At 40.2% G+C, this 72,089-nt stretch overlaps 1 protein-coding gene across 1 annotated transcript; it reads left to right on the top strand.

Moving 5' to 3' along the window:
- Positions 1-53,426: 53,426 nt before the first annotated feature.
- On the top strand, positions 53,427-63,669 carry LOC310639202 (regulator of G-protein signaling 1-like). The gene is made up of 4 exons (XM_083360705.1): positions 53,427-53,561; positions 59,435-59,496; positions 60,292-60,455; positions 61,269-63,669. The coding sequence occupies exons 1-4, from the start codon at positions 53,467-53,469 to the stop codon at positions 61,452-61,454; spliced, it is 507 nt and encodes a 168-aa protein (XP_083216831.1). The 5' UTR covers positions 53,427-53,466; the 3' UTR covers positions 61,455-63,669.
- The last annotated feature ends 8,420 nt before the right edge of the window (positions 63,670-72,089 follow it).

The raw sequence follows: 72,089 nt of genomic DNA, 5'->3' as shown, positions 1-72,089 counted from the left end.
ATACATTTGTGTGGCCAGACAGAAGCTGCTGACAATGAAGATAAGCACTAACTAGCCATTTTTGAGCAACATGGATGGAACTGGGTGAGACTTTATCCTCTTTTTATGACCTTAATGCTACTTTCCTGGAAAAAAGAATGCCCAAAGCAAAGAATCCTCCTCAATGAGAGAGGGAAGGGAAGTTTTTTCCCACTCCCTCAGGAAAAGAAAAGAGGCAAATTAATTGCTTTCGGGGAAAATAGAGAAAACTACAAGATCAATTTGGAATTAATACAGATATATAGCTTTGAAATTTGGTGATTAACAGTACCTTTGAGACTTTTTTTAGAAAAGATATTTGAAAGTCTGTAAAATATGCTTGGATTTGGAAAGCTGGCAGATGGTTGTCAATGACATCTAGTGACGAATCATGGCACTACAATTTATTATGCTTAAAGGAAACTTGGCTTGAAGCCCGGACTTAGATAAGACTCTTTGTTGTTCCTGGAAATTTTCACTTTTACAGACTGCAGCTGGGAAAAGGGGGAAAAAACCTCTCAGGCTGCTTATCTCCGTTGGGGACTCTATTGGACTATAAAGACTACATACAAAAGCAAAATGGGTGTTCCATACTTAGCCACAAATGGTAAAAAAACATCTTTAACACTCGTCTCTGAAGCCCCCAGTTTGATATACCAGCAAGAAAATGTTAATGAATTTCAGAAATAAATTCATTCTATGTTGAAATCAATCCAAGAAACAATTGTTTTATTTCATGATGAGACTAAAAATAATGCAAATGAGATAAAAGAACAATTTTAACCTAAACTTACAAATCTAGACAATGACTACAAAGAAGGAACTACTAACCCAGAAAATGGAAGGAAAATTACAAGAAACAGATCCAAAGATGGAAGACCTAAAGGAAGGAATTAACAGATACAGACAAATGAAAAATTAGAAGATGTAGTGATAACACCAGAAATGGAAAAGACATTTAAAATATGAACATTTTAAAAGGGTTTGAATAAGGGAAGCTTTTGGTTCCCCAAATATAATTTATTATGAGAAAATAATAAGCAATAGAGATATTTTGGACATTGATAGGAAATTAAAATTTTAAAAAGCAGGAAAAACAGGATATTGATTGAACAAATGGATTTTAAGTGCAAATACAATTGAGATATGTTCTGGCTACAAAAAGTTATTATAAACTGACACTATCAATATTATGTATAATACCAGAAAAAATGTGATGAAGATGTCTATATTTAATTGTATATGTATTAACAGTAACAAGAATTGTATTTGCCCAGTTTGGAAAAATTCATACCACCGGAAGAAGAGAGGACCAAGGAAGCACTGGATGGTGTAGTATCGGAACTAGGCTGAGAAAATTAATATATACCACTGAATTACCAATGGACACAGACAACATGTTGTTTATTAAGTACTCATGATTGTAAAATTAGAAAATTAATAAAATATTTATATTAAAAAAGAAGAAGCAATCTGTATCAACTCCACAAGCTGATATAAACATTTTCTGCCCATTAAGATCATGGTACTGGTGGACCCAGTAATTTTTCTTGGGTCCAACTCTCTGGGTCAAAAGCATACGCTGTTGTATCTCTTACAATAAGAAAAAAAATCATTTTTTATTGACAGTGAAGAAAAGAAATTACATAAAGTCTTTCTTGCTTCACTTCAGCCTTATCTTGTAGGGTTCTAATAGACAGCTGTGAATTTACATCATCACGGAGCTTTGTCAGACCAGAATTCATGCCATAAACATCTTCCATTCAGAACTTTTGTATATGGAAAGCTTCTCAATATGACAAAACCCTTATGTTTTATTTGATTATTTGTCCAATTATTTCTATTCCTACTTTCTTCCTCCTTTGCATTGAGATTCAGGCTTGGGACAATTATTGGTCTGCTTAATGGCTCCCTTTTATTAAAGAAAACATAAATTTCCCTTATCCTTGAATAAAAATTAAATGTCAGGGGCCATAGAAACAACAGGAAAAAGAAAAAGGCAAAAAACAAATAGAACAGGTTTTCCAATAATTTGAATTCCAAATCCATTTTTATCTTGGCTGTCTAAGAAGATTGCCTTGTTTAAGAAGGCCAGAAAACTGAAGGAAACACAAACAGTATATGTTGGAAGACATGCACAAAATTTTGTACAATATATTTAAAAATAAGTTCCCTTGAGCTTCTTTTGACTGCAGCCAAATAGAATGATTGGAATACTCAGGCTACAGCACTTGAAACTCAAGGATTAATATCCAGTTGTAAATAAATGAAGAATTTCATGAACTAGATAACAGAGGAATGTTAAGTGGCAAGGCCTTGAAACCTATTCAAAGCCTCTTGACTTGAACAGCTAATATGAATTCTTTGTTTTTTCTGTCTAAATCTAACATAAGAACGTTACCCCTTAACTTTGTTATAATTGTTGATTCTTTAAAACTAGGTAGTACACTAAAAAAATAAAACAAGCAAACCACAGAAACACATTTCATATTTGAGGGCAAAGCTATTGAGAGTGAAAATGAATTTAGTTCTGGAATATTATTCTAATCAAGAACCTTCAATATCTTTTTTTATAAGAAGGAACTCATTTTACTTGGATTATTTTACAGCTGAGGGTAAAACTCTTCTATTTCAGGTGACTGGAAAAATTGTAAAATTTTAAATATGTAAACAGTGTAAAACAATGCAACAGGGAAAGAAAAACCAATTAAAATATCTGTCAGTTTTCAAAACAACATCTTTTTCCAAGTCCGATATTATATCCATTGTGTTAGTAGACAATCCATGGTAAAAACCAGTTTTACAAGATGTTATAGAGCATGGAAAATATTAAATTAATGGGGTGCTTCTCCCTATGCAAAGTAATCAATAAAATGCTGAGGCCTGATCTTAACAAGCTGAGTCATTCTACTTGAGATGGACAGAAACTTTGAGACATTGTAATATGGAAAATTGTAGAAGAAAATCTACAAAGCCCTGAAGTTGCTTTATAGTACTGGAGGGGGGGGGATTTTTAGAGGTCAACATTCTATGTTTCTGCCTTCCAGAAAGAGTTATCTACTAGTGTTGACAATGAGACAACCAAGTAATGCAGCTACGTTCTAGCAGGTGTAGCTATCATATGATCCAAAACTGTCCAAGATTGTGAAGAAGGACATGAAAGATAATTGTCCTTGAAAAGTACCCGAGAACTCCAGAGCAGTTGCTTCAAACCACATATATCCAAAAGTATGTGGAATATTTTCTCCCATCCACACCCAAAACATAATTTTAAAGGTGGAGAAACAGTAGAGAGAAAGTGGAGACAGAATCACATCGCCTGGAAGAGAAGCAGCCACATATTATTGGGTTTTAATGCTTGACCCATTTCTTGAGGTAAATATGTAGATTTTAAGAATGAGAGAGAGACAAAAAATAATTGTTGGGGTACAGAAGACTTCTTGAGACAACATAAAATTCCATGCATCTGACTTTCACATAAATCAGGTTTCTGTTCCCCCAAGATTATTCTTGATAGATTTTTCTAGATCATTATTTCTCAGATTTAGCAGCCCAGAAGGAAAACTCATTTAATTGTGGGGCACAGCACAGGAAGGAAGAGATAATTTAGAGAAGCTAATGTTTTAAGAAGGGTACCAGTAAAAGTCGGGTGAGCAGAATCATCTATAGAACTATGTAACTGAAAGAAGCATCCTAGTTAAAGCAGTCTGAATACAAATTAATACCTCCTAAAGTAGATTTTTCCCTATTTATTTATTTTTTTTCTTGGAAAAGCTTGCTTTAAAAAAGAAAGAAAGCTATAAACACTGGAAGTCATGTGTCACTTCTATCTCCATGGCATGCTAACTGCAGCCTTAAATATACTGCATCTAAGGCCAAAAACACTATTAAAAATTTCTCAGTGGCAGAACTGTTCAAACAAAAAAAAATCACCTCCTTGTGTTCTGAATGGAGGGTTTTGGAGAATAGGACTGAGGAATTTGTAATCCTTCAGATCCACTGGATTCTTCTACAGCCCCCAGCCAGCATGGCCAATGATCAGGGATGATGAGAGTTATAGTTTTCTCTCCCTATTATAGGATGTAAGACTGAATTGGAGTTGCATACAGATTCAGGCTTATGTCCAACATAAATGGAACAGTACAACAGGAAGAAGATATTTAATCCTTTTGTGTGTCCCCCAAATCGTTTATATTGCATCGGAAATTGCAATGTCTATTACGCACCTGTAGACTTGTAACTGAAAGTGAGAATATACAGACTCAGAAAGTTTGGAGAATTATTTAGCAACAAACTGCCGTTGCTATCAACAAATACATAAGCAGCTCTTAACTCTTGGCGTATCCACCAATTCTTTGTCAAGAGTTGTATATGAACTTTAAGGATAAGGAGTGAGGAATCATGTAATAAGTATTTTGCAATCATTCCTGGAACTATCAAAATCATCCAGTTCTCATGATAGTCAATAGAATAATCAAATGAAAGAAAGCATATGTTACTATAGATAATCTCTATTAAGTGTCATCAATAGTCAAATACTTTAGCTTTTACAAATATGCAGATCAAACAAATTGTCTTTTTCCCCCTTTTACATTTTACATTTATTCTAGTTTAATAGATAATATTCATTGCACAGAAACTTACCCAGATCCTGCTCTTCACAGGTATCACCTATATGAAACAGAGAATAGATAACATTGAGGAATACAATTGTGGCAGTCACTATAAAAATTGAGACTTTTTTCCATATCTCTTGTAGCCCTTGAAATTTTTACAGGTTAAATATGGTAGGCCTATTACATCTTAGACAAAGCTCAAATATTAGACATATTTGGATATTCAAAACTGATAACAATGAAAATGTGCATAGTTGAGTTTTAATACATGAACAGAGAATCAGAATTAAGAATCTTAATTTTTGAATTATTTTTGAGAGTGCTAATAACAAATCTTTTGAAAGATTTGCTGAGAATGTTCATCTACAAATCTGAACAAGAAATAAGTTTAAGTAAATGAAAGTGAATCATATCTGGGAACCAGGAGTTCCCAAGCCGCAAATAAAAAGCCGAGCCGGCCGACATTTGACAGTTGACAGCTGTCAAATGGCCACCCGCAGCAACGACGCACGTGCACCGCCCAGCCGGCCGCCATTCCCGTTGACAGCTGTCAAAAGGGCTGCCGGGGGCCAACGCGCACGCGCCAGATTTGACAGTTCCCGGAACTGTCAAATCCGTAAGTCTACAACTCGGTCCTCCGAACTGAGCTAAGCGCTCAGCTGAGAGGAATCCCCTGACAGCCGCCGAGCTGTCAAAGTACTGCTAGTTGATTGGCCGTTCTCCGAACGGCGGGGAAATACCGCTACCTGATTGGCTATGCTGTTTGACAGTTCCCTATATAAACCCGGATTGTTTTGACAGTCAGCTGCCGGGAGCTGAACCGAATAAACGAGTTAAACCTTGCCTACGGTCTCACGCCTGTCTTTGTAAAGACAATTCACCTGGCGACGAGGGTGGGATCCTGGTACTTCAGAGCTGCCTGCTGAGTTAGCCTCCGCGAAGGAGTTCCGATCCCTCTCGCTGACAAGTCACTGCTGAAGCCACATCGAGGGTAAAGGAACCCTTCGGCAGCTTGAACAGTACCGAGGATCCAGACCATGGCAAATTTAGGCCACGTCAGAGAGTTTGACGTCTGCCATCCCGAGGGATGGGAATCGCACTGGGGACAAGTTGAAGGCTACCTCGTAGTCAACAAGATAACGGAGGATCGCCACAAGGCTGCCGCCCTCCTGTGTCTCAGTGGGCCTGCCGTCTACGACATCGCCGTAGGGCTCTGCAGCCCAGACCCCATCGCGACCGTCCCCTACGCCGTACTAACCGACCGCCTCAGCAAGCACTTCATGCCCCGGCGGTCCGAGCTGTACTGGCGCCTCCATTTCGCCCGCCGCCGCCAGCAACCGGGCGAAACGACCACAGCCTTCATCGCGGGGGTACGTCACGCTGCCCGCAGGTGCCAATTTCCCGACCTGGAAGACCGTATCAGAGACCAGGTTATCGTCGGTCTCTCCAACGAGCGGCTCCAGCGGAAATTGGTAGCCAGACCCACGCTAGACCTCGCTCAACTCACATTAGAGATCATGGCCTACGAAGATAGCCACCGTGAAGGCTCCCCGGTGTTCATAAGCAGCCCGGCCGGGTCAGTCCACTACGCTGGGGAACCGGACGACGAGCAACCAGAAGCCTTCACCGGCGTCGACGACATCATGTCCCCTTTCAGCAAAATGGGCACCGACCCCGGAAAGAACTGCAGGCCATTCAGGCCAGCCACCTCCGGCCCAAGACCCACCTCCACAGGCCCAAAACCTAAGTGTGCCAGCTGCGGCGGGGCTCACGCCAGAGCCACATGTCGTTTCAGAAATGCCAAGTGTCACGGATGCGGAAAGACCGGGCACATTCGCTCCGCGTGTCGCAGCTTGAACCGGGAAACCCTCCACGAGCTTGAGGAGATTCCGGCAGGTAGGACCAGGGTCCCTTTTTGTGCCAGGGAAATTCCCCAGCCCTCAGTATTGTCCATTCGGGCCCAACAAAAAATTTCGCCCATCCACCATTTACAGCCGAAAATTAAAATTTGGGTTAAAATTCAAGGAGTGCCCTGTGAAATGGAGGTCGACTCCGGCTCCTCTGTTTCAATAATGTCCTGGGACACTCTCAAAAAGATTGGGTTTAAAAACAGACGTCGTATTCCCCTGCAGCCCTCCAAAATACTCCTTGCAGACTTCCAGGGGGCAGCCATCCACTTAAAGGGGCAGGCACAAGTAAACGTAGAATACAAAAAATTCCAGGGGCAATTAACAATCCAAATCACTGAGGCTCCCAGGACCACCCTCATTGGGTTAGACTGGTTCGAAGCTCTGGGTATCCACCTGCAGGGCACCAACCGCATACAATCCCGAACATTAGAACAGGTCTGCCAGGCGTTCGCGGATGTTTTCGACGGAACGCTTGGCAAATATACAGGCCCCCCTATAGACCTCAAATTAAAACCTGAGGTAGGTCCCATCCGTATCAAAGCAAGAAGGGTCCCCTTTGCACTAAAACAAAAAATCGAAGCAGAATTAGACCGTCTAGTCAGCCTCGGAGTCCTAGAACCAACAGACGGGGGAACCTGGGAAACCCCCATAGTGACACCAGTTAAACCAAATGGGGACGTGAGAATATGCACGGACTATAAAGCAACACTAAACCGCACATTAAATCCCCACGCATACCCAGTGCCTGCTGTCAGGGACGTGCTATCAGAAATAGGGTCCGGCTCAATATTCGCCAAGCTAGACCTAGCGCATGCCTTCCTTCAGCTACCTGTCACTCAAGAAACAGCTGAAGCGCAAACCATTGTCACTCACCGTGGCGCTTTCAGGGTAAACCGCCTACAATTCGGCATCTCAGTGGCCCCTGGTATTTTCCAGGAGGTCATGGAAAAAACTTTAAAAGGGATCCCAGGTGTCTGCCCCTATTTCGATGACATACTCATCGCAGGGGAATCGGAAAACAACTTAGCAGATAGACTACAGGAAGTATTATTAAGATTTAGAAAAGCAGGGCTTAAACTAAAACGTGAAAAATGTTCCATAGGCGTCCCGTCAGCAGATTTCTTAGGCTATAAGATTGACTCACAAGGAATCCACCCCACAAACTCAAAAATCCTTGCTATCAAGGCCGCCCCTACCCCAAAGAATAAAACCGAGCTCCAAGCCTTCCTTGGACTTTTAAATTTTTATCACGCCTTCCTACCAGGGAAGGCGACTATCGCAGAACCCCTCCACAGACTGCTCGATAAAGGGGCAGCCTGGCAGTGGACTACAACCCACGAAAACAGTTTTAAGTCACTTAAACAAATGCTTTCCAGCAATGCAACTATTTCCCACTACCAGGAGGACAAACCTCTATGCATAGCCTGCGATGCATCCCCATACGGGATCGGAGCAGTTTTAAGCCATTTAGACAGCAATGGCACCCAAGCCCCAGTGGCATATTATTCCAGAACTCTTTCCAAAACGGAAAGAAACTATGCCCAAATAGATAAAGAAGCCCTGGCAATTGTGGCGGGAATTAAAAAATTTCACGATTACCTTTACGGCTGCCCCTTTGTGATTTACACAGATCACAAACCATTGTTAGGACTATTCACTTGGGACTGTCAGACCCCCCAAATCTTATCTCCCAGGATGCTGCGCTGAACAACATTCCTCACAGCATATTCCTACCAATTAATATATAAGCCAGGACACCAAATGTGTCACGCTGACGGACTCAGCAGATTGCCCCTACCCCACACGGAACCAGACCCAGCCCCAGCGGGCAACATTTAGCTATTCAAGAGCTCCCAGAATGCCCACTGACAGCAAAGGATATCGCCACCGCGACATCATCAGACAAAACACTTAGCAGAGTGTTAGCATGGGTACACACAGGCTGGCAAACCTCTTGCCCAGGCACAGAGTTTCAGCCATATTTCTCCAGGCAAAGTGAAATAACGTCACACTTAGGATGTTTACTTTGGGGGTGCAGGGTAATCGTGCCCTCCAAACACAGGCCAAAAGTACTAGACACATTACATGAGGGCCACCCCGGTATTGTAAAAACAAAAGCCCTGGCCCGCAGCTACGTCTGGTGGCCAGGAATAGACCAGGACATAGAAAAGTACATCGCTGGCTGCTACCTATGCCAAGAATCCCGCCCACTCCAACCCAGAGCTCCAATTCACAAATGGGAACTCACAAAAAACCCCTGGTCCCGCATCCACATTGATTATGCCGGGCCCTTCCAAGGACAGGTCTTCCTCATAGTTGTAGATAGTTATTCAAAATGGCTGGAGGTTCTCCCGGTTCACAGCACAATGTCTGCCGCAACCATTCAAGCCCTCAGGGGAATCTTCGCAACACACGGTCTCCCCGACGTTATTATTTCAGACAATGGCCCTCAATTTACTTCTCATGACTTTCAGATCTTCACGAGGAGAAATTGTATTAGGCATTCAACATCGGCTCCCTTCCACCCATCGTCCAACGGCCTTGCGGAGGTTATGGTGAGGACCACCAAAGACGCCCTCAAAAGAATCATCACAGGGAACTGGCACCGTCGCTTGTCACAATTTCTCTTAGCCCACCATTCTACGCCCTGCACAACCACCGGCAAAAGCCCAGCCGAACTACGATGGGGCCGCCGCCTGGTGACACGGCTCGACAGACTCCACCCCGACAGACTGGCAGCCGAAATGACACCAAACACCCAGCCAAAAACATTCTCCAAAGGACAAAATGTTTGGTCCCGAGATTATGGGGGAAGGGATAAGTGGGTTCAGGGGGTTATCCTGGACCAAACAGGACCATTATCATACACGGTGGACACTGGGACAGGACTCATACAACGCAGACACTCGGATCAGCTCTAACCCAGGTCACTACCCAACCCCTCTCTGCAACCGACTCTGGGTGAGCCTACGCCAGCCGACACCCCCGGGCCTGATGAATTCCTCCCCCAGGACCCACAACTACCTGCTGAGCCCCACCCAGAAACAACTCCTCCAGCCACGCAGCCCGAAGGGAGCAACCCCTGTCCCCGACGGTCCAGCCGAGCCAGAAGACCCCCCGCATACCTCGCGGACTTTGAATGGAAGGGAAACCCACCACCTGTTAAAGAACCTGTTAACCATACTGTTTTAAAACGTTCAATTGTTGTTATGCATAACATACCTGTTCAGGGGGGGGGAAAGGGGGTGAATCATATCTGGGAACCAGGAGTTCCCAAGCCGCAAATAAAAAGCCGAGCCGGCCGACATTTGACAGTTGACAGCTGTCAAATGGCCGCCCGCAGCAACAATGCACGCGCACCGCCCAGCCGGCCGCCATTCCCGTTGACAGCTGTCAAAAGGGCTGCCGGGGGCCAACGCGCATGCGCCAGATTTGACAGTTCCCGGAACTGTCAAATCTGTAAGTCTACAACTCGGTCCTCCGAACTGAGCTAAGCGCTCAGCTGAGAGGAATTCCCTGACAGCCGCCGAGCTGTCAAAGTACTGCTAGTTGATTGGCCGTTCTCCGAACGGCGGGGAAATACTGCTACCTGATTGGCTATGCTGTTTGACAGTTCCCTATATAAACCCGGATTGTTTTGACAGTCAGCTGCCGGGAGCTGAACCGAATAAACGAGTTAAACCTTGCCTACGGTCTCGCGCCTGTCTTTGTAAAGACAATTCAGAAAGTCTTGAAAGGGACAAATGGAAAAACTAGTTTAATGAGCACCCTTTGTGTTCTCCATGTATCATGCATTTCTGGATTAGAGTCTCAACCAAAAATGTCTTTAAAAGATTTCTATGACCATAAGTAATAATGAAAATAATTCTGAAACTGCTAATATTGTTCAGCTAAATAGAAGACAACACCTAGCTGATTATAGTGAACTTGAAAAAATAGGCAAGGTCAGGGCTGGATGCATTTGGATAGCAAATGAAACCTTGGTTTAAAAGACATTTTACTGTGAAGAGATGTCTCTCCTAAATATTCCTTAAAGACAAAGTTGTCTCATTCACATCAATTGTGTGATGAAGTCATGATGCAAATGACATATACTTAAATACATGCAAATGGGATAATTTATGTTATTTTTGAGATGGTGTCATTATGCCAATAATAGAAAGTAGTGCAACTGGTTTTGTTTTTGAATGTTTCAAGTGTACTTGGGAGGATATCCAGACAGAAATTTTGTCTGTTGCAACTGCAGTCAACTAAACAGAATCTGATAAACTGAAGTTTCATTGTACTTGAAAGGAAAGCATTTAGAAGACAGCAAAGCTAAAAAGTTGGAGTGGGGGAACAGTCCCAAAGACAACTTATAGTTGCCAAGAAAACTATATCACCTGGAGTGAATCTACAACTAATAGATCTGGAATGCAAAAATAAAAATGAATGCATGAAACATATTCAGTTTTTTGTGGGGAGTTTTCCCAATTTTTATAAGAAATAAAACATTTTTCAGCTTTCTCTCAGAGCAAAACTACCATTACCAGGCCCAACTAAAAGCAATAGAAAATGTGTCTTTTAGTTGGATTTTCCTGTTGGCCCTGCATAATAGTCCAGATAAGAATACTAGTTCTACCTTTATTTAATAGAATCTTACAAGACTGGAATTTCTTCCCTCCTTTCTTTTAATCTCTGGAAAATTAGATAGGATCCCTTCTGAAATATTTTACATGTCATCTGCCCTTCTCTGGTCTGAGACTTATTTTACATTCCAGTTGTCCATTCTGTGACTCTCTTTCTCAAAGTCATTTCCACATACCATTACATTTCCAGATTTTCTTATTTGAAAGCTGTCCAAATTACTGACCATACAAATTATGTTATTTGTAATATATTCTTCTTAATACATTCTGCACAAAGTCATGCTTTCTTTTATCTGACCTAAATTTCACATGTTGAAAGAAAAATTTCATCAAGGTCCAGTCCAAGCTGGGAATAAACAAAATGGAGACTGCTTTAGAAAGAAGGTTGTAGTTTATTGAAGAGCAGAGCCAGACAGAAGCATGGCTCTGGGAAAGCTGACCACAGTTCTTCCTGTTTGAGGCTTTGTATTTGTATTTCCTGTGTCATGTACTTTGATCTAAGTCTGAGTATGCCTTTCTTGTATTCTGATGGTGATGGGTTAATCCTATTATGTCCTAAAGGTCATATCCTGCTTCCCTGGGGCTGTGGTTAATGGCTATGTCCTGTGTTGGATTTTTTGGAGTGAGGGGTTGTTGATTCTAGGGATCTTTCTCTTTTTAATCCCATCAGCTCCAGCTTTCTGGCTCCAACCTTCCTGAATGGATTATGATATCTGCATTTCTACAGAGCTGGTTTCTGCTTGTGGGAGGGAGACTTGGGGCTATTAAGAAAAACTGGGGATGCTTTTCTGCCTTTTTAAGATCCTTTGAGGAAATAAAATATTTTGCCTTTTAAATATTTCCTTCTCTGGGGATGGGGCTGACTTCTCACACACATTATCCACAAGAAAGAAAACTTTTCTTAATGCTGTTCTTTCTCTCTCAGATCTTGCAGTTCATCCTAGGAATCTGGACCATACATTTTTAGGACTATATCATTCAGAAACTAGCGATTTACCTTGAGGATCTCCAATGCTACTTTCTGAAATCAACTCTGCAGATAAAAGTGCTATAAGTACTGAATTATATTATAAATACTATATCAACATGCCTCCACATTCATAAAAAAATATCTAATTTGATTCCAGATTCCTCAGCCCATGCTTGAAAAACTACTGACTTTAAAAATGTTTTCCTCCCTGCATTTTAAGCCAAAAAGTCTTCTTCAATACTACTCCAGTACTAAATGAACCAAAACTGAAATTGGTCTCAATCAAAAGTGGCTTATAAACCAGATAGTTTACAACCTTAAAGCCTCATTAAATCATAACTATGAAATTCAGAAGCAAACATACAATAAAAGTGCTATATACTTCAATGTGTATATAACCCACATATAAATAAATTTCTCAGTTATTTTGATTGATTCTTCAGTTTACATTTTTAAACTATCCAGTGTGTATGATCCTATTATACTAAGTATAGCTAAATTTTATTGTATCCTATATAAAACATGCAGTCAATTTATTAAAATGCTCAATGAATTTTATGATCTGCACTTACCATCTACATGCATTCTATTTTACATTTACTATTTACCTTTATGCTTATTATTTAGATCTTACCATCAAAGGAACAAAGCAATGGGATAATAGCAAACTTTTGACCACATGCAACATAGTTTTATCAGGACCCTTTAAATCAGTTTCTTTGAAAAGGCTGCCCATTCTGTCAGGAGTTAAGTTCTGCTTCATAGCATTTCTAAAGCTGAATTCTGAATAAAACCAAGACATTTAACAAAATTGATGAAAGCCTAAAGAAAGCTCAGTCACCCGAGCAAATTCTTCATAAGAATTTAAGTTGTTTCTTGTAAATATCTCCACTGCAAATGTGAAATTGTTCCTTTTAATGAGTGTACTATATGCAAACTGCTAAATGTATGTATGTATGTATGTATTCTATATGAACCAAATGTTTGGCCTAGTGGTTTTGTGAATTTTGCTCTTTGGTTTTTAGTCAAATAATTTGCCCAATACTTCCTTTGTAACTTAGAATTTGTCTCATACTGATTTTGTGGAAAGCCTTCACTTCTGGATGACATAGGTGACTAATGTTGCAGAAGTGATTTAATTATTTTACTATGTTGAGGTAAGAAATATTTCCTCTTTTGAAAATCCCCCATACTAATTTTATGTCATGAAGGTGGATTACCCACATTTTAACATTCATACAAAAATATCGCAATCTATAATATTGCTGCTATTACATGCTATTAAATTGAGAATAGGAATCAAATGTAGAGGAATGTTTTGAAAGCAGGTTTTCTTTTTTAAAAATACAGCAATATGAATGAAGGTAAATCTCAGATGTAAATGTAGGAATAAAATAAGTAAAACTCAAGAAAGCAATATTCAATTTTTTAAAAAAAATCAGAACACAGAATGAGAAATTTGAAATTGGAATGGACCATCTATATGTTGAACTTCCAATAGCTGGAGACATGAAGACTAATGGAGAAGGGTCTTTGGAATTTTAATTCAACATCTGGATGGCTGTAGGTCCTGATTTACAAGTACAGAGATTTGCAATCAAATACAATTTATCTTATTTATGTGCTATAATTATTTTTAGAGTTTATTATGACTGAAGTTTTTATACATTTCATAAATAATATAAACAAAGCAGGTAAATAAATAAAAATATAGACTGCTGATTCCAATAGACTATAGCAGATTACAATGTATAAAATCCATAAAAATTTCCTCTCCCCCAAAAAGGCATCAGACATCAAAGGGAATCCTCTTTAATTCTCACTATCAGAAGATCTCTGCACTGACCTCTCCAAACATGAAACCAATCTCATAAAGTGGCTAAAGCAAAAATAATAATAACCATATTGTTCCAAAATACAGGTCAGGTGTCTATATTTGAATCTGGATCTTGTTCACATTACCCACAATGATGGCCCTCACTTAATGAAGGAGGTAGTCTGCTTTGTATGCTTTGCACTCGATTTTGCATACTTTAGATAGGTATGCTGATCAATGACATGCCTTTTAGTATACATCGACATTCATATATATATATATATATATATATATATATATATATATATATATATATTATTCAAATTGCTAATAAAGAATTTGGGAGGCTGAGATGATCATTTCGAACTTCTTATGTTCTCATCAGTCAGTCATACCCTTTATCTGAGATTCAAACCTGGGCTGATTATATATTAGGCAGTTGTTTTAACTTCCTGAGCCACAGGTTCTTTCTCTCTTTTATTAACTAGAAGGCAAGGGAAATATTTATTCAAAAAGCCTTGACAAATTCTTAACATACACACACACACACACACACACACACGTGTGTGTGTGTGTGTGTGTGTGTGTGTGTGTGTGTCAAGGAAAGGAGGGGAGTCTAAAAATTAGATTGCTGCATTTAGATGTACTATAATGTATTGTTTGTCTTGTCTTTTCAAAAACATCTTGTTCAACTTACGGTCTATAGTTTGTGAGTGGCTGGCCATCTCTAACCGGGCCAATGAGTATTGGCAATTACTAAGTAGTGGAGGTTCAGTTTCCTACTATTTTCAGGTAGGATGTAAAGCAAAAGCAAATGCATAATGATTCTAAAAGAAGCTAAACTAAGAAAATTGCAACTACCTATTGAACACTGGGGAAGAATGGGGAATTCTGCCTTCTCCTGAATAAGTAGTATTGGTCCAATAGTTTGTATCATCATCATCCAACTTTCTACAACATTCCCCTTTTCTTCCTGAAAAAGATGAATGACATTTCTGGCCATCAGAAGATTACCCAGCCCAGATTTGATAGATAATGACCACCAACAGTATAGAATGAAGAGGATGTTTGTTGCTGGAGAACATGGATCCCAGACAACATGTGTATCACTTTTCTGAGACGATCTCATTCAGATTATCTCCAAGACCAATTACTAATGAAGTAAGAAAAATATTTGGCTGACATTAGCTCAGTATCAGCCTCTCTCTACTTCTCTCTACTTCCTCTCTGCTTGGTATCTTGGTTCTGGTATCATTTTTGCATTATTGTTCATCATATTAAAAAAAGAAAAATCCTGCTATCTACCCACAACTATCAATGCATGACTATCTGAGGAAGAGGAAGTGACAGAGCTGGCCAAACAGAGGGAAGCACTGGTAAAGAAAATTTAACATTTCATCTAAAAGTTAGGTAGGATAATTTAGAGTTGAAGCATAAAATATTGATTATAAACCAAAGAGATTAAACAAAATTTTATGGAGATGAGAGAAAAATAGATCAATATTAAATGAAAGAAGGGCAAGAAAGAGAAATGAACAGTAATATAAAAAAGAAAAAAAACTTTTATTTTGGAAATATGGACTAAAATGTGTTAAGAAACACCTGTATATGCATACTCATCAGAACACAGTTATTGTTCACATTTTACAGTTCTCAGAATGATGCAGTGTGATTCTCAGCTCAATTTCAGTTGAAAATAGAACCAAAAATATTATTTCATGAATTATATCTTTTAAAATATTGTACTTTTCCTTCTTTTTTTTTCATAAAAGCAGAATTAGAATATGAAACAAAATAGCATAGTGGGAATATGGGCACCACATATTTCAAAGGAATAAATACATACATAAACAAGTGTACACATTGGGAATGCATTGATCCGTCTAGCCTTTAGGACTAAAATAAAATAAATTTCTACCTAAATATATGGTTCAGGGAAGGGATTGTTTCTCAAAAATGACATTTGCTTAAAAAAAATCCTGTGAAGTTGCTATTTGCCCTTATTAAGGACAAAAACTGCCACTTCAGGCATTTTTAGAAGAGATTTTCATTTAGAAAGTGATATAGAAAAAAACAGTTTTTCTACTTTTTGTTACTATACAAATCAAAACCGGATTTTCCTATAGCAGGTTTGGGGAAGGCAGCATGTTGTAAAAGGCAAAAATGATATCCTGATTTTTGTCTGAATTTACTCTTAAGAAGAATCTATCTGGAACAAGGTTTGAAAGATGTAGTACCAGGTATTTGTCCTGAGAAGGTCTTCCAAGCACAATGGTCAATGTAAGCCATTTCAGGACACAAAAGGCCTTCAGGTAGCTAAGACTTTTTTTTTTGCTTGTTTTGAAGAGGGAGCACTGTATAAAACAGAATGAAAAACAAAATGAAAAATGAAAAAATAAGAAAGGAGAGGGGAAAAATGCAACAGCATCTCTCTCTCTCTCTCTCTCTCTCTCTCTCTCTCTCTCTCTCTCTCTCTCTCTCTCTTAAAAAGCTTCCTTTAGTTTCTTTTAATCATCAAGATATAACTTCAGTTTATAAGCAGTTCAATTCACAAGTCACAAGAAGCAGCAGAGAATTAGATTCTTAACAACACCAATTGCACAAAAAATCCATTTCTGTTATCCAGCTGTCAACTTCTATAATAGGTAGTTCAAAAGAACATAGGCAGATATTGAACCTTATCTCAGAGTCAAAATAATATATGCAATTATTTCTTCCCAAAAGCCTAACTTTAGCAGATTGCAAAAACAGGTTTTCATGAATAATTATTCTTGTTCCATTTCTGACATGATGGATTATCAGTACTTTTATACACAAACATAATGGAGTCTAATAAGCCCAAAGTATTTTTATTGTTGTTGAATGAGTCATAATCTACAAGCTATTGAAAGTGCTGGTACTGATGCTGGAAAAAAAATCCTATGGTTTACCTTTTTTTTTTTGCTAGGGAGGAGTGTGCAGAAAAATTTAACTTCTGGCAAGTTTCTAATTGCATTTTGGAAGTGATTTGCCAGCACCTTCTTCCCAGGTGTTGGAATGATTAACCCAAGATCACCTAGCTGTCTTTCCTCCCTAAAACACAACTATAGCTTCTCTTTTTCTGCTCCTAGTGCCACACCTTAACCAAGAGATCAAAGTAACTTTCTTAGACAAAATGGGGGCCTCCAGATCCCTTTCTCTACAGTTTTTAAAAATTGTGTATCAGTTGGTTTATTAATAGCATTCTCCAGAAAAACTAATTATAGGCTTTTTGTCTTGTAGGATTAATAATCCCTTCTAATAATGTAGGTGTTTCTGAAGCTGAAACAGTTTCTGGTTCCTGAAGCAAGCGCACTAAAGCAATAATTGTGATGTAAAGGCAGAAGTATTTGGCTACATCTTATGATTATTTTTATCTCATTAATCTAATAATATTCACTCTTAAAAAGCAAATGTGTGAACTATGTTTGCTAAGAAAGAATGATGGCCCACTCATGATCATCCATGGCTGAAAAGGGACAACAATCTGAGTGTCAGAACCCACTTCAGCCCACATCCTAAGAAAGAAGGACTCTTGGAGACAAGATTTTCCAAGCAGGAACTTTTACTAAGAAATAGAAGGTAGCAGGCATAATAGACAGGATCTGAGGAATCCCCTCAGAGATCGATATTTTTAAAGTGTCCCCAAGCAAACCCCACCCATCAGTTCATTTTGTCAGTTCCAGATCAGTCAAGCTCCAGGTGATAAGCCCATTGTGGAAGAGGAGAGATAACAGTCCGTTTGCAGCAGGATCATTTCCACCCCCTCATACTTCATTTGGAGAAACAAACCAGATTCTTCCCAATCCCATGTTCTTGTTTCGTCCTACATAAGTATATTCCCTCCCTCCCTCCTTCCATCCATCCATCCATCCATCCATCCATCTATCAACCATTGAAGTCAACAGCTCAGTAAATAGAACTGTATAGGAAAATGTCAAATACTAAAATACTTGTGATAATGCCTTGATGTAAGGACTATAATTGTATTCCATTAACTGTAATTTTGTTTCAAGTTTCATTAACTGAGGTTTATAGTTAAATGTATTGCATAAATCCAGGCAAAGAGTTAAGTTTTTTTCTTGCATCAATGATTGTTGTGCTCTATTCCCTTGGAATTTAAAAAAAGCAAAGGCTTTTCCCCCCCATGTATGTCTTTTTCTCTTACATGAGGTAACATGAGTGAACTTAGTCAGTGTATACCACAGTAGAAGCATTGTGTCAACTGTCCCATTGGCGTATGCTTAATCCAAGCCCAATACCTGATCATGCTTTAAAAGATTGAGTATGGTTGTGTGTGTTTTTTGTGAATAAGGACAGGAAGGCAGGGCATGTTTCATGCCCCATCTATCAGGGAGTTATATCTGGTGAGATCAAGAAGAGGTCCTTCTTGGTGGTGGCTCTCAGAATGACCACCCTGTATTATTAATTATGAGGAGAAAGGGTCTCTGTATAGTCTAACATAGTGCTCTGAAAGACAGTAGCTTTTATTATAAGAATACATTTCAACTATCTGTTATTAAGGTTTTTAAGCAATCAGTCAATATTTCACCAGCCTACAATTGACCATTTTATCAGTCAAAGGAGTATGTGCTTGAGTAGTCAGATATTGGCAATACCACAAGGGGTGATAAGCAAATAATCAATTATTTTAATACTCCTAGTCCTAAATAGAAATACCCTGAAAGAATATTAATATAATCATATTACAATGCTGTTTTTAATTGTTGTTTATTCTATGTATCCCTAAGGAATCCAAAGTAGGACCTTTAAAAAACTCCTTTATACCCACCACAATTCTATGTTCTAGATTGAAACAAGAATGAAACAATGTCATCTGGCAGTGGTACCATATTTTCTGGTGTACAAGACGACTTTTTAACCCATGAAAATCTTCTCAAAAGTCAGGGGTCATCTTATACGCCGGGTGCTGAAACTTTAGGGACAGGGCTGGCTGGAAAACCTGGAGCGGATCTCCCATTTAGTCTGTGCAGGGAAAGCGGGACCAATTGGAGTAGAAGCTGCAGTCTGTGATTTTTTACAGGCTGGGGTCTGGGTGTCTTTCCTTCTAAAGTTGAAGAGCAGCTGTAGTCTATCCCAACTTGAAAGGCAGGTGGGAAATGCCGCAGCCAGAGCAGCTGCTTAGCTCTAAGGACACATTTGACTCAGGAACTGGGCGGGCTGCCTTAGCAGGGGGTTGGACTAGATGACCTCCAAGGTCCCTTCCAACTTCTTCTTCTTCTTCTTCTTCTTCTTCTTCTTCTTCTTCTTCTTCTTCTTCTTCTTCTTCTTCTTCTTCTTCTTCTTCTTCTTCTTCTTCTCCTCCTCCTCCTCCTCCTCCTCCTCCTCCTCCTCCTCCTCCTCCTTCTTCTTCTTCTTCTTCTTCTTCTTCTTCTTCTTATTATTATTATTATTATTATTATTATTATTATTATTATTATTATTATTATTATTATTATTATGTTTAATCCACTTGCACTGTTTTATGTTTACATGTTTGATGACAAACAGCCTTATGTTTATAAGTGACAGTTTTCCTACTAAGTACCTGCATGTCATAAGCATTTGAATTAAAATTACCATATTAAAATCAAATCTGATGTTTTTTAATTTTTATTGGTGTGCGTTGGAAGAGGGGTAGTCTTATACGGCGAGTATAGCCCAAACCCTATAATTTAAAAGGAAATGTAGGGGGTCGTCTTATATGCCCAGTCATCTTATACACCGGAAAATACGGTAAATCATTACTTAAAGAAGTGACGTGCTCTCCCTTTGTTAGCTAACTTCATCCAAAATTGAAAGGATAACACTTTAATTCACCATGTTAAGGGATAAGTTGGAAAGACACTTTAATTAGAATTCTTGCAATGAATAGAGAGTTGGACTCAGTAATCCCTGCCTCAGTGATCACTTCCCATTCTATATATCCATTATTCTATTCCAACACCCTATTCTCCTAAATCAGCAGTTCTCAAACTGTGGTTGTGGACCCTTGGGGGAGTGGGGTTCCCAAGATCTTTCAGGGTGTCTGTAAAGTCAAATAAATATTTAAATATTTCTCAGTTTAAATTTATAATACAGTAAATCTTGATAGATATAATCATACAACCCAAAGACTTGTTGAACCCTCAGTCATTTTTAAGAATGTAAAGGGGTCCTGAGGCCAAATGTTTGAGAATAGTTGTTTTAGGTAATAGCTTTTGAGATTGATGGCTGCTTAGCTTGCTGATTGGACATGTTTATTAGTGTAGAACAGAGGTGTGAAAGTCGCAACATCACATAATATGTCGCGACGGCAGTGGGGTGGGCACAGTTTTGCCATGTTGCATCCGGCCCACATGCCAGCAGTTTGACACCCCTGGTGTAGAAGATAGTAAGAAAAACCTTGCTACACTGCTTCTTGTCCCTAGTTGTTGTTGACAAAAAGATTTGTTGTCCCTACTCCTGCCCTTACTCATTAATGTCATCATAGCTAGATAAAAATAATCTGTCATACAAGCTATGATATTCATGGAATACTTAACCATGGTTCACTGATAAAATTTGAATAGTCAGTCAACAAACATGCCAACCAATCATACCCAAATCATCCTGAATGAGAAAAAAATAACCTCCTTTAGCTTGTATGACTACAAGCAAGGCAATGTTTAAATATAATAAGGAGAAAAAGCAATTTAAGGATGTTTAATTTATTTAAGGAAACTGTTTATTATAATTAGGTACATACTGAGCTTAAAACAACTTTTCTAATTCAAGTTATGCATGAATGTACATCCAATTATGGATCTAACCCAGCTAGGAAGATTTAAGCCACATTTAGTTATGATCCACAAATAATCTGGTTCATTTCTATGAAGTGTGATCTAAAAATATAGTTTCACCTACTGAAAATTTCCCTACTTTGTAGTTAGTTTTATTTTATTTTCTCTCTCTCTCTTTTTCTCTCTCTCTCTCTCTCTCTCTTTCTCTCTTTCTTGTATAATCTTGAAGAAGAAAAAAGAGCTAAGAAATAATATTGCTCAGAATACAGGTTTAAAGAGATATAGAAATATTGCACAAAGGGGACCAAAGAGAAAAAAATATATAAACTTTAAATAGAGATGCATGACAGGAAATTCTTGAGTAACCAGTGAATCTAAAGGGTTGATATATTTTAAATATATTTAAATTTTTACCCAGAAATTGTTTTAAACAGGACTAAATTACACTTTTATGAAGTTATTCCAGATATTGATTATTTAATTATTTGTTATTTTTATTTGTTTGTATCCCACATTTATTATTTTTACAAATTACTCAAGATGGCAAATATTTCCTACACACCTTCATCCTCCTATTTTTGCCCCCATAACTACAACCCTGTGAGGTGGGTTGGGTTGAGAGAGAGAATGACCAGCACAAAGTCTGCCAGCTGGCTTTCATGGCTAAGACAGGACTTGAACTCACTATCTCCCGTTTTCTAGCCTGATCCTCTAGACCAAACTGTCTCTCTTCCAGAAAAGATAACAGCTGACACATTTTAACCACATTTTAATTATTCATGGTTCTATTTGGCTATTTTGTATTGATTCATCAGATTCAGAAATCAACCCAAATGGCCAGCCCTTAGCCATTGCTAGTTGAGAATGGTATGTTCCTTGGTATAAGAAAAGAGAATAATGCAACATGAAGAAATGGCAAAGCATGAAAAGCCCTGTTTAAACCCTTCAAGCAATAAAGAATCGATGATCACATGGGATTTAAGAAGAAAAATGGCCATGTAAGTAACAAATTCAATTGTAACAGTACTAACTGTGGAACAAGTCTTGGGAATTTTCTAAGCAAATAAAATCAGACTTGCCAAACAAAGGTGGGGTGTAATCTTCCACCTGTTTCCACCCTTCTGACATGAGGAGCAAGACTCCAAGGTATGCTCCCTGGGCTACCTAGATTCAATACAGGCAGTCCTAGACTTACAACAGTTATTTAGTGATTGTCCAAAGTTACCACAGTACTGAAAAATGTGACTTATGACTGTTTTTCAGTTACGACCATTGCAGCATCCCCGTGATCATGTGATCAGAATTCATATGCTTGGGAATGGGTTCATATTTAGGACCATTCCTGTGTCCCAAAGTCACATGATCACCTTTTGTGACCTTCTGATAAGCAAAACCAATGGGCAAGCAAGGTTCATTTTACAACTGGGTTAGTAATTTATCAACTGCAGTGATTCACTTAACAACTGTGGCAAGAAAAGTCATAAAAAACTCACTTAAATTTCTGTAACAACAGAAATTTGGGGCTCAGTTGTGGTGGTAAGTCCCTCTTCTGAAGCAGCTGTTGCCCATTCAGATGCACCACTTATCACAAACACTTGCCAGGAAGAGACTTTAACAAATGATAATATCATACAGTGTTTACTGATTGCACAGGCTATATTTTCTGATCATATTTACTTACAGATAGCTCTCAACATTCAAAACATCCCACCCCCTTCAGCAAATTGGTGGGACTCAGAAGAAGCAGTCTATTCCTCCTTGGATCAATTATTCACTGTCATTATTACACAACTGGGCTGCAGTAAATTTTACTGATATTTAAGAGCCCTTCCCTTCCAAGTGTGTTGTTTAGAATGAGGCTGTCATGGTTCTGACAGATGAAACTCTTCAAAGAACTTCAAGGCACTGTTTACCTTAAAGAATCTTTATTTGAGTAGCATAACATTGGCACATACATAGGCAAAGCCAAAATCTGAATTCCCCTCCCCTGAGCACATAGTATCAAACCACAATTCCCTCCTCTAGTTAACAGTCATAAATCACATTCTCCAATTAGTTTGAAATGCAGGCTTTCCCTCCAGTTCTTCAATCTGCCATTTCTTATCATCTCTTATTTCAAAAACCTTGGTTCTCACACTATTTACAATACTGTTATGTCTAACTAAACTTCCATGCACATTACTCCTTCTCCCCCAGTATCATCTGTTTCTAACTCTAATTCTAAGAGTAAAACAAAGTAAAGGAAAATGGCTGTATCCCCATATGTTGTCAAAGCAAGCACATCCGATGTTAGCAGTGTTGACATCCGGCCCCCCTTACAAAAAGGACAGATCCTGTAATGTAAACAAAAGCATATGTTAGGGACTGTCTCTCTGTTTGTTAGGGTGTTTCCTATAGAACCTTTTGATGAATCTGTCGGCTTTCACATCACTGCTGTGAACAGAGTTATTGTAAGCCACCTCTGCAAATGGGGTCAGTCCAGTTGGTTTGTTGGTAGGAAATATAGCATCTGAGATATTGCTCCACCATCTTGTTAGCGGATTCTGCAGCCCCATTAGTAGATGAGTGAAAAGCAGATGATAGACCTTGAGATGATCCAATTAATTTAAGAAAGCTCCTCCAAACTGTAGCTGTGAATTGCACCCCTCTGTCCAAAATTATTCGTTTAGGGGTGCCATGCAGCTGGTGGATATGTTTCAAGAGCAGTTTAGTCAGTCGTTGGACAGATGGGAGTCCTTTCCATGCGATAAAATGAGCCTGCTTTGAAAACAGGTCCATCACAGTCCAGATGACAGTATTTCCTCTACTTTCTCATAGGTCTACTATAAAGTCCATATCAATTTCTTCCAATGGCTGTGAAGGGTCTGCCACTGGCTGCAATAATCCAGGTGGTTTCCCTGGAATTCTTTCATGGTGGCACATACAGTACAACTCCTGACATAATTTTTCACATCCCATTTGAACCCCAGCCACCAGAACTGCCGGCGGATTAGATATACAGTTTTTAAATATCCAAAGTGTCCAGCCTGATTTTTGTCATGGCTATGCTTGAGAGCATTAAGATGGAGGGCTTCTGGCAAGCACAATCCCCTCCCCCTTGTAAGCCAAACCATCCCTGCATGTTAGGGAGGTTGATTGTCCTTGAACAATTGATCAGTGAGGAGTGCTTGTTTTATTTTCTTTCCCCCAGGGCCATCAGGATTAGGGGCCCTAAGAGGCATGAGTTGAGCAGCAGTTTGTGGATTGGAGATAATTGCCTTGTTAACCTCTTCACGCTGGCTTTTGTACTGGGGCAGTGTGGATAGAGCATCAGCTAGGAAGTTTTTCCCTCCTGGAATGTACTTTAGAGTTAAGTTAAAATGGTTAAAGTACTGTGCCCAACACACCTGTTTCGGGGACAATTTGTGGGGAGTTTTCAGTGCTTCTAGGTTTTTGTGATCTGTCCATACTTCAAAAGGCACCTTGCTCCCTTCTAGATAGTGTCTCCAGTTTAATAGACCCCATCTGATTGTGAAAGCCTCCTTTTCCTAGATTGCCCACCTCCTTTTGCTCTAAATAATTTTTTTCAAGATGTAGGCAAAGGGTTGCAAGGACCCACTTTGGTTCTTTTGCAGTAATACAGCTCTGATGGCAACATCGCTGGCGTCAGCTTGAATTACAAAGGGCTCCCCTGGGCAGGGGTGCTTTAGGACCAGTTCAACAGCAAATAGTCTTTTTAAATTCTCAAAAGCAGTTTGATAGCTCATAGTCCATGCTAGTGGTTGGCCTGGTCACGGCTTCCCTCCCCCTTTACCTGTTTTGAGTAGTTCTGTAAGGGGTAGGGCAATCTTGGCAAAGGACGGGATGAATTGATGGTAGAAGTTGGCGAAACCTAAAAAGTTCTGGAGCTGTTTGTGAGTTTTTGGGGGCTGCCATTCAATTACAGCTTTCACTTTGGCTGGATCCATTTCACTGTCCTCATTGGAGATTCTATAGCCAAGATAATCTAATCAGGTCTGGTGAAATTCACATTTTGACAGTTTGACATAAAGCTTGGCATTCAATAGTTTCTTTAACATTTCTCTCAGCAGCTTTATATGATCAGTCATATTTGTGCTGTATATCAGGATGTCATCAAGATACACCAGAACCCCTTTGTATAAATGGTCATGTAGGACCTCATTAATCAATTGCATGAATATGGCTGGGGCCCCCTGTAGCCCAAATGGCATGGCTTTGAACTGATAGCTTCCCATGGAGCTGTTGAAGGCAGTCTTCCACTCATCTCCCTCCTTTATCCTCACCCAGTAATATGCCTCTCTCAGGTCTAAATTAGAGAAGACACTCCCCCTAGCCAGGTGGGTTAGTAAATCCTTTAGGAGGGGGAGGGGGTTTTTATTTTCCACAATCACCACATTCAGAGATTTATAATCAATGTAGAGACAAAGAGACCCATCTTTTTTTTCTTTAAACTACACAGGGGCTCCCACAGCAGACTTGGACTTACAAAAACCCTTGCTAGGTTTTTGTTCACGTATCACTGCATCTTGTCCATTTTGAGGGGGGACATAGCATACATTCTTGGTTGTGGGAGTTTGGCTCCCAGCAACAGTTCAATGGAGCAATCATTGGGTCGGCGAGGCAGTAGGGCGACACATTCTTTCTCATTAAATGCCTCTGCTAGGTCCTGGTACTCACTGGGGATGAGTGGCTCGCCTGATGGTGGTAAGACAGCCACGTGCGCTCGCTCATTGGGTGGGCTAAAGTTTCCCGTAATGTGTGTTGAATCAATGGGAGGGCTATAGGTAGCCTCACAGTTCTCATTCCTTTCTCTCACCAGATAAACAGCTTCCATTTGTCCAACCAGGCTAATCCTAGGATCACAGCCTCAGTCATTTTTGGAGCCTTCAGGAGGTGAATAAACTCCCAGCACTCACCTATTTATAAGCATAGGTGCTCAGTTAATTGCATGATTAAAGTCCCTCCCATCAGGGAGCCATCGGCTTGCTCAAACCTCATGGGTTTGGAGAGCAGTTTTGCTCATATGCCCATTTTCATGGCAAATGGCAAGCTAAGGACATGCAAGGAGCATCCAGAATCGACTAGCACTTTTAAATCTACCTGTGTCCCTGACCTAGGGATTATGATTTTGGCAGGTAGTGAGAAAGGTGGGATGTGTCAACTCACCATCGGGTCATTCTCTCCTTTGTTGCTGTCAAAAGAGGGTAGCGCGGGTCCAGCCTGAGTCCTGGCATCCTCCTGTGTGGGGGATGTGACTTGGGCAAAAGGTTCCTGTGTGATCCAGTTGGATTTCTCTCTCATTGGCTGCTGAGCAGGCTTCTTTCTTGCTGCTGGTCACAGTCTGTTCTGCTGTTGGGGGTAGGGAAGTGGGCAATTTGCTGCTTGATGTTCCTGCTGTCTGCATTGGAAGCACTTGATCAGCGGGTCTGCAGGTAGCTAGGACCAGCTGCAGCAGTTGGAGGTTTTCGGGGTAGTGGTTGCCTTTTGGGTTGCTCTGGCCTCGACTCGACTTCAGGTGGGGGAGGCTTCTTATAGTGGGCGAGCTGAACATCTAGTCTTACCGCTTTCTGGTACCATTCTTGCAGCTGATCAGGTACTGCTCAATAGATGCAGGCCTGAGAGAGGTGATCGTCTAATCCTTCTATGAAGCGATGGACTAGGGACTTCTTGGGCCACCTCGCTATCTGACCGGCTAACTTGCAAAACTCTTGTACTTACTCCAGAGCAGGTCTGCCAGCTTGCTTTATCTTATAGATTTTTTCTTCTGCTTTGAGGGCAATGGATGGGTCCTCCTACCCTTGCTCTCAGTCCTAGGAGGAAGAGATGGGGGACCTCCAATTTAGGGGCTTGATCATTATATAAATTATTCAGCCATTCGGATGCCACTCCCTTTAAGCTGGATGCAATCACATCAACCATAGCACCTGGGTCCGGGTAGAGATAAGCACAGCGGTTCAAATGAAGGCGCACTTGGTTAAGAAAAAAAATCAGCTTCTCTGGGTCCCCATTGAAGGTTGCTCTGAAAGGTGGAGCAATCAATGGCTGCTGGGGGCCCCATTGTGGCTTTTGCACCCATTTGCTGCTGGCCCTACTCTGGCAACTGCCACTTTCCCAGTGATTGTACATTCGGGGGCTTTTGCCATCCCCCTTGCTGTTGCTGCAGTACCAGCAACTGTGGCATCCTCAGTTGCTGTAAGCCCCCCAATGGTTGCTGCCTGGGTGGGGGCTGTTGCCATCCCCCCTGCAGTTGGTCAACAGGGAGCTGTGGCATCCTCAATTGCTGTAGGCCCCCCTGCAGCCTCAGAGGGGGTTGTTACTGGATCCCCATTGTTTGCAGGCCCCTCAGACTGCTGACCTCCCACCTGCGGGGGTTGCCATATTCCCCATTGCTGCAGCGGGCCCAGGCTGGGTGATCAATGTGCACACTGGTCTGGGGATTGGTTGTCCTGGCGACTGCCCAGGCCCTCATCTCGTCGGTGGTGGTCAGGGCTTCTGGAGGGGTGGCAACTGGAGCTGTCTCTCTCTGTGGGTCTGGAGGCCCTGGTAGGGGGCTTCAGGGGCAGGAAGGCTGCCTGATCTGTGAAGGAGGGGCTGGGGGTTCCTCTTGGCAGGAGCTGGTGGCTGCCTCATTGATCATCCTTATCTCTGGCATGTGGGGAATGGGAAGGTTGCTCTCCACTTCTCATCTCTAGCTCCTCAAATTTTTCCACCAACTTGTCCACTGACTGACTACAAGCTGCGGACAGGTATTTCCACTCACCCAAGTCCTCAGAGGCAATTTGGTACCAATCTAGGGAACATGATATGTGGGAATCCCTTCATGGTAACTCAACCTCATCTGCCTTTGAAGCACTTGAGGGGTGGCAAGGCCATCTCGAGGTGTCTGGAGTCTCCGCTGGACTGGGTCCATTCCTATGACCAGATCAGCTGTCCTTCCTGCTTGGGTTTCGCCTCCAGCTGGGAGGCCTGAAAAAGTTCCTTCTCTACCAGCACGCTGGCTGTCGTTCCCTTCACTGCAATAGCAGCTGCTGCCGGGTTGCTGGCTTCAGGCATTTTCTTTTCCTGCATGCTGAAATCTTCCCCAAATCATTGTCAGCTTGTCCCTCGATTCTAGGGACAGCAACTGGGGCTTGGAACCCCTAGACAGTTAAGAAAGTTGGAGATTTTGGCTTTATGTCATGGTTCTGACAGATGAAACTCTTCAAAGAACTTCGAGGCATTGTTTACCTTAAAGAATCTTTATTCAAGTAGCATAGCATCGGCACATACATAGGCAAAGCCAAAATCTGAATTCCCCTCTCCTGAGCACATAGTATCAAAGCACAATTTCTTATCATCTCTTATTTCAAAAAGCTTGGTTCTCACACTATTTACAATATTGTTATGTCTAACTAAACTCCCATGCACATTACTCCTCCTCCCCCCCCAGTATCATCTATTTCTAACTCTAATTCTAAGAGTAAAACAAAGTAAAGGAAAATGGCTGTATCTCCATATGTTGTCAAAGCAAGAACATCCGATATTAGCAGTGTTGAATATAGGCCCTATGGAGCATTTTCCCCATATTTCCAAAGGATACATTTTGTAAGGCCGAGCTCTTTATTTTTTGAGGCCATCAATATGCCATCTATTGTGTAGTGGGTCCGACGCAAGGAAGAGATGCCAGCCGGAGTACGTGTTCAGCTCTTTATTGGAGGGGGGTAGCGTACTGAGGGATGAGGGTTACCTGGCCTCCTTAAATACCTAGCCAGGTAGGCAAACAGCCAATGGGGTTGGCCCTAGGTTTCCCACCAAAACTAGGTTTCCCGCCAAAACCGTTCAGGCCAACGCCCCCTGGTGGCTGTTGCTATGCAGGTGCCTGCATACATAACACCATCAGTATTTTAGAGAAGAACCACATACAACTATAAACAATATTAACTATATACAACATGTGTTAATACAAGGCAACTGTGGGGTGGTCACTTGCACACATAAGCAGGTGTCCTGTGGGGCTGGGTGGACCGTCTGGGTGCGGCTTGGCCCTGTACTTGGGCAGCTGGTTCGTGGAGCCTCTGTGCTGGGTTGAGCAGAGCTGGTTGCAGGAGGCCCTACTCCTCTGGTTCCAGTTCTGGGTTGTTTCCGGTTGGGCTGACCTCTCCTGGTGTGTGGCTGTTCTGTTGGGCGTGTGAGGTGCACTCAGGGACCCTTCCTCTGAGTTGGTCAATGTGACGCCTTATGTGCCTGTCCCCTTCCACCCCCATGATGTAAGAGAGGGGTCCAGTTTTCTCAACCACTGTCCCCGGAACCCATGGATGCCCTGCCCCGTAGTTCCTTGCCCAGACCAGGTCCCCCACGTTGAGAACCCTGTGTGCTGGTGATGATGGTGATGATGATGATGATGATGATGATGATGATGATGGAGATGATGACAATGGTGGCCTATCCGTCTCAGCTGCTACTCGGTCCGGGTGTAAACGGTCCAGTTGGTGATGAGATGCCATCCCCATCGAAGTTCTGCTGGGCTCTTTCCGGTAGCAACGCATGATGTAGTGTGTTGGGCGAGTAGGAATTTCGCTAGTCTGCGATGCCAGTCCCCACTAATGATGCACCAGAGTGCGTCTTTGGTCGTCCTTACCATCCGTTCAGCTTGCCCGTTGGTCGATGGATGGAAGTGCACGGAGGTGGCGTGCCTAATCCAATTCGCCTTCAAGAACACCTGGAAATCTGGGGGACTGGAATGGAGTTATGGATGTACAGTTGGATAAGGCTGGAGCCTTTAAGCGCATTCCAAGTCACGCTAGACTGCCTAAATCTTTTTTTGAAATGAAGGATGACCTGGAATTGCGAGATATTTGGCGTGAGAGACATTTGCAGGAGAAGGATTATACATTTTATTCTGATAGACACCAATCTTTTTCGAGGATTGATTTTATTTTGTTGACTAATGATTTTCTTTTGAGAACTAAAAAGGTGAAAATCTGTGCAAGAATTATCTCTGATCACAGTCCAGTGTGGTTGGAGATTGATAAGGAAAGAGGAGATAGACGCTCATGGCGCGTAAATGAGAATTTGTTTAGAAATCAGAGAAATGTGGAAGAATGCAAACAGCGGATGAAGGATTTTTTTGAGATGAATATGAATAAGGGTACCTCTATGGATATGGTTTGGGATGCTAGCAAGGCCTATATGAGAGGGGTGTTGATATATATGAATAATAGACATAGACGTGCAGTGGAAACTAGAAGGAAAGATCTGGAGAATGAAATAAAGGAAAAAGAAAAGGCTTTGATTTTGAACACAGAGGAGGTGAAGATCAAGGAGGCTATTAGACTGTTAAGAGGACAATTTGATAAATTAATGGCTGATCAAGTGGCGACCAATCTGCGGTTTGCTAGGCATAATACTTTTTGCAATGCTAATAAACCAGGCAGATGGTTAGCTTATAGACTGAGGAAAAAACAAAGTGCATCTAATATAGATAAGATTGAGTATAAAGGAAGGGTTGTGTATCAACAGAAGCTTATTAAGGATGCCTTTGTGGATTTTTATTCGAAATTATATACTAAAGAGGACATTAATGCAAAAGATATTGATACGTATTTGGAGAAGGCTAGCATCCCGGTTCTTACGCAAGTACAAAAAGAGGGGATTAACCAACTGATTACAGAAGAAGAAATTTTTACAGCTATTAAGGAACTGAAGGTGGATAAAGCACCAGGCACTGATGGCTTGACTGCGGCCTATTATAAAAACTTGCAATTAGAGATGATAAAACCGTTAAAGGAACTGTTCCAGACAATCCAAAGGGGGGGAAAGGTGCCCCCGTCTTGGAGAACAGCTTTTATCTCTTTGATTCCGAAGGAAGACCAGGATGCTACTTTAGTTAAAAATTACAGACCGATATCGCTTTTAAATACAGATTATAAGATATTTGCTAAGGTTTTGGCTAATAGACTGATGAGGGTTCTGCAACAGGTGATTCATGGGGACCAAACGGGGTTTATTAGTGGAAGACAAATGAAAACTAATGTGAGACATATAGTTGATGTGTTAGAGTTTTTGAAAAGGCACAACCAGATCTCTGTTGTGCTAATCTTTTTAGATGCTGAAAAGGCTTTTGATCAATTGAACTGGCAATTTTTGTTGAAAGTTTTAGACAAAATGGATTTTGGGGAAAAATTTTTACAACCGATTAGGGCATTATACCAAAAACAAACTGCCCGAATTATAGTTAACAATAGCTTGACAACAGTATGTAATATTGAGAAGGGCACAAGGCAAGGGTGTCCGCTATCGCCCTTGTTATTTGTGTTAACATTAGAGATATTATTGGTTAAGATTCGGAATTCGGAAAAAATTAAGGGGATACAAGTTGGAGATCAGGATTACAGATTGAGAGCATTTGCAGATGATCTGGTTGTTACAGTGACCCAGCCAGAGAACTCTGTTGTGGACCTGATGGAGATAATAACACAATATGGGAAGGTTTCTGGATTTAAAGTCAATATACAGAAAACTAAAATTTTGGCTAGAAATATGACAGTTTCGCAGAAGGCTCTCCTAGAAGGATTAACTGGATTTGAGATTGTTAAAAGGGTTAAATATTTGGGGGTGATTTTGTCGCCCTGTAATACAAAGCTATATAAAAATAATTATGAAAAGTTATGGGGGAAAATTCAAAAAGAACTGGAGAGTTGGGAAAAATTGCAATTGTCTTTGTTGGGACGGATTGCAGCAGTGAAAATGAATGTCCTGCCCAAATTTTTATTCTTATTTCAAATGATACCGATTCTTAAGAAAGACTCTAACTTGGAGGAATGGCAGCGTGGTATCAATAAATTTGTGTGGGCAGGGAAAAAGCCACGAGTTAAACTTAAGATTATGCAGGATACTCGTGAGAGAGGTGGCCTTAAAATGCCTAATTTTAAATTATATTATGAAGCTGCTGCACTAGTAGGAATAAGTGATTGGATTAATTTGACACAATCGAGGTTATTAAATCTTGAGGGCCATGATTTGTTGTTTGGCTGGCATGCATATTTGTTTTATGATAAGAAGGTAGATACTGTGTTTAGGATGCATATTTTAAGACAGGCATTGCTGAGAGTCTGGAAGAAGTATAGACATAAGTTAAGCAGCAAGATACCATTGTGGGCAATCCCAAAACACGCAATAGAAAATATACATGCTGGTTTCAAACATGATGAGACTACTTACAAGGAAATTTTAAGTTTGGAAAGGAATATTTGGTGCTTGAAATCATATAGTTTCTTGCGAGAAGAGAAGGTTGTTCAGACTTGGTTTCAATATATTCAGTTACAGGCCAGGTGGAAAGAAGACCAAAAAAATGGATTTGCAACGACTGATGAAAATTTGATAAAGCAAATTAGAAATCAAGGACCAGCACATATTAAACGGATATATCTTGCATTGATAGAGATCGATTCAGAAACAGAGCTTGTTAAGGATTGTATGATAAAATGGGCCCAAAACATTCAGGAAGTTATTACAATGGATACGTGGGAAAAGATCTGGGTGAGGAATGTAAAATTCACTCAAGCTCAAAGTCTAAGAGAGAACTTTTACAAAATGTTTTATAGATGGCATCTAGATCCTAAAAAGCTTGCAAGTATGTATCCGAATTATCAGCCTAAATGTTGGAGGTGTGGTGATGAAGAGGCAACATATTTTCACATATGGTGGACATGTAAAAAGGTCAAGGCTTTTTGGATAAAAGTCTGGTGGAATATGCAGAAGATTTTTAAACGGAGGATAAAGTTTTGTCCGCAATTTTTTTTGTTGGGAATAATTGTTGACGCTACAGTTGTGGACTCTAAGTTGATGTTGAATTTAGTTACGGCAGCAAGACTTTTGATAGGTCAATATTGGAAGAAAGAGGAACTGCCGACTATACAAGAGTGGATTTTGAAGGTTTCCGACTTGGCAGAGATGGCGAAGATTTCGGCCTATTTGAAAGATTACTCGCAAGAATATTATATTATGGAATGGAGAAAATGGATTGAGTTTATCCAGAATAAGTATAGGGTTAAGAAGTTTTATCTAGCATTTGAATAAGTCTTCTTTCGTTTTCTTTTTTCTTTTTCTATTTTGTCTTCTATATATATTTAATAATGCTAAGTTTTGTTTGATCCTATATAAGTTAGAGAGTGATGGATTTTAGAATTTATAGTTGTTAGTATATGGTTGTTTATGATTGCTTTTTTATATATATATACCTTGTATTTAGCTCTGGGAAGTCTGGGGGGGGAGGGGGGTTGGGGGGAGGTGGGGGGGGAGGAGGGAGGGGGGAGGGGGGGAAGGGGGGAGGTAGGGAGGGGAGGAGGGAGAGGGAAGGGGTTTTTTAAAGGAAAACTGTATTTTTAAAACTTTTCAATAAAAAAAAGAACACCTGGAAATCATTAGTGGTAAACTGAGGCCCGTTATCAGACACAATTACGTCGGGGAGGCCGTGTGTGGCAAAGAGAGCTCTGAGCACCTGGATTGTCCTACCCGAGGTCATGTTGGGAACAGGGACTACCTCCAGCCACTTGGAGTGGCTGTCCACTACTACTAAGAACAGTTGGCCCTGAAATGGCCCTGCATAGTCAATGTGGATGTGGGACCAGGGTGTGTGTGTGGCCTCCCACCTGTGTACTGGTGCGTGTGGCATTTCTGGCCTGGATCTCTGGCACGTGTAACAGGCCTTGACCCGTTCCTCAATGTCCTTGTCCAGGCCTGGCCACCAGAGGTAGCTTCTGGCCAGTGCCTTCATCCTAACCACCCCCGGGTGTCCCTCATGTAAGGAGTCCAATACCTTGACTCGGACTGCAGTGGGAATAATGACCCTGCTTCCCCAGAGGAGGCAACCCCTGTGCATGGAGAGCTCGTTGCACCTGGTGAAATAGGCCTGGAACTCAGGCCCCGGGGACTTGTCCTGCCACCCTGTGCAAACCCATGAGTGTACCCTGCTCATGATGTTGTCAGTGGCTGTGTTGCTGGCAATGTCCTTGGCATGGACTGGGCATTCTGGTAGTTCCTGCAGAGCTAGGATCTGTGTTGCTGGTGCCAGGTCTGGTTCGGTGGTGTCAATGGGTAGCCTACTTAGGCCATCTGCGTGGCCCATCTCCTTCCCTGGCTTGTGCACCAGCTTGCAATTGTAGGCTGCAAGGAAGATGGACCACCGGAGCATTCTGGGGGACAGAATTTGGGGCGTCTGCCTGTCCATTGTGAACAGGCCCAGGAGTGGTTTGTGGTCCGTGTAGACAGTGAACTCCCTGCCATACAGATAATCGTGGAATTTTTTGATTCCTGCCACGATCGCCAGGGCTTCTCTGTCAATTTGGGCGTAGTTTCTTTCTGCTCCAGACAGCGTCCTGGAATAGTAGGCTATGGGGATTTGCGCCCCATTAGGCTCGAGATAACTGAGTACTGCGCCCACACCATAAGGGGATGCATCGCATGCGATGCATATGGGCTTTGTCTCGATGAAATGGGTTACTGTGGACTTATCCGACAGCAGTGCTTTTAAAGCCCTGAAGCTTTGGTCGTGGGCAGAAGTCCAGACCCATGCTGCCTGCTTGTCCAGTAGCCTGTGAAGTGGCTCTGCAATGGCTGCCTTGTGTGGAAGGAATGCGTGATAGAAGTTAAGCAGGCCCAGGAATGCCTGTAGCTCCGCCTTGTTCTTGGGTGTGGGTGCCAGTTTGATTGCCCTCACCTTGGACTCTGTGGGGTGGATTCCGTTGGCATCTACCCTGAATCCCAAGAATTCTGTGGAGGGAACACCTATGCTGCATTTCTCCCTCTTTAGCTTGAGGCCAGCTGTGCGCAGCCTGGACAGTACCTCCCTAAGCCTACCTGCCAGCTCGTCTGCTGATGCTCCTGCAATCAGGATGTCATCAAAATAGGGGCAGACTCCTGGGATGCCCGAGTGTTTTCTCCATGACTTCCTGGAAAATGCCAGGAGCTACGCTGATCCCAAACTGCAGCCTGTTCACCTGGAACACTCCCCTGTGTGTTACTATAGTTTGAATGTCAGCTGTTGCCCTGGTAACCGTGAGTTGCTGGTACGCCTGTGCAAGATCGAGTCTTGCAAAAATGGCGCCGCCTTGGAGGGAAGCGAGAACGTGGCTGACCGTGTGGACCTGGTAAGCGTGCGGGTTTAGGGCGCGGTTCACCGAGCACTTGTAGTTGGCGCAGATCCTTATTTCCCCGTTGGATTTGAGCGGGATGACGATTGGGGTTTCCCACTCCCCCCCATCTATGGGGTCTAAGATTCCCTGGGCCACCAGCTTATCCAGCTCGCACTCGATTTTGTGTTTGAGCGCGAAGGGGAATCGCCGCGGCTGGACCCTAACATTGGGAACATTCGAGTTAAGCTTGAATGAGATGGGGGGCCTGTGTACCTGCCCAGTGTCCCGTCAAAGACGTCTGCGAACTCCTTGCAGAGGGCCTTGACGGTGTTTCCCTGGACCGGTGCATCCCGGAGACGGTGATCAAACCAGTCCAAACCGACCAGGCTGGCTCTCCGGCCCTCTACCACGACAACCTCCAGGTGCTCTTCACGACCCTTAAACCCCACCGAAACGGCGGCCTCCCCCCTTACCTTGACTGGTGAATTCTGGAAGTCGGTCAGGCCTAAATTTGTAGGCCGTAATTTAATCTGCTGCTTGCTCTGGCTATTAATATAGTTAAGGGTCTCATCCGAAATGATGGAGACCGCGGATCCGGAGTCAAGCTCCATGCTGCAAGGAATGCCTTACAAGCGGATTGTTAACCTAATTTTGGGTTTGAGCAGCTGGCGGCTGCCCGTGTGGTTAATGGCCAGCCGGCTCTCAATATAGCCAATTTGCGTTTTGGTCGGGGCCCCAGTACCTTTGAACGGCGATTCCTCCGGTTGTAGCTTGTGGATCTCTTCTTGGGGGCGGCGGCTACAACAGACCGTGGCTATGTGGCCTGTTTTCTTGCAGGCCCGACACTTGGCTGACTTATAGAGGCTGCGCACGTAGTTCCCCCCACACCCTGCGCACTTCTGAGGGTTGGTGGCGTTGCTAGGAGGCCTGGGCTTGTCTGGGCGTCTGACTCGCTGGTAGGGGGTCGACCTCCACTGGTCAATGCTCTGCTCGCCCTCAGCTGTGGTGACCTGCCGGTGGATGCTGGCCACCTGGCTGCCAGTCCGGGTCTCCTGGACTGCTTGGACAGCCCCGCAGGCCGCTTCGTGGGCCAGGATGGCGTCTTCGTCCTCCTGGAGCGAAACCTCCTCTCTTTCGAACAGGTGCTCTTGCAGCCACCTGTCTCGTAGGCCGCAAATCAGCTGGTCCCATAGCTGCTCCTCCAAGTTCGAAAACATGCAGGCGACAGCAGCTTCTCATAGGGCGGCGAGGAATTCGGCACCGGACTCGTCGGGGCGCTGGTCCCTTTTTTCGAACTGTGAACTCGCAGCCACTTTGGAGCGCCGGGGCCAGAAGTTGGCATTAAGCTTGGCCACGAGGTCCCGGTACATGACGGTATTGATGGCCTCTGGGGCGAACAGGTTTGCGGCGATCTCCAGGAGTGCTGGTCCCCCGATGCAGAGCAGGGCTGCCGCCTTCGCGCCGTCCTCCGAGATCTGGTTGAAGCGCATGTATAGTTTGGCGTGAGCCAGGTACCGGGTCCATGTCTTGGGGTGGCGGGTGTCGAATTCGTGGGGTTGTCCGGCCCTTGCCATCGCGGTGTCGGGTTCGGGTCTTGAGTCGCAGATGTGGTGACTGGCATGGTCCGGTTGGCTGGCGGTTGTGTTGGGAGGAAGGGAAGATTCCTCCTTCCTTCAGCGTGCGGTGTGCTCCACAAGTGACTTCAGCTCCTTGTCGGCAGCAATCCCACCTTCATTGCCACTATTGTGTAGTGGGTCCGACGCAAGGAAGAGACGCCAGCTGGAGTACGTGTTCAGCTCTGTATTGGAGGGGGATAGCGTACTGACGGATGAGGGTTACCTGGCCTCCTTAAATACCTAGCCAGGTAGGCAAACAGCCAATGGGGTTGGCCCTAGGTTTCCCACCAAAACTAGGTTTCCCGCCAAAACCATTCAGGCCAACGCCCCCTGGTGGCTGTTGCTATGCAGGTGCCTGCATACATAACACCATCAGTATTTTAAATGTGAAACAAAAAGTGGCAGTTGTAAAGCACTGTTATGAGGATGAACTAGCAATGCTCTTGAGAATAGCTTCCTCTGGTAAACAAGTTCAGATAAGAATGAACGCACAGGTTGCTGATGAGTCTTTGGAAACAAGAATAATCAACGCCTTAGGAGCCTGTGAAACAGTGCTTGACAACATAAGTTTATGCAAAGTAGCTTGCTATTTTAGGAAAAGTGGTGTCCCTGCATTTTTCAAATAATAACTTCTGTATTTTCTCCCACATAGGTGCTGATATCAGAGAAAATAAGTTTGTTCTGATTTATACTCACAGAAGGAGACCTCCTAGGTGGAATTAGAGCTAGATACGACCTTCTTAGTGCCAGTTTGGTGTAGTGGTTAAGGCATAAGGCTAGAAAACAAAAAATGTGAGTTCCAGTCCCACTTTAGACAAAACACCAGAAGGGTGTCCTAGGGCCAGTCACTCTCTCTCAGCTCTAGGAAGAAGACAATGCCTAACCACTTCTGAAAACTGCAGGGACATGTCCAAGCCATCTCCAAGAATCAAGTCTGATTGAATAAAACAAACAAACAAACAAAAAACCTTATTGTGTCCAGAATGTAAAGATACAATTAAGCAATTTAAACTAGGAAAAGTTCCCATTGATCTCATTATTTATGAAGGGTAATTTGGACTTGTGGGCCCCAGCTCCACTTTCACATTTTACCTCAATAGAGCACTTGACCCAGATTACAAAGGATTGCAACTTGGCTGTAATAATTCTGACAAAGATAAGAGAAGGGCTCCTGTTTTGGTAAGTCAAATTAAAAAAAAATGTATGCTAAACTTTTGTAATTCAGATTAATTGCCTGGGTTCAAACTGAGTTCAACACAGTATCTACTCTGATTTTTCCATAGGTTTTATCATTGTTTCTGGATGTTCAGAGTTGTAATTATTAAGTGGAAATTACCAGGAGGAAAAACCACAGCCCCATCACAATCTGTTAGAGAAAGCATCTCAGAATAAGCCAGGGGTCTCCAAACTTAGCAACTTGCTGGCTGAGGAATTCTGGGAGTTGAAGTCCACAAGTCTTCAAGTTGCCAAGTTTGGAGACCCCTGGAATAAGCCTTTAGTTTGTAGGAGAGTAAAAATAAGGTTTCTTTTAGACTTACAAGATTGTGTTATTGTAACCTTACAACAATGGTAATATTAGTCATCGCTGGTGCTTCTTGACCAGATTACCTCAAAGTATGACAAATGGCATCTATAGGCAGGAATTAACTTTCCCTGTTGCTATAATTTTATATTTTTTCAAAGAAAAGAAAAGCTGGTCACTCTTAAATGCCTTGACATCAAGATTTCACAGCTGTATTCTATGTAAGGCTTCTAATCCCAAATCCATAAACCGAAACCAATTTAAATTCTGGCTGGCACTGAAGACTCCTAGATAAGAAACAAAATGTGCAAGCATTTGTGGGGGATAGGTCTATTTTCTTTGACTCTACTCAACATTAGCATGCTGTCCCTAATGAATTAGTCATGGGGTCATGTGATTGTTAGGCTGACAAAATCTCTTTCTCCACCCCAGAGCCTTATAGGTAGTTACAAAAGTTTGGTCTTTGCTCCATGTACTATACCCAAGGGAGGCATGATTAGATGACTTAGAAAGCACATTTTCATGCTGTTAGTGGTCCATGATGGCCCAGTAGATAATTTTAGGTGCCTTTGGCCTGTTTCAATCACAGAATGAATGGGTAATTTTAAATATAAAATAAAATGTTTAGTTTTATTCCTGCTTCATTTATTTTTGGGAACTTAGCAGTTGACATGCCACTCAGAATCACAGTGAAGCATTCAAGACATTTACACTTGGCCTTCTTTATAACTTGGGTTAGTGGGTCCTGAGATTCTAGTAGCATTAGCAATAGTAATAGTACTTGGACTTCACAGTGCTTTACAGCCCTCTCTAAGCAGTTTACAGAGTCAGTATATTGTCCCCAACTATCTGGGTCCTCATTTTACCGACCCCGGAAAAATGGAAGGCTGACTCAACCTTGAGCCAGTCAAAATTGAATTGCTGGCAGTTGGCAGAGTTAGCCTGCAGTCCTGCATTCCAACCACTGTGCCACTACAGCTCTGAAGTAATAACAAACAAATAAAAGAACTTCAACTCTACCCACATCTGCTGATTTTGCCCATTTAGGGTAATGTATAAAAGAATTGTATTCTTAAGAGAAAAGGAGAAACTACCGTTGAAACTATTGCTCATATACTAACTGGCTTTCTGATATGGCATTGTCCACTATTCTTAGCCTTTTTTTTCTTCAGTATTAATGTAAGTTCCCTGGAAATGCTTTTAAGACTGACAAAATAACATCTGTTTTTTGTGTTGAAACTGCTTTCCTGGTCACAAATGACACAGATGCATGGAAGATAGATATCATATGACCTTCATTTATTATGACTAACACAGATACAAAATGAAGATACAGTTCCACAGGAAGTTTGCAGTTTCATGTAACAAACTATACTTCATGTATGGGCTTCTTTGTCAATTGTGTTATCTAAAGAAAGTTGGATTCAGAGAGGAACATCAAATATTACATGAAAAGCCACTATGGAAACTGAATACATATAAAACATGAATGATGACATTTATCAACATCATGGACAGTGAAAGGCTGTTCTCTTGATTCTGTGGAACAATGAAATAATATTGTAAATTCAAGGCTGTATTTAGGATGTTTTGCCAACAGAACTCAGTCCGGAAAAGCATGTTAAAAGGAAGCTCAGTCCAATTGGATGCAGAATATAAATTGACTTTAGAAACACATTTTTAAACATAAAACAATTATTTACTTCATCTGATGTAAATATAATGATTTTAGACCAGGGACTATCAGTTCTTTTTCAGTTCAGGGGCCACACTTTTGGAAGAGTCTGTCAAGAAATAAGTGGATGGGACCAAGACAAAAGCAATGTATAATTTAGTTTACTTTCACATTTAATCCACACATTATTTTCATGTGATTATGCCTGATATATTTAACACCTTTTCCCATGCTCTGATTGAAAATTACAATTTGCTAACAATTTGGGGAAGGGGCACAATGGCTCAGTAATTAAAGGCACTGAGCTTGTCATCTGGAAAGCTAACAACCCAGGTTCGAGACCCATGCACTGCATGATTGGGTGAGCTCCCATGACTTGCCCCAGGTCCTGCCCACCTAGCAGTTTGAAAGCATGCAAATGCAAGTAGATTAATAGATACCACTTCACTGAGAAGGTAACAGTGTTTCATGTGCCTTAGCATATAGTCATGCTGACAAGACCATGAAAATGTCTTCAGACAACTCTGGCTCCCTTGGCTATGAAACAGAGATGAGCACCACCTCTTAGAGTTGGAGATGACTGGAAAGGGGAAACCTTTATCTTTACCTTTATCAATTTGGGAAGAGGAAATCTAGAATGGGAATGGCTCTCATTGCTTCTGGAGACATATGAGGGCTTGAGAGCTCGAGATATGCACTCCTATCTTAGATCCATGGTATTTCTTTTCTGATTTATCTGTAATTACAGCCTTTTGCCTAACTCTTTACAAACATTGGTACAAAAGTAACAATCCATTTCAAAAGAAGAAAGAAAAATGCCTGAAAATAGGGGAAAAAATCAAACATCCTTCTTCATAAATTGCATGATGCCTGGAGAGGCAAAAAAAATCAATTTATTTGGGTCAATAAGTCAGCTGAAACAATCCCAATAGTTATTCCAGATGGTCAAGTTTATGACAGGATACCATGGGTTTTTCTGCTTTTCTATACTGCAGCTCCGTAATATTTGGGGTTTTCATAGCAACAAAAGCTTCTTAGTTAAGATTAAATTCAGTGACAGAGTTCCACTGGTGAGAATTTATCAAGCATGAAGTAAGCAGGATAAAGAGAATGATTAAAAATCAGGCATTTTTACAATAGCAGCACTAATAGATCCTGCATTAAATTGGTTAATTTAACTCACATGTCATGTACTGTTTAAAATAAATTTCAGTTCCCCTTTTGCCTTAATCTACTTGTTAGTGTTTTGCTTTCTTTTACATTGCTAGTCAACTGGAGAACATACAAAAGAAAAAAAACTCATTAAAAAAGCAGGTATGGATCACACAAGTAACCAATTTGGTTTCCCACAATTCTGTAGACATCACTTTTTTCCCCGTGAACCGAGTAAATTGCACAATTTTATTGTGCTGCTCCATCTTCAGAGGACACAGCTTTATAAGGAGTTCAAAAGCACCTTGGTTTTCTCTAAGACTTTTTTTTCTTTTTTAATCTGAGAAGATTGATTATGCTCTTCTCAGTTTGAAATATTCAACATGAACACAGGTTTCTCTATGTGGAACTCAACATTTCTGACCATCACCTCCATGTTCATCAATACCTCCTACATTGGTTTCACACAGCATTTGAAAGTGGATTTTAGAGGGAAAATATCACTTTCAGATTGAAACAACTAAAACCATCCTAGGACTTCCTCCTCTGACATTGAGAAACAACGACATGCAGACATGCCTTCTAAAAGAGTTAGTGGAACATGAGGTAGGCTAAGGCAACTTGGCAGTGGTGAACTGGTAGTAGTGAGCTGGCCCTGCCAAGCTGTCCCATTCTGGACTTTTATCTTCCACCTGAACAGTAGATGCCAACTGTTCCCCCAAAGTATCTGTACAGAAGTTTTTCGAACAATAACAAGTAATGATTGAGTTAGTGATATTTCCTTTAAGAAATGAGACAGGATTATCCACTGTCAGAGGTACAGTGAATAACTTGGAACAAGGGCAAAGTTGTACCTCACTCGACAGACAGAGTCTTTAGTGGTAGAAGGTTTTTTTATAAATTTAAATTCTTGAACAATTTGTTTTGTTTTGTTTTTTTCCTGGCATCCTAGCAGCAGTTTGCCCAACATCTACAGAGAGTGGATTTCTCAGCAATACCTGCAGAATTGTAGGAATTGATATCCTGTTGCTTTCTGCATAAAACCTGGCATGAAAAACCACCTTCTATCCTTCACAGACTTTGCAGCTGCATGAGCTTCCTGTACAGCAATACATCAAACTACAGGAAATTATATTGCATACTCACACAGCAGGTGGCATATCCGGATTTTTATTTTTTATGTATTTTTTTAATTCACATGCCTGGCACTTTGGTAAAAAGCATGGGGCTTTTACAGAACTGAGATGAACATGGCCTTTCCAACTGTAAACCCCAGAGTGACGGTACATGTAGAAGACTTATTACTACTAAGCTAAAACCAATGCTTTAATTTGCTCATTTTTTTCCTATGAAAGAAAACCTTGTTTGTCTCAAATCTCAGATTTAGGCTTTTTTTTAGATTTTAGATTTATTTGTTTGTTTCTTAAACAGAAAGTGTTTCTAGGTTTAACTTAGGACTGTGATGGTGTTACTGATGTTGCCTATTGTAGCATATAACTCCATTACACTGGAGTTTCCCTGGCTCCCTGGATACCCTGAATTCAAATCTCTGGTTACTACCTTTGTCACTCATCATTGTTCCTATATCTGGATAAGCCAGTGATTCACAAAAGTCTGTAACAGAAACTTACTGTAAAAAGCAACAGAGTTGTAAGTGCTGTACAACAGACCAGTTCCAGAACAAAAAGAATCTCTCATTGATACCCATTTTGCTTTAACTTCAAACAACTACTTGATGCTGCTCTAATCACTTTGTTGTTTTGAAGAGGAAAATGAAACTGTCAAGATGTTCTGGTTTTATGGATGCTGAAAGAGAAAAGAGATATGGGAAAACTATATATATATATATATATATATATATATATATATATATATATATATATATATATATATATATATATATATATATGTGTGTGTGTGTGTGTGTGTGTGTGTGTGTGTGTGTGTGTGTGTGTGTGTGTGATTTTTTTGGATTGCTAACAAAGAATTAAAGGGAGACTAATATGGCCATTTCAAACTCATTTGTTGTCATCAGATTTGTCCCGTGTTTGGGGCCTAGCAAGGTATTCTAAAATACTTACCGTATTTTCCGGCATATAAGATGACTTTTTAACCCATGAAAATCACCTCAAAAGTTGGGGGGGTCGTCTTATAGTTAGTTAGTTATAGTTTATTTGATTTATATACCGCCCTTCTCCTTGGTAGGACTCAGGGCGGTTCACAGGGCATATATAAAAAACAAAAAACACTATGCAAAAATTAAAAAAGAATTAAACCCTTGCCCAATAAAACAGTAGTACAGATTAAAAACAATTAAAAGCCCATAATCCCCATCAGGCCAGACCAGCTAATTCGAACAGATGGGTCTTCAGGCCCCGACGGAAAGTTCGAAGGTCTGGTGCCATCCGGAGCTCCACCGGCAATTGATTCCATAAAGCCGGGGCCCCCACAGAGAAGGCCCTCCCCCTGGGGGCCACCAGTCGACATTCCCTGACTGGCGGCACCCTGAGGAGGCCCTCTCTGTGGGAACGCACAGGGCGGAGGGGAGTCGATGCCGGCAGCAGGTGGTCCCTGAGGTAACCCGGACCCATGCCATGTAGGGCCTTAAAGATCGTAACCAACACCTTGAACCTCACCCGAAAGACAACTGGTAACCAATGCAGCTCGCGGAGCAAAGGTGTAACATGGGAGTACCGGGAAACTCCCAAGACAACTCTCGCGGCCGCATTCTGTACCAGTTGGAGCCTCCGAGTGGTCTTCAAGGGAAGCCCCATGTAGAGAGCATTACAGTAGTCAAGGCGAGAGGTCACGAGCGCATGAGTGACTGTACACAGGGCATCCCGGTTTAGATAGGGCCGCAACTGGCGCACCAGGCGAACCTGGGCGAAAGCCCCCCTAGTCACGGCCACTATATGCTCTTCCAAAGTAAGCCGCGAATCTAGAAGGACTCCCAAGTTGCGAGCCCTATCCACGGGGGGTAAGAGCTCACCCCCCATAGAAAGAGATGGAACATTTGGAATGTCCCGGGATGCCGGAATGCACGTATAAGACGCCCAGTCGTCTTATACGCCGGGAAATCAGTGGGTGGCATCTGGCGGGAGCCAGCAGGGGCCAGTCGGCCTTCGCCTCCTCTGCGACGGACAGGGAGGGCAGGGCATGTAAGTATTTTCCAGCGTATAAGACAAAAAACCTTGAAAAACCTCTTAAAAGTAGGGGGTTGTCTTATACGCCGGGTCGTCTTATACGCTGGAAAATACGGTAACAAACACTTAACAGATATAGATATAGATATAGATATAGATATAGATGATATAGATATAGATATAGATATAGATATAGATATAGATATAGATAGATATAGATATAGATATAGATATAGATATAGATATAGATATAGATATAGATATAGATATAGATATAGATATAGATATAGATATAGATATAGATATAGATATAGATATAGAGATAGAGATAGAGATAGAGATAGAGATAGAGATAGAGATAGAGATAGATACACACACACCATATACCATATTCAATACATATACTGTATATAGTATCTGCTGCAATATTAGAAACATGGAAGAATATTAAAATACCCACAGTAGAGAGATGGATTATTAAATTCACGGAGCTTACAGAAATGCCAAAGCTGATGAAGGAATAAATGATAAGGGTTTTTCCCCCCTAAGTCTGGAAGACTAGTATGTCCTTTTTCCTGAAAGAAGGAGACACTGAAATGATGTTTTATGGATTTGGCATTAGAAGGCATTAAAGACAGAGGGGAAAGAGTAAGGTGGCAATTGCTCAATAGAAAGAACAGAATTCAAAAATCTGTTTTTTCCCCACTGTTTTCCTTTTTCTTCATTTATGTTTTCTTTTTTTTCTTTTCCTTTTCATTTTTACACCTTTATTATATTGCAAAATTCTAATAAAAATATTTTAAAATGTGTTCCCCATTCCAGTAATGGATGGACTGCACAGCAAGCAATTTTTTCCTCCCAAACATTTGTCAACTAGATCTTGGTTTCAAGGAAATGGCCATGTACTTTGAGGGCACAAGATCAATTAAGAAAAAAAACCCCACTTATTTTCCAGTTAGGACCTGTCTGTAAAAATTTCTAGTGAAGATTAATAATGATTGCATATGATAACCAAAACATCAGACTGTACAGCCCTTATTCTTGAAACACAATGTGCTGATTTCAGGAGCAAAACTCAGACTGTTAAAGCAAGTGACTTCTTAGAACTGTATGTGGCTGAATCTGATCTGCAGAGATAAAATGCAGGTTGTGACTTAGGTGAACCAAACATTTAAAGGAAACCGAAACTCGTTTCATTTTTTAGATAAAACCGAAACTTATTGAAATAGGATGTACCTATTTCGAAAAGAGCTGTCCTGTTAAAGGAATGCATTTTTTAATATGGGGAAGCATGAGGTTGAAGTATTGGTATCCCTTTGTGTGATAAGTTAGGGAGACCATGTTTTAATGCTTCCTACTGTTAAAAAGAAAAAGAAAGCAACTTTCTACAAACATACAAAACCTGAATATCAGTGGGACAATGACTCTGTTGCAGTCCACACCTTGTACATCTAGTTTTATACTTTACTAACAACACATAGGTGCAGGCACATATACACATAATCTACAAGAACAAATAATTCAACTCATTCTATCCTATCAGGATTTTGTTGACTCATCATTTCAACAGCAAATGTGGTAGAACATTGAGGAATGTGTTGGAACTGGGCTGGGGGAAACAGATTCAAATCGTCCCTCAGTTATGAAAATTTACTGACAACATGGTCTAACTTACCTCAACACTGCTGTGGTAGAGAAATATTTGAAGATAAGGTATTATACATACTGCCATAGGCTCAAAGAGAAAAGGAAGAACCAAAATCAAGCAATCCATTTGCATTCAAATGCACATGGATACCTACCTTGAGAGAGAGAAGCAAAAAATACTAGGGAAAAAAAGGCGGGGACACCCCCTTGTTCTGCTTAAAACAGAAGGGGGAAAAAGGCCTCCTGATAGAAAGGAGAGGAAGACTGAAGTCTGGAAACATCACACCTCCTTGACATTATCACTTCACACTCATAAGTATAATTTTATCACAGTCTGCCATTTAAGGTGGAAGCAGGTTGCCCCCTTTTTTCTAAAGGTGAATTGACTCAGTTGGAAAATTGGTAAGGAAAAAAAATCTGTAAAGTACTTTTCTAATTTGATACCTTTTGAAGCTGAAATTTCACAAAATTCACCTATTTTGCTACTTTGTCCCCTTTGATTGCAGAATCCATCAATTTTTCATTACACTGGTGCAATTCTTATAATAATACTATCAGTGCATATAGTAAATTATCAACTGGCTTATTGCAGAATCTGATGTTGATTAGGGCTAAGAAAATCACCCAGCTGTCTTCTTGATTTGAAGCCGGGAGACCTGAATTCTACTCCTGCCTTAGCACCAAAGCCAGCTAGATGACTTTGGTCCAGTTTATTAATTTATAATATTCTTATGGCTGCCCATCACAACAAGTGAGCCTGGGTGGCAAACAAAGTTAAAATAAAATAAAAACAATGGTAAACATTACAAAAGTTAAAATACACAGTGACTGAGCAACATCAACCAAATCACCAGTAACAACCACGAAGTGGGTTTTTGTATACCTTGGGGCCAGATCTATAGCCAGGACTTTAGGGTCTTAGGAAAGGCTAGCAGAATGGTGCCATATGAAGAATGTTCCACAAACTGGACACAATACTAGAAAAGGCATGTCTTCTAGGCCTTGCTAGCTGACATTCTTTGGCCAAGGGTTCTGAAGCATGTCCCTCCCTTCCATCCAGGACATGGCATATAAGCACTGCTTGAGCAGGGTCCACAAGATTGTCTGGGACACTACACATCCTCTTCAAAACCTGTTTTCCCTGTTACTTTCTGGGAGGAGGCTCCGTGGCATCTGAAGCAACATCCAGATTCAGTCTCAGTTTTTTTCCATATAGTATGAACCTTGTGAACTCTAAAGCTTCCTCTTTGTGCTATGTATTCAAGATGGACAATGTTTAATATTTATATGTTATTTATATGTAAGGGTGTAGGTTTATACATATGTTGTATATAGCATGTTTAAATGTGTGTTGTGTATGTGTACACTTTTGAGACCAAGCAACAAAATTTCAGACTGGACAGAGTTTCCAGGACAATACCAAGCTCCCTCTAGAATGCAGCCAGTCCATTAGTCTCTGAGTCCATCAGTTGCTCTCTCTTAGCCCCTGGAAGAAGACAGTGGCAATTGCTTCCAAAAACACATTGCCAAGAAAACTGCATGCATTTATTCATTTAATTGTCAGGAGTCAAAACTGAATTAAAAGCACATGGATACATCTGTGATGCATAGGGTAGAACCTTCCATCTCTTTCTAAACCTTCCCAGAAATTCATTTTATTTCTATCTCCAAGAAGAGCCTCCATGCTATTCAAAATAAAAAACAGATAACCTCACGGTATTAATCACATGCAGGTAAAACTGTACAGTGAATTGCTATAAAATTCCCTTTCTGTTCTTCTGCTTGCTTTGCACAACTCAGTCTAATTTTCCTATTTCTGAATATAACCATGCATAAGTCTATGTTGTGTTTGTCTATGAAGGGGTGATAGCTCTTATTTTTCTCACCTTTCTGTTCAGAGGACCATGAGTATTTTATATTTTAAAATCCAATAGAACTAAAAGTTAAGTATTTTCAAATGTTTCAGTTGTCTGAATTTTGGAGTGAAATTTGCCATGGATAGTGTATGTACAGAACAACCTGTTCAAATTACATATATTCATGAATATAATAAACATAAGTACATTGCATTGGAAAAAAATTGCAAAATGACTGCAAATTAAGCAAATTTCAGGAAAAAAGTACCCTAAATATATGTTTTAAAGCACACACAGGAAAATATGCAAGCTTATAAGTTTGGTGAATGGCACCAATCAACAATTTGTGAAATTGAGAAAATGGGAGGAAATAACTTTCACCAACTTGTCTGTCCCTATCTGTGAGACAGCTTGGAAGAATAAAAGCTAATAAAACCATTCATTAAAAGGTAACATATGATTTTCTCTTTCTTCCTTGGACAGCTGCTGCCAACTGTGGCCTCTTGGCTCCCAGATTCATCCCAAGTCTAATAGCAAGCCTGTAATATCTAAATCAATCCAAATCCACTAATGAAGGGATTGTCAGTTTACTTGGTGAGGAAAGAAGACATACAGCTTGCAGACTAGTCAGCATCATTTCCTTATTCAAAAACCAACTGTAAGGAGGAAATGACTGGGGATATGAGAGCAATGTAGCAGTGGTATGGACCAGAGAACACCAGCCATAACTGATTTTTAAGCAAACATAGAAGATGTGTTAAGCTTGGTAAAAGCTTCACTAATGTTAATGGAAAACTGTATAATAGAGAGAGCAAGAAGGAGAGAGGGGGAATGTGGAGAGATAGAAGGAGAAAGAAGAGAGGGAAAAGGAGGAGGAGAGGGAAGGGGACAAGGAGAAGGAGAAAAAAAAGGAAAAGGAAGAGAAGGAGAGGAAGAGGGAGAGGGAGAAGGAGGAGAAGGATTGGTAGAAGAAGGAGAAGGAGAAGAAGGAAGACTTATGTCTCAATTCATCTAGAACAGGGGTGTCAAACTCACAATGTCACGTGACGTGTCACGACGTATCGCAACTTTTTTTCCATTGCCGGCAATGGGGTGGGTGTGGTTTCGGCATGACACATCCAGCTGGTGGGCCGGCAGTTTGACACTCCTGATCTAGAAGAAAGTATCTATATACATATTAATAGCCTTTGTGTCAATAAATATTACAGGCCAACAAGATATTTGTGGAAGGCAGCTCTTTCAATGAAATTGTCATTCTGTTTCTGAGCAATTTCACATTACTGTCCAGACTAATCCTTTTGTTCCTTTTTTTCAGAGCAAAAATATGCTAATGGTCCATGATAGATTAAACCCAAATAAATTTAGTCTTCCACAGATTCAGATGAATTGACTCAGATCCTCTGAATACCTTCCTGTTCTCTATGAAAACGTGGGAGACCATTTAATAAACAAGACTGCTTTTTGTGGTTTGTTGTTTGCCTACAAGCGTGAGGAGATTGCGCTGCAGGAAAGCCACCAGACAGACAACATTTATGTCACTGTTGTTGTTGGTAGGGCTACTGCATCCCTGCAGCTGAAGTTTATCTCAGCACAGATGAATGTACCAGGACAGTTAATGCGTTGGCTGGAAACCACAAAGTTCTGCCAGATTCGTTGTTTTCATTAATAAGGTGCACCCAACAGGATGTCTCCAACAATAGCTTGATTTCATTTATAACTGTTTAACATAATTCATAAAATCTTGTTACTTCAGAAAGAAGCTGAAAGGTTTTATGAGGTCTGAACACGGGTTGGAATCATGCAAAAAATGGATGAGATGGTAGGAGTGTCTACAAGAGAAAGTGCCATTTTTTTTGCAAACAATTCCTTCCTTGTTTGAAAAAAAGCAAGTAAAAGCAAATAAATCCTTCTTTAGACATTCTCCAAGCAAAGTCCCTCTCTGAGGGAGATGCAGTTTAAAAAGATGGGTATAGTAGATAGATAGATAGATAGATAGATAGATAGATAGATAGATAGATAGATAGATAGATAGATAGATAGATAGATAGATAGATAGATTCATTTGGGAACAGTTCAGCTGTTGTTTTTTTCTCATGATGTCATTTATGGATTTTGGTTCAATTGAACCTTTTGGCTTCCTATTCTATTTTCTTTTTCCTTTTATTGTTTTAACTCAGTGTTGACCCTGTAGTTTTCTTGGTAAGATTTTCAGAACTGGTTTGTCTCCTTCTTCTGACAAGGAACAAATTATATGAATTGAAATGATGGTTTTATTGGCACTAACTTTATTAAATAAGTACATTAATAAAGCACAGGAGAAAGTGAGCGACTTGTTACCACTTTGAATTGTTCTCTCTCACACAGATACACACAGACACCTCATGTTTAAAAACATAGTAGCTAGGATCAGAATCCTCATACTGTCATCTGAAACTTTTCTGAGTACATCAAAGTAATAGGTGTTTATAAACCTTGCTCACCTTGTTTTCCATGTCTAATCCTACTTGTTGCTACAAAATTCTGAAAATTATATTCCTTTTATTAAAGACTTTTCTCTTGTCAACATTTCATAGAAGGAAGGGTTGATGCAAATATCCTTAAGATTCATCTTGCCTGGTACAAAGGAGATACAAGATCCCCATGATACAGAGCTGATGCTCATATTTATTTTGGTTCTAAAGCCATCATCACTCATCATTATCAGCCATCATCAACATCAACAATTGATTGGGTACATGGACATGACACATTACCAGATGAGCAGATCCTTGTTTTCCTAAGCTTCTTTAAAAACACATGTTGGAGATCTGTATAATAACTATATAGAACTCGAAGGGAAAGAATTACAACCATTGTTTAACAATTGTTCAAAGTTACGAGAGGGTTATAAAAAGCTACATATGGCCCACTCATGAAGTTATGACTGCTTCCTCATTCCATGGTCACCTGATTGCCTATCAGGTGCTTGGCCACCAGCTCACATTTATGACCGATTGCAGCATCCTGCAGTCAGGTGACTGATTTGTGATGGATTTTGTTTTGCTGGTTTCTGACAATTTACGGTATTTGCCCATTTCCAGCAAAAAAAAAATATATTTTAGAAAAATGGATTTGCTTAACAACTACATGATTTACTTCATGATTGTAGTGGTTCACTTTACCAGTCATAAAAAATTTTATGAAGGACCCTGACATATTATATTTGTGTTTTAAAATTTGCATTTATACTTTCCATTAATAATAACATCCTTTTAAAAGGAAACTTGATTGACTCATGAACAGGCCCATTGGGCTTTTTTTTCTTCTTGTTTTCTTCCAGAATGGCTAGATGGTGGTGGTGAAAATGGTAATGATTTAGCCTAGCCTTTTGTATTTGGTATTCATACAAGTAATAACTAAGCTCAACCTAGCTTTAATTTCAGAGATTTGACAAGGTTAGTTAGATGCTGGGCTTAATTTCAGCAAGTAACCACAAAAGGAAGGTTGAATTGAATTAGTCAGCATACATTTATTTTGGTAAATAGAAGCCCATTGAAAGTGCAAAAATGCAGAGTGCTAGGATTCTGGAAAGCAAACAATCATTTAAAGGTTCAAAATGATTCCAGAGCAACAGCAGTGTAATCTGGTGCCTATTTATTCAGAAATAAAATAAATATATTCTGTTTCTCTCTTTGTAAAGCCTCCTAAAATATATTTATACATCACCCCAAAGAGTGACTGTTCAGCTTTCCCTTCACATTTGTGTACTTGGGGACATTCGTAAAGGCACCAACACGCCCATATGGCTTTTTTGGCATGTAGAGTTTGGCATCCTACAGACTGACTCATCTTTTCTTTTTAAGAAAAGTATGCGAGGAGGGAAAGACTTGGTGTGCAATAGGCAATACCTGTAAGATCATTGTGTGCTGCTCACATGCATTCCTCCTCCTCTTCCTAGCTATCATGCCATATTGATAAATGGGAAAAGTCTTTTTTTTTTAATTAGTATCAATGAAGAACTGATTATTCTGGTCCACTTGTAGTTTGTGCTGTGATTCTTAGCACAGCAAAGATGGGACAGGGTGTAACAAATGGACCAGAAGAACAAAGTATAACTGATTAATTCTAATCTCTTTCTTGCCTAACTGGAATGTTTTTGAAATATGGATGAGTGTTTCCATAAAGGAGAAAATTTGTAGCTCAGGGTTAAAGGGGACTGATGATGTTACCTAGTTTGGATAAGAAAATGTCTGCAAGAAAACAACCCAGCTCAGAGACCACTGAGGACTCTGACCTCAAATAAGTGTTTGAACTTTTGGGGTAAATTTTGGGTAAAACAAAATCTTGATAGCTAGATTAGGATGCAGACCAGTGGTGGTGAACCTATGGCATGCATGCCAGAGGTAGCACTCAGAGACCTTTCTGTTGGCACACGCACCACCGCCACCAGCAGCAGGTCCATCAGGCTGTCACTGCCACCCGGAGCAGGAGCCCAGCCCAGCACAAAGGAGACAAAGCAGCCAACTAGCAAGCTGAGTAGAGGTGGTAGAGCAGAGGTCGCCAACCATTGGAAGGGGAAAGCATTTTACATGCATGCGTCCACGCATGGGGCCGTGAGCATGCATGAGCTGTGAATGGGGCAGGGCTAGTGCCTGTGTAATATTCACTAGCCCTGCCCCATTTTTACTTGGTGCAGCACCTTGTATCTACACCCCGTGGCGTGGTGGCAGTTGTTTTTGCACCTTGCAGCATGGTGGGCCATTTATGTGCCCCCAGTTTTTGCGTGCCAGAGGTGGCACTCAGAGGTGCCTCCCTGCCCCCCCAAGGGCACCACAATGCTGATGTGGCCCTGGCACTTTGCGATAAATAAGTGGCTTTTGGTTGCAGTTTGGGCACTAGGTGTCTAAGAGGTTCACCATCACTGATGTAGACTATTTCAGGACAACAGTGGATGAGCAGGAAAGCCACAAATATGAACTGAGTTCTGTAAAAACACCCACCCCTTGCTCCTTAATATTTATGCTTTTTCCACCATTTGTTGCTGTCCAAATTGCAACTTAATACCCAGGCACAATTTGTCTCAATTAAGAGTTTTATTCATTGCAAAGAAACCTACTACATGCCATACCCACAAATGGACAGAACAAATGTTCTGACTTCTCTAAATATTTATTCCACCCACTTGAAGACTTTTTCCTACCTCTCTTCTCTTCGCCAAGTAAAGTAGTAATCTAAACACCCACAAGGTGAAGAAAAAAACAAAACCCTCTCTGTTTCTTAAAAAAGAAAGATAAAGGACACGGCCATGTTATGTAGTTGTCTTGGCAACAGTATGCTGCCTATCTCGCCCATATCCTCTTATTAGATGTACTGTTGATGTGGAAAGTAAAGGCAAAAGTGGTCCACATTGAGGTGGGACCACTGAAAGCTGTGACCCTTAGCTGGGAGAGTGACTCTATAGATCCCAAGGGCAACATAAAATCTCTCTGTCCAGAAGGATGCTCGGCTAGGCACAGCTAATGTTCTTCACAGAACCCTCAAACTCCCTGGTCTCTGATGCAGAACCCAGGACTGAGGAAGACACATACCCTCCTAAGAGTGAGAAAGGAATTTTTTTAATTATTAACCCAGTTTTTTATTTATATGTTAATTAATATTTAGCAATAGCATTTTATATATGTTTGACTGTATGACAGTTTTGATCTTTGACTGTAAATAAGTAAAGAATTCCTGTAAGAAAGATTTTTTAAAAAAAAATGTTTTAGCTTCTGAGACCTGTCCTAGCTGGTTCAACCTCAACCAATCGTTTTATTTCATTATTATTTTTTTATAAAAAAAGTCCCAGAGTCTACTTATGTCATCAGTCAGTTAAAAAAAAAAGGAAGTGTCTCTTCTTGTGGGAAAGACACTTGTTTCTTACAAGGCAGGTGATTTGAGTCAGTATATAAAGCCATCAGCTTTGCAAGCGGTTAGACCTTCAGATGTTAGGACTGTAGAAGCAGTGCAATCTAAAGAGAGAAAACTAAAAATGCCTTGGCTGTTTATGTGGCACACCGCTTCAGCTGAAATAAAGACATGTGAGCTGGCAGACAGCAAAGATCACCGAAAGAAGACAAAGGCTTTGTAAGTATATCTTCTCTTTTGAAATTTATTACAGTCAAAAAACATACTTAGAAAAAGTTTCTTCTGCTCTGCTTACATTATTGGGTATTGGACCCCCAATTTAGTAAAAGCATGATTGCCAACTGTTTTGCAGGCCTCCAGTTTATTCCAAGGCAGGAATCCAAATTATGAATCAAAAATCCAAAGAACATCAGCTTTGGGTTGCAAATTCCAGATGATGAATCAATAGCAAGGAGTCTGGGTTTCTGCTCAGTAACCCAAATAAAACTGATAATTACCAGTTGTGATAAATCAATCTAAAGTTAATAATTAACAAAATGTATCTTTGTTCAAGCCTTAATGGGAGAGATGATAGATAGAACAGAATGAAGGAATTACATTTGAATAAATGTCATACTGGTCAAACCCATACAGAAAACTTTGTTTTAAGCAGTTCGCTTAAAAATCAATAAAAATCAATATTTTCACTTTTTTTAAAAAGAACACACCTGCATTTTTAGACAGTATTCATTTTTTTTTAAAAAAGGAATAGAATTTTCAGTGTTCTTATGAACGAGTGAAGGGTATATGTGCATGCATCAGAGCAGCCTTTTTAGGTTAAAGATGCAGTGGTTCCCCTAGGCTTTTTTGTGGTCTTAGCAGCAACAGCAGCAGCAAAATGCCAGTTAACAGTACTATGCAGTACTTTTTGTGTGTGTGAAAGAAAAGTCTTTGATTCTTAGGTGGAAATAATTGTCCCACCACCCATCTTCTTAGTATTTTCTCATATACGGGTACCTAAGCAAGGAACATGAAACATTCCAGAAGAGTTATAATAAACTTAAAAAACACACTTAAAACTTTGCATATGTGTCATCTTCAAGTGGATGAAACAGAGGCAAAGAAGGACTTAGACATTCAACAATTTCTCAAACCCCACAGACTGCTAGATCTCTTTTTAAATTTTTGCTTCTGGGTCAAGTGGTAGAGTAATCCTATAGTAAATTATTTCAACATCTTTCCATCAAAACACAGTGAATGGAGACGATTGGTAAGCTATTCATTGTAGCTCCTGTTTCTGCCTGACCTGTATGGTTATAGAGCAGAATGAAAGTGTTCTGCATTTGTCAGGATGGAAGAAAGTCATAGCACCTGCCCTCTGGAATTCCCCATCACCTAAGAGATCTAAATGGTTCCCACCTGTAGATTCAAACCTGGTTATTTCCCAGATTTTGGTTTGTGTAGTCCTCCTATAGATGTTTCTATGTTAGCAAGATTGATTGATTGATTGATTGATTGATTGATTTATCATCTATCTATCTATCTATCTATTTCTCTTCCTTCCTTCCTTCCTTCCTTCTTTCCTTCCTTCCTTCCTTCCTTCCTTTTCTTTCTTTCTTTCTTTCTTTCTTTCTTTCTTTCTTTCTTTCTTTCTTTCTTTCTTTCTTTCTTTCTTTCTTCGATGTACATTGTTCTTTTTATTCTTACAATCTTTAATGCCACCCAAAGCCTTTACAGATTTCGTCATCATTTTAAATGTAGCAAATAATGTAATAATTAATTTAATATTAAATTTCAATGTAATCTAATTTAATAAATGTCAATTTAATAAATAATAGATTATTTAAAATAATAAAGTAGTAATAGATTTAATAAATAAGCTGATTAGCAATTACAACCATGAGTTATAAAAATTCATTCCTCTTCTTCCTCTGTTTCCCTTCTTATTTCATCCCTTTTATATATCTAAGGAGAGAAGGCTAGTAGAATAAGTTTAATCAAGGCTGAGGTGGCTTGGAATCCTCAGACATAGGGATCCTTGACAAGGCCTTCAGCCTTTTAAAAAAAATGTCATGGTGTACTGAAGGGTTAAGGTGTGCCCATGTACCTAGAGATGTACCTAGATCAGAAAGCTATGAGGAATCGACTGGAAGATAGAATTGGGTTGTAGGTCAGTCCAGACAACCTCACTGTGTACAGATTAAGGCAATCAGATGATAGCAAAGAAGTACATGTATTAAAAAATATTATCTCTTCTGCCAACTAGTGACCAACCGCACTCTGTTAAATCAAATCTGGTTGCGTTAGTACAGATGCAACCTGCTGATGGAGCTTCATCTTTAGAGAATGCTCTGAGCTATGGTTGTCTTCTTCTATGATCACAGCTAATAGCTGCAAGCTTTGGACATCAAAAGAGATCTTTTCAGCCTTTGGAACTTCTACTTCATGAAGTATGTTAAAATATATCTCATGAAGGATCAAATGCCAAAGTCTAGAAAAGCATGGAATACAAAAGCTGGCTTTAAAACATAATATACACAAAATAAAGGAACTTTGGAGTTCATAAAAGCTGTATAATACCATCTACTCACTGTAAAAACACTTTTAAACCTTCTCTATATTAACTTTGAAATATCTCTCTTTGAAATTAGTATTATTTATTAATGAATAAATATGCAAATGACTTGCTTGCAGTTTTCATAAATTAAATGACTATTGTTTGTTAAATTCAAATCCACAATTTTAAATTTACTCAACAAATTAAAATGTTTAGTATTGTGTCTTTATAGACGTAAATTGCTATATAAGAAATCTAATTAATTTAGTTCTTCCAAAGTCATATCAAACTTATTTCTGTAGAAATAAGCTAAGGGGGAAAATCAGTGGAAATACTTTCCTTGAGTTCTGAGCAAATTGGCCTGAACAGAAATGAAGCTGAATTAATTTGAATATAGAATTTGGTTCTCCAGATGTTTATTTGGAGTTTGAAAGCCCTCCTAGCCATCTTATTGTAAGAAACTAGCACAGAACAAAAATATTCTGACATTGATACTAGTTACTGTCTTTTGCACAGAATGGTTAATTCATGAAGGTCCATAATTTAAATGTTTCCTTCAGTTGCTTATATTACAACTTTCTTGGACTTGGTTGATATATTTCTGTAAAGCACTACTAGATTTATTCATAGTAAATGATTAAATCTATTCTCCAATTTGTTTTAGGGGTGTGGAAGCAAAAAACTATTTTATGGGTCTTGTGCCGCCCATTGAATCAGCTGACATGAAATACTCCAGTATTAATATAAACTTCTGTTTGGGTTTATCTCAGTTAATGATTTCAGTAGGTTGTCAACAATTGTAACGGGGTTACAGTTATCAAATTATGGCATCAAATCTCTATCCAGCCAAAGCATTTGCAGGAGATAATGGAGGCTGGCAATAAATTAGCTTATTATAAGATTCAGTTCAAAGAATTTTCAAGTTGAACTAGAGAAGGATCTTTAAATTGCTTTCAAAAACCAGTTGTGAAGTGTAAAGCAATAGCACTTAGCCAATAGCAATAGCACTTAGACTTATATACCACTTCACAGTGCTTTTCAGCCCTCTTTAAGCAGTTTGCAGAGTCAGCACATTACCCCCAACAATCTGGGTTCTCATTTTATTGACCTTGAAAGGATGGAAGGCTTAATCAAGCTTGAGCCCATCAGGATAGAATTCCAGACTGCAGGCAGAGTTAGCCTGTAATACTGCATTCCAACTACTGCTCTACCACGGCTCTGTATATAAATACAGGGGAGTCTGAGGTTGATTTTCTTTCCTGCCTCCGGTATTGCGGCCTTCACTTTTTGCTTAATTGCATCCAAGGAAAAGACTCAGTCAGGGAAATGTTATCAATGTCCCTCCCTGCCTTTCCCAGGCAATACTGGTTCAATGAATTATGCAGAATATTAATATTATCTGGGGAAGAAATAGGATGTAAACATGATTTATAAATATATCCTGTTATGTTCACATTTCTCACTGATAGTTTCTAACATATATATATATATATATATATATATATATATATATATATATATATATATATATATATATATATATATATATATATATATAAGGTAAAGGTTCCCCCGCACATGCGTGCTAGTCGTTTCCAACTCTAGGGGCCAGTGCTCATCTCCGTTTCAAAGCCGAAGAGCCAGCGCTTGTCCGAGGACGTCTCCGTGGTCACGTGGCCGGCATGACTAGACGCCAAAGGCGCACGGAACGCTGTTACCTTCCCACCGGAGTGGTCCCTATTTTCCTACTTGCATTTTTACGTGCTTTCAAACTGCTAGGTTGGCAGAAGCTGGGACGAGTAACAGGCGCTCACTCTGCTACGCGGCACTCGGGATTCGACCCGCCAAACTGCTGACCTTCTGATCGACAAACTCAGCGTCCTAATCCACTGAGCCACCATGTCCGGCATATATATATATATACATACATCCTGTCAACAAAAGTGCGTATAGTCAAAGCTATGGTCTTCCCAGTTGCAATGTATGGCAGTGAAAGTTGGACCATAAGAAAGGCTGAGCGCCAAAGAATTGAAGCCTTTGAACTATGGTGCTGGAGAAGACTCCTGCGAGTCCCTTGGACTGCAAGGCGATCAAACCGGTCAGTCCTAGAGGAGATCGACCCTGACTGCTCTTTAGAAGGCCAGATCCTGAAGCTAAAACTCAAATACTTTGGCCACCTAATGAGAAGGAAGGACTCACTGGAGAAGAGCCTAATGCTGGGAAAGATTGAGGGCACTAGAAGAAGGAGACGACAGAGAATGAGGTGGCTGGATGGAGTCACTGAAGCAGTAGGCGTGAGCTTAAATGGACTCCAGAAGATGGTAGAGGACAGGAAGGCCTGGAGGAACGTTGTCCATAGGGTCGCGATGGGTCGGACACAACTTCGCAACTAACAACAACATACATACATATAATAATAATAATAATAATAATAATAATAATAATAATAATAATAATAATAATAATAATAATAATAAGAAGAAGAAGAAGAAGAAGAAGAAGAAGAAGAAGAAGAAGAAGAAGAAGAAGAAGAAGTTGGGAGGGACCTTGGAGGTCATCTAGTCCAACCCCCTGCTCAGGCAGGAAACCCTATACCATTTCAGACAAGTGGCTGGCCAGTCTCTTCTTAAAAACTTCCAGTGTTGGAGCATTCACTGCTTCTGGAGGCAGGTTGTTCCACTGGTTAATTGTTCTAACTGTCAGGAAGTTTCTCCTTAGTTCTAGGTTGCTTCTCTACTTGACTAGTTTCCATCCATTGCTTCTTGTCCTGCTTTCAGGTGCTTTGGAGAATAGCTTGACTCCCTCTTCTTTGTGGCAGCCCCTGAGATATTGGAACACTGCTATCATGTCCCTCCTCGTCCTTCTCTTCATTAAACTAAACATACCCAATTCCAGCAACCGTTCCCTATATGTTTTAGCCTCCAGTCCCCCAATCATCTTTGTTGCTCTTCTCTGTACTCTTTCTAGATTCTCAACAACTTTTTTACATCATGGTGACCAAAACTGGATGCAGTAAAAAAATAAAAGCAACCATTTATAAAACCATGAAAATTGACTGTCTTAGCTTTCCCTGGTCCACTTCCAGCATCATCAGAGTAAGCATTAGGGGGTGGGTTTACTTATAAATCTAATTGACTCTGCACTCTACCCATGGTTACTTACTCTGGTGACACTGGCAGTGGACCAGTAAAAGCTAAAACAGTCAATTTTTATGGTTTTATAAATGATTGCTTTTATTTTTTACTGTTTTTTAACAATAAACAACTGTTTTATATTTATCCCAGAGGATAAATATATCATTATACAAATATGCCTGGAATTGCTGTTTCTTTTGTTTTTAAGTATACATTATCTGAGAGAATACTCTTTCAAAGAAAAAGATGGGATAGAAGATGGTTAAATAAATCAGAAGCATTAAAATATTTAGTAAATATAAATCTTTAAAAATATTTCTTTCCCTCCCCCACCCCCTTTACTGCACAGACATCAAACATATACACCATTGTCTCACCTTTCCATTTTTTTCAAACAGTTTGTATTTTTTATGCCTTTTCAGGCTTTCTGCAGAAGAAGTTATCCAGTGGTCCCAGTCCCTAGAAAAGCTTCTGGCAACCCAATGTAAGCATTTCTTTCTAACTACTTGGAGTATATCACCTTGAAAGAAACTTGGAAAAATGCAGGTGTCACTTTCTTAAAATATGCCTTGACTAAGAAGCATGTTCCAGAACACTGGTGTCATCCTTCAGATATTTAAAAAACTAATTCTATTTATTCGACAAAATATTTTAAGCCCTGGTTTAATGACTTTTCATATGTACATATGGACACATACTGTATGACCAAACAATATTATCTGACAGTAATGGAGGCTATAGTTACGTATATACAGTGGTACCTTGGCAGTCAACTGCTTTGAAACTCATTGAATTTGGTATTCAATGCATTTTGATACAAAAATTTTGTCCTAGTACTCATTGTTTGTTTGGAATTCAACACACAAGCTAGAAATTATTGGCTTGTAGCTTTCTAGTACTTTTCTATCTAGAAAACAGCTAATTCCTGTACCATTTCTGTAAAATATTGGTAGGATGTTCATTTTTTCCTTCCTTCAGCCTACTTATAATCAATGATTGAATTAACTGAGAAATAGCTCACAAGTTGATCACTTGACTTTTTTTGGATAACTCACTAATAGTTCCAGTCACAAAATATCACATTTGCATAAAGTTGGATGAGAAAGAAGTTCAAAAATAATTCCAGAAGATTGAAGTTGTCAAAGTCCACAAAACTTTCTGGAGATCTTTTCCCCTTTCTATTCTAAGTTTCCAGTAGTGTTGTATATCTTCAAATTCAGTCCTCCTCCTGATTTAAGATAATGCCCGAAATCATGTTGATGTTTTGTATTCACTGTAGGTGGTCAAGAGGTATTCAGAGAATTTTTGAAATCAGAATTCAGTGAGGAAAATATTGAGTTTTGGCTGGCATGTGAAGACTATAAGAAAACACAGGCTGATCATTTACAAGGCAAAGGAGAAAAGATTTACCAAGAGTTTGTCAAGTCAGATTCCAGAAAACAAGTAAGCTCTAAATCACTCATTAACTTGAATAATTGGACTGGAACATTCAGATTCTAAGAGAATAATTTTCATATGGTAGAATTATTCTAAGATTGATTTTATATCACTTTGGTGTTTTTCTTCCTTTTATCTTAAAATAAAAGACGGTATGCCCCTTATGAAGATGAGGTCCCACAGTCATGAACAAACTGTTTGTCGTATGTTAAGGATGAAATCCCACAATCATTATTTAATTTGCTATTTATGGAATAAACCCTCAGTTACATACAAACATATTTTCTTACTGAAAGAGGCTACTTGCAAATTGTCTGAACTGAATCAGTTATATAAATATTGAATTATGAGGGACTATACTGCTATTTGCATTACTATTAAGGATATTATGAAACAGGTTTTTAAACTGTACTCAGCTTTTTATACTTTGAAGAAGAAACATACCCAGCAGTATATCATACATTATGGGCTAAACAACCATAAATCATCCTTATTTTTCATGTCTCCATCTCATAGACTTAAATGTATACCTTTACAGGCTACTCCAGTCTCTCCAACAATTTTTTTAAGATGCTAAAGTTCCAGGGCTACAAAGCATACCCATTCTAATTTTATTTATAAAATTTATATGCCACCATCTCACAATATCAGTGTTCTGAGAAATATGAAGTCTGTTTTGTTATTTATCTCATTTCTCAATAACTACTCAAACATGCAATGTAGCAACAATTCAAATCACATGGAGTTTGTATTTAAACATTACTATATCAATGGGATAGTTTTTATAAAGATGCTGAAGTTTCATTTTGATTTCCCTAGGTCAACATTGACTTTCACATAAGAAAATCTGTAGCCAAGAAAATTCAAGATCCCACACCTTCAAGTTTTGATGAGGCTCAGAGACTTGTGTATGTATTGATGGAGAGAGACTCTTATCCAAGATTCCTTAAATCTCAACATTACCATAACTTTCTAAACAAGGTTCAAAGCAACCATCTCAAGTGAAAGCTGAGGATCAACTCTGAAGCTTTGACAGTTGCTGTGCTTCAGTATACTAAGTGGGACTGTTGGAACTAAGATGGCAAGGAAATGATGGAACTCTTAAAACAAGAGATAGTCTGCAATCTAGCAAGATGAAGTGTCTGGAACACCTCTTTATAAGGAGAAAGAAGACAGAATAAAAGAAAGAGAGGGAATGCTGCCTTGATACTTAACAGCTAAGTTTCACTCTACACACACACACACACACACACACACACACACACACACACACACTTCTAATATTCTTTCATGTCAAACTTATCAAATGTTGTGAACAAAAAAGTTTTGAGTTTAATCACACAGCTATTGAGACAAATTTTAGGAAGTTTACATTCTGTGCATTATTTCTTTCTTAAGCATTTTATTTTGTAGAGCTAGATGTATAACCTTGAAAGGTATTGCTTATGAGGTATAAAGAGTATAATGAGTGCAAAGTTGTGCTTTCCTTTTATGCTCCATGGCTCAGGCAAATTGCTGCAAATCATACTTGCATAGACTCAAGAGATAAACATGTATATATGAACAATGCCAAAGTTGAACTAGGCTTTACAAATAAGTTTTGAATTTAGCACAAATCATTATCAGATATTGTATTATTCATTCATGAGAAATTTTAGAAAGTAGTATATTCTTCAAGACAATTTTGTCATGGTCACTATGGCATATAATCAGTCCAAACCTTTTGTGAAAGAATTTGAAAAACAACCTGGTATTCACAACAACCTTGACTAATTACATTTGGCAGTCAATCAAAGGTCTCTCTCCATTCCACCACCACCCCACACACACACCCTTGGAATTACGAAACCACAGGAGTTTTTCCAAGCATAGCAGGCTGTAATATCTATCTAGTTGGCTGGGGCAATTTGTTGGGATGCTGTGTTAAATCTAACTCATATTGACAATATTTGGCCATCCCTAGAGGCACAAAAGCCTATGGCTAAAAAAGTAAGTGGCCCCTTATTGCATTGCTTCAACTGAAAAAAAAAGCTCATTATCCCAAAAGAGGACAGGAAAGGGTACTGATTTTATATGCTATAATTCAATAAAATATTTCTCTGCTAGTGACTTTGTGACCTTGCACAATCAGGTGTGTGGATTGTTGGTGATGATGATAAGCTATTTCAAGTCTCCTTCTCTTCCTTCTATGGGTACTTTCTCTTTCAAGTAGATTTGGACCAATTAGCCCTTCAATAGACGATACCTTCAAAGTCAGATCTGGCCTCTGTAAAATCAGACACATGGCCTCATTCCCAAGAACTCTTCTAACTAACTCCCTGCAAAGCTGAACTGTGATTTATTGGTTTGTTCTTTTACTAGCTGGACCCTGAATTCAAACAATACTGGACTGATATATTTCCAGTCAGTCGTACTCTTTTTTGTTGTTGTTGTTGTTTTGCAACTGATTAGGGGGCAAATAGTGGAAGTATATCCCATCAGAATAATGTCACTCCTTTGGTTCAAATTTATTTAAACTCATTAAAACTATGGGGAAGGGAGGAAAGTATATTCAAAATAGACTTGTCCAGACACCACTCTGCTTGCAGGAGAGATGACAGGTGGTTGGCCACCTCACAAATAAGCTGAACTGATTTTTTAACAGTTTTGGATTCTACAACTAGTCAATTTAAGGAAAGTTTATGGGATGAAAGTAAATAAACTCTAGATGCACAGAAACATACATAATCATACACACTTGCTCACAGATTGTCATATTGCTGTGAATAATGTGTTTGTGGTTGAAGGTTTTGGAGTAAAGTTCACATGATTTGGGGACTGTCTTCCCAAATTGTCTACATTCATCTTTCTACATTGTTCTGAAGAGCCTCCTTATATTTCATAAGGGATTCAAAAAGAAAGTTGCTACAAAGAGGAGAAAGAGGCAGAACACTTTTATGTCTATAGGCTGAAACAGCTCATATCCAAGTCATTAGGTTTAGAGGTGTTAACCCTTGCTCTTAAAATAGTTCTTACTTGCCCCAGTATATCCCATTAAATATATATATGTATTCAGAAATTCTGGTTTATGAAACTGAGTGTATTATTTGTTTCTATAAATATTGATAGACTGGTTCTTGATTCTCTGGAAATATAAGCTAATACTTAAATAAGTATGTATCATCTATATGTAAGTGATATTAATATTTTGTGCATTGTAAATTGTAAGCTATAACTAATGACCACCAAATTAAAATATATTGTATTAAAATATATATTGTAATCATTTGTGCTTCAGTAACTATTCTTTGTTATTAACAACTTTGAAAATGATATCAAGCCAATATCAAACTTGATTAATAGCAATGAATTATCAGGTATTTTTAGCAATTGGAAATAATTTGCAATGATCAAACTCTTGAATCTACAGAGCTACTGTATTTTCTTTTCCAGCATGTCAAGTAATATCATGCTTACTCAGCTTTATTAACTTAACTATAAGAAAGGCTGAACCATAAAAAAAAACCAGTTTAAACTCGTACATAATAGCTAATAGCTGCCATTCATTTCCAAAAACACTGGCTTGGTTGTCTGGACTCCTTTCAATCAGTGTCTTGCCTCAATTTTAGAACTGAAATTTGAGAATGCAAATATGTAAAATAGTTTTCAATCAAGTGTGCTTCCCCTCTCCCCCAAGACCAGTAATCTAGAAGGGGGATTAAAGGCAAGGTTTGATTGCTATGGTATTTGTCAATTTTATTTATTTATTTATTTATTTATTTATTTTATTTTAATTCCATTTATATCCCGCCCTTCTCCGAAGACTCAGGGCGGCTTACAAGCTTAGCAGTAGCCTTCATTCTATGTATATGCCTGCTTGTTAGGGCTTTCACACACACCCCCAAGTGGCATTATTACAAAGTCAGCTTATTGCCCCCCAACAATCTGCGTCCTCATTTTACCTACCTCGGAAGGATGGAAGGCTGAGTCAACCTTGAGCCTGCTGGGATGCGAACCTGCACTAATTGCAGGCAGCTGGTGTTACTTAAGGAGGCATTAGCCCACTGCTCCACCAAGGCTCTTATCTTGTCTTCTTGTCTTCTATCAAGAACTACCTAAAACTGAAGACTGCTCTGATAATTTGAAGTGAAGTGTTATCAGTATGCTGTTGATTTACTAGCCTTTTCATCACATTCATTTGGAAGTATACGAGCACTGAACTGGTGCATTAAATTGGTAATATTTTGATTGATTGACTTGAAATTCAATGCTCTTAATAAATTATCACTGCATAACTTAAAGAAGTTCCTAATTTTGGCCCTATAATTCTAATTCCACAGAGCACTACACTATCTGAAACTGATTCCCACCTCACAGAGATAGTTTGGACATATTTATTCCTGGAGTGATAGTATCCTGTCTGTATTGGATATGTAGCTGGTCTTTCAAGTTAGTAGCTATAGTGAACACAAAATAAAGTTATCTAACCACTGACTACAATAAGGTAGCACATATCATTCCAATTTTAAAACATACTGGATTTCTTTTCCAGTATGATTTAAGATATCTGCCTTAAACTTCTAAACCTTAAACAGTGTGGTAACTACAGAGCTGTGTATTCTCATGTGATTGTCTCCAGATAATCATTTTCCTTAAAAGTCCTTCTTCAACTTCAATATTTGGAAATGATAATTTTAGTACAGTAAGTTATTGAGTTGTGCTTCCCTCATTTAGGAAAACTATCTTCTGAAATTCAGTCACCATTGGCCCTGCTTTTGTTATTCATTTATTCTATATTTCCTCTGAAAGATCAAGGCAAAAATGTGATGGCCTTTCTTTAATTTATTCCTAACCCTACCCTGTAACAATATACTATGAGACAGAGAGAAAGACTACTCTAAACCAGACAATGAAGTCCAATGAGATCAGTGGCTGAGGAAACATGAATCTGTGTCTCTTTTCCTAAATCAAAATCTAAACCACTACAGTACACAACAGTATACCACATAACATTGATAATTTTGCTATGAGACAAAGTCCTTTCAATTTCTTCAAGCTTGGTAGCATTTTGGATTGAAATTTCTCTTTTTTAAATCTTAAGACTATTAAAGTGTTTTGCTTTCACCCTAATACCAAGATTAACCCAGAACATTTTGCTACCTGAAATAGAACAGAGCTTGGGGCAGGAACTCAGCAGAATAGGCTGTAGGCTCACTTTTTCAGAGGTCTTACCAGTGTATAAGGAGCAAAATGGAAAAGGCCAACATATAGCAGAATTTAATATGTAGCTAAAGGAGTGGTGTAAAGGGGAAGGCTTTGGTTATATTAGTCAAGATGTCTGTAGCTGGTCCAATGAAAAAATGTACAAAAGAGATGGTCTGCATCCATCGAAGAAAGGGACTGAGTTACTTGGCAATAAATTCACAGCTTTTCTGGAGGAATATTTAAACTAAACAACGGGGACAGTGAGTTAATTAATACAGAACATCACTGTCCCCGGCAATCTAAGAAAATAGGGGAACTCAGGCACCACACACGTAATGTAGCAAGTAAACACAGGGTCAGTCATAAAGGACTCTAATGTCTATACACCAATGCACAGAGTATGAACAGTAAGCAGGGTGAACTAGAAATTCAGGTAAATGAGGGCGGATATATTTTTGCCATTACGGAAACATGGTAGGACGAAACCCACAAATGGAACACACAGCTAGAGGGATTTAAATTATTAAAAGAAACAGACTAAACAAAAGAGGAGGTGGCGTTATTTATTTATTTATTCGTTGTATATACCGCCCTTCTCCCGGAGGACTCAGGGCGGTGTACAGAGCAAAGTAAGTATACAATAAACCAACAATAAAACAAATAAAACCCCAGATCTACAAATAAAACCCCAAATCTATTAGGCCAGGCCGGCTTGCTGGAATAGTTAGGTTTTTAAATCTCGCCGAAAGGTGCGAAGGTCGGGGGCCATCCGGATTTTGGCTGGTAAGCGGTTCCAGAGGATTGGCGCACCCACCGAGAATGCTCTCCCCCTGGGGGTCACCAGCCGGCATTCTCTGACCGGTGGCACCCTGAGGAGGCCCTCTCTGTGGGAGCGCACAGGACGGAGGGGTGTTGACACTGGCAGTAGGTGCTCCCGTAGGTATTCCGGACCCATGCCATGTAGGGCTTTGTATGTCATCACTAGCACCTTGAATTTCACCCGGAAGGCAACTGGAAGCCAGTGCAGCTCATGAAGTAGAGGTGTAATATGGGAGTATCAGGGAGCCCCCAAAAGCGTCCGTGTAGCTGCACTCTGTACCAGCTGAAGCTTCCGAGTGATTCTCAAGGGCAGCCCCATATAAAGAGCGTTGCAGTAGTCAAGATGAGAGGTCACAAGTGCATGGGTGACTGTACGTAAGGCATCCAGGTCCAGATAGGGTCGTAGCTGGCGCACCAGACGAACCTGAGTGAAAGCCCCCCTAGTCACAGCTCCTATGTGATCTTCTAAGGAGAGCTGTGAATCTAGGAGGACACCCAGGTTGCGAGCCCTATCTACGGGGGGTAATAACTCGCCCCCAATATTAAGGGATGGAATACTCTGAATATCCTGACATGCCGGTATGTACAGCCATTCAGTCTTCTCCGGGTTGAGTTGAAGCCTGTTCCTCCCCATCCATTCCCAGACCGCTTCCAGGCAATGGGACATCACGTCAAGGGCATCACTGATGTGGTTTGGGGTCGAGATGAAAAGCTGGGTGTCATCAGCATACTGATGATAACCCACTCCAAAACCACGGATGATCTCACCTAGCGGCTTCATATAGATGTTAAACAGGAGAGGTGAGAGGACCGACCTCTGAGGAACTCCATAAATGAGAGGCCTCGGGGTCGATCTCTGGTCACCCGCCAACACCCACTGTGAACGTTCCAGAAGGTAGGAGGAGAACCACTGAAGAACAGTGCCTCCCACTCCCAACCTCCTGAGACGCCGAAGTAAGATACCATGGTCAATGGTATCAAAAGCCGCAGAGTGGTCTAATAGGACCAGCACAGAGGAATGACCCCTGTCCCGAGCCCGCCAGAGATCATTCATCAGAGCGACCAATGCCGTCTCCGTGCTGTGTCCAGGCCTGAAACCCGATTGGTACGGGTCTAGATAATCAGTATCTTCTAGGAACAGAGGAAGCTGATGCGCCACTACGCTCTCAACAACCTTCGCAAGAAAGCAAAGGTTGGAGACCGGGCGAAAGTTGTTTAAAACAGCTGGGTCCAGGGAAGGCTTTTTGAGGAGGGGTCTCACCACCACTTCTTTCAAGGCTGCGGGGAAACTGCCCTCTTTCAATGAAGCAGTTACCACTGCATGGATCCAGCCTTGTGTCCCATCCCGAGCCGAATAAACCAGCCAGGAGGGGCACGGGTCCAATAAGGATGTAGTGGAATTCCTCTCTATATAAGAAATAACTTTATCTCTACAGAAATAGAGCAAAACAATGATGAAAACTGTAAACCTGAATGCATTGGGGTCAATATAAAAGGGGGGAAAATGACATTGCCATAGGTGTATACTATAGGCCGCCCAACCAAGCAGAGGAAATAGCTAACTAAGGTATATAGAAAGCGCATCACAATAGTAATGGGGGACTTTAATTACCCTGATATCAACTGGGAGACAAACTCTGCACCAAGTGGGAGATCTAACAGATTCCTGACAAACCTAGCAGAAAACTTTCTCTCCCAAAAAGTAGAGAAGGGAACTAGGAGATTAGCCACATTGGATTTGATTCTCACTAACAGAGATGAAATGATAGAAGGTGTCGAAGCCACAGGAACCTTGGGAGGAAATGATCATGCAATATTGGAATTCAACATTCTGGAAGCACAAGCAATAGAACACAGTCAAACTAGAGCCTTGGACTTTAAAAGAGCTAATTTCAATAAACTTAGAGAGATTGTGGGAAGAATTCCATGGATGAGAATCCTAAAGGGGAAAACAACTCAAGAAGCTTGGGAAATTTTGAAAAGTGAGATAATAAAGGTCCAGTCTAGCACAATACCAACAAAGAAGAAAAAATAACAGCACTCAAAAGAAACCAGCATGGCTGCATAAAGAACTCTCTGATAAATTGAAAGATAAAAAGAAGAAATATAAGAAGTGGAAAGAGGGGCACATAACTAAGGTGGAATATCAGCAAATAGCCCGTGCCTGTAAAGATGAAGTGAGGGAAGCTAAGGCTCAAAATGAACTAAGGCTTGCAACCGAAGTCAAAAATAACAAAAAAAAGCTTCTTTCAACATATAAGAAACAAGAAAAAAGTTAAGGAAATGATTGGTCCATTAGTGGGGGAAAGTGGCAAGAAGGTACAAGCAACAGGGAGAAAGCAGAACTATTTAACTCGTTTTTTGCATCTGTCTTTACACAAAGGGAAAAAACAGTCCAACCTACCAAAAACAGTGCCATAAAAAACAGAATAGAAACGCAAGTTAAGATAGGCAAGAAAATGATAAGTGAGCACCTCTCCAGCCTAGAGAAGTTCAAATCACCAGGACCAGGTGGATTACACCCCAAGATCCTCAAGGAACTGGCAGATGTGATCTCAGAACCACTGAACTATATTTTTCAAAGATCCTGGAGCACTGGGGAACTGCCAGAGGACTGGAAAAGAGCTGATGTAGTTCCCATCTTCAAAAAAGGGAAAAAAGTAGATCCAGGAAACTACAGACCTATCAGCCTGACCTCAATACCTGGGAAGATTCTGGAAAACATAATCAAACAACAAGTCAGCGAACACCTTGATGCGAACAAAGTCATTAATAAAAGCCAACATGGGTTTGTCAAAAACAGATCATGCCAGACAAATCTTACTGCATTCTTTGACCAAGTGACAAAATTAGTGGATCAGAGGAATGCTGTGGATATAATTTACTTGGACTTCAGTAAGGCATTTGATAAAGTAGGTCACAAACTACTACTTGATAAGATAGAAAAATGTGGGTTAGATAGCATCGCCACCAGATGGATTCGTAGCTGGCTGACAGGCCGTACTCAGCATGTGGTCCTCAATGGAACTGCATCTACATGGAAGGAAGTGTGTAGTGGGGTGCCTCAGGGCTCTGTTCTGGGCCCAGTGCTCTTCAACATCTTCATCAACGATTTGGATGAGCGGATAGAGGGGAACTCATCAAATTTTCAGACGACACCAAGCTGGCAGGAATAGCCAATACTCCAGAAGATAGGATTAAGATACAGGAGGATCTGGACAGACTCAAACAATGGGCGCTATCTAACAAAATGAAATTCAGTGGTGAAAAAAGTAAGGTTCTACATTTAGGCAGGAAAAATCAAATGCGCAGGTATAGTATAGGTGGTACCTTGCTCAATAGTAGTAACTGTGAGAGAGATCTCGGAATCCTAGTGGACAATCACTTCAATATGAGCCAGCAGTTTCCTGCAGCTGCCAAAAGAGCCAACACAGTGCTAGGCTGCATTAACAGAGGGATAGAATCAATATCACGTGAAGTACTAATACCACTTTACAATGCCTTGGTAAGGCCACACCTGGAATACTGCATCCAGTTTTGGTCACCACGATGTAAAAAAGATGTTGAGACTCTAGAAAGAGTACAGAGAAGAGCAACAAAGATGATTAGGGGACAGGAGGCTAAAACATATAAGGAACGGTTGCTGGAATTGGGTATGTTTAGTTTAATGAAGAGAAGGACGAGGGGGGACATGATAGCAGTGTTCCAATATCTCAGGGGCTGCCACAAAGAAGAGGGAGTCAAGCTATTTTCCAAAGTGCTCAAAGGCAGGACAAGAAGCAACAGATGGAAACTAGTCAAGGAGAGAAGCAACCTAGAACTAAGGAGAAACTTCCTGACAGTTAGAACAATTAACCAGTGGAACAACCTGCCTCCAGAAGCAGTGAATGCTCCAACACTGGAAGTTTTTAAGAAGAGACTGGCCAGCCATTTGTCTGAAATGGTATATGGTTTCCTGCCTGAGCTGGGGGTTGGACTAGATGACCTCCAAGTTCCCTTCCATCATCATCATCATCATCATCATCATCATCATCATCATCATCATCATTATTATTATTATTATTATTATTATTATTATTATTATTATTATTATTATTATTATTATTATTATTATCATATCTAGCACACATACCCTTCCCCCACAAAATCAAGACATACCTTACCACCCTTAGCACACAAAGTAGAATATCTCACCAAAATATCTGAATAAAAAACTGAGAAAAATATTACTAGAATTGATTTTTTTTTTCATGACATGCAAACTCTGCTTAATGATAAGGCCAGCCATATATTTAACTGTTTATGTTGTTCCATTACAGTCATAGATCAGCAAAATAATGAATTACGAAAGTTAAAAAAAAACCTAAAAGTTTATTTGTCTGTGTGTTTGTGTATGTGCTTGTTTACAAAACAAAACTCTAGGACTTTGCCTCTTCCAGTAGGGAATTTTCCTGTATTGGCCTTCAAGGACAGCTGAAGTGAGGGCATGCCATCATGTCAGTGTAAAGGCCCTCTGGTGGCACTTATGTTGTTTACACTTCCCTGCAAGAAACAGCTTGCCTTTAACTTGACAATATGTGTTACAGTGCAGAGATGAAGTGTTTCTCATTCCTGAGCTAAAAGGATGGTATATTTTCTTTGACAAAGTACTCTGCAGGGATTTCAGTGGAGGGAAGGGTCAAAATGGCAGTCATAATTCCATGATTGAAGCTCTGCCCTTTGTACATTCCACATCACTGTACATACAAAAGGGATAAGGCTTCCATCACAAGCACCACCTCAACTTTTCTCACGTACTCCCCACCTTCTGTAGATGCCACTGGTCCTCTGCATCACCTTGAAGCCATCAACTCAGAAACAAGGCAGAAGGAAATAATCTGGCCACAGGCTTTGTTTTCCTTTATTTCTGCAAGCAAAAGTTTGTTTGTTTGTTTGTTTGTTTGTTTGTTTGTTTGTTTATTTATTTAGATTTATATACCACCCCTCTCCGAAGGTTGTCCTGCTCTGGAAAGTATTTTGGAAGGCATGCTTGCAATGTTAAAGGAAAGCACTTCTTCAAAGATTTGTACAGCCCTATTTAAAAAATGGAAAGATTCTAGGACTTTTTGAATTGAATTTTGAAGCTTCCTAATTCTTAAAAAATTAATAGAAAGCAAATGTGAAGGATTTCTTTAAAAAATAAAAAATTTATTGGTAGCCAACTTCCCCAGAACACAAAATCTAAGCTTATTGAGAGCCTGACAGCACAGTAGATTACTGATGTTAAGCAACATTTAAAAGTTATGAAGACATTTGATGCGCGCAAGAAAAGCAGAGCAAAATCTTTTGAGCTGATGAATTGTAGGGCTGGACTGAGCTGCCTAATCAAATCTACATTTCATTGTGTTGACTAGTTAAAAACTCTAGACACATTGTAGAGGTTATTTATCAAGAAGGTCGGTAACTGGCAAAGCTAAATCATGAGGCCAGACTTTTTCTGCCTGGGTAGAATTTTTCATTGAAAAAACAAAGCATAATTTACAATGGCAATATTGCCTTAAAAGAGCAATTTAAATTTTGATTGCATCTTTTCCACTTGAAATTCTAGAGCCTCTGCCAAAGAAGACCACAGGGCATGTTGATAGCTGATATCAAGCT

Source organism: Vipera ursinii (genome assembly GCF_947247035.1).
Source record: "Vipera ursinii genome assembly, chromosome: 3".
NCBI classification, from domain to species: domain Eukaryota; kingdom Metazoa; phylum Chordata; class Lepidosauria; order Squamata; family Viperidae; genus Vipera; species Vipera ursinii.
Note: the sequence above shows the minus strand (reverse complement) of the source record. Positions and strands in the feature narration are given on the sequence as shown.

Bases quoted from the DNA above. Each gene is read 5' to 3' on its own strand.
- LOC310639202 (XM_083360705.1), top strand. From the start codon at position 53,467: ATGCCTTGGCTGTTTATGTGGCACACCGCTTCAGCTGAAATAAAGACA. The intron at 53,562-59,434 runs GTAAGTATATCT...ATGCCTTTTCAG, and splicing joins CGAAAGAAGACAAAGGCTTT to GCTTTCTGCAGAAGAAGTTA. The intron at 60,456-61,268 runs GTAAGCTCTAAA...TGATTTCCCTAG, and splicing joins AGTCAGATTCCAGAAAACAA to GTCAACATTGACTTTCACAT.